The sequence below is a fragment of the Ruditapes philippinarum genome, unplaced genomic scaffold (genome assembly GCF_026571515.1).
Source record: "Ruditapes philippinarum isolate M1 unplaced genomic scaffold, ASM2657151v2 ctg4870_1_1_1_1, whole genome shotgun sequence".
NCBI lineage: Eukaryota > Metazoa > Mollusca > Bivalvia > Venerida > Veneridae > Ruditapes > Ruditapes philippinarum.
In genome coordinates, this window is record NW_026857436.1 from 1 (window position 1) to 65,331 (window position 65,331).

The window sequence follows — 65,331 nt, forward strand, 5'->3', positions numbered from 1 at the left end:
TGAACTTTGAATTGCTTTGTCTATTGTTTCGTTGCTTCAACGCACTGTCTCGTCACTTCGACGCATCGTTTTTGGTCTAGTCCGCTTGGTGAATTGTTTATTCACTTTTTATCATCATCTCTGCTTCGGCGATTGTCTTATCGGGTCTTTGTATTGCATATATTGTCTTGTCACTTTGGTTTCTTGTTTGCTCGTGATATTGTCTCATCGCTTCGGCGAATAGTTTTTAAGCAATGAGACTGCGCTAAAGTGACTTACCGAAAACGCAATGAAATCACGCGACAATACTTTGAAGTAACAGCGCGTTGTTAAGCCATTAGACGATGCACAAAAAAAAAACGACACAAAAAAGGAAATAAAAGAAAGGACAACAGAAACGTGACAATGCGCCAAAGCGACAAGACGATACGCTGAAGCTACGAGACGATACGCCTAACGCATCATTCGTCATCCAGTCGTCTCGCAGCTTTGTATCAGAGGTCTCTAAAGCGAAGAATTGATGACCCTAACAGTACACCGTAATTCATAGATTATCAAATACCTATTAAAATCATGATTATTGTATTGTCAATATTTAAACAAGAGGTTTATAAATCACCTCAATGACTGATTGATTTGATTTTATATCGTGCTGAATACAGTGACAAAAATATCAAGATTTTCATTTTCCAAGTTTTAAATAAAAAAATCATTCACTAATTTTTATAATTATTACCATTTTTTCTAGTGGCATAGTTTTAAACACTTGATGCTCGAACTTACTAAAATCAACACAAATCAATTTGATAAGGTTTGTTTTAGATCGTATAAAAACTGTAGAAGTTTTGCCACGGTGTTCATATGACTTGTCCTGTAAAATGATGGTTACTGTATCCCAGATGACCGATATTTTAAATTGAACTAGAAAAGACCTACATTTTGAGCAGGTTGGAATTTGACAGGATAAAATTGTGGTTTCTAGAGTGTCATGGAATTTTTCTTTGATCCAAGCTTATCATCAAACTGTGAACAAAGCTTGATTACGATGCAATTGAAACTTTGGCCATCAAATGTGTTTGTAGGATTTCATGGAGAGATACAATTTACATCGACTTAACCTTTCATCCCCTTCCATACCATTATCTTTACCCACTGTATTTTAAAACGTTCCTGTATATAAACTATTATCGGATATCTTACTGCCTTCTATGATTACATAGATAAGATAAGTATTTAAAATTTACTTTAAATTCACAAAATTTGACTTTAGTTTTTAATGACGCGATAGAGATTAAGGATTAGAATGACTAAAATCGTATTATTATAAACTACCGTACAGATATACATAAAAGTGGTGGACTTTATCATGTTACAAATGCGGAAGTAAATAAGAATTAAATAAAATTTCTTTTTTGCATTTCCAGAAATCATAGCATAATATATTACGTTGTTCTCAACAAGGAAGAAATAATACAAGACGTGTTTAAAATCATGGAACCATGGGGAAATTTTTTGGTATTCGAAGCTTATGTCTGGTGTTTGAGAAAGGAATGTCATCGGATTTGAGGAATCTTTGTTATGAGGCAGAAAAGGATGTCAGCATGATAGAAGGAAAAATTCATTTAGGACACAGGAAAAAGATAGAAACCAATTAAAAAATTGATTGATGATGTAGCTCATATGAGAGTATGTAAGCGAGAAGAGGTGAAGGAAGTGCTATCGATATTTAACGAATACGTAAAACCATTCTTGGAGGTATATATATTATACTATTTATGTGTTGAGTTAAACAAAGAGTTGCTAAATTGTTTCCAATTAGCCGGGGTTTTTTTATATATAACACAGGGTAGAAGAACTACAACTCCCGGCGTGGGTTTGTTTTGTATACAAAATGTATTTAAATAAAAGCCTAAAAACATAAATACTTAAAAACTTTTTGTCACAGTTCTCATGTCACCGACTCTCAAATTCATATATCAAGTTAAACTGTATTAATTAATAAACACGCTGTTAATACATTAACAATGAATTGTATATTGTCTGTTTTAAGGAGGAAGAAAGAAAAAAATCTGATATTGATAAAGGCTCAAAGAAAGATCCTGTTAACAAAGATGATGATAACTTCAGTGGAACAAACGAGAATGAGAAACAAAAATTAGATAATAATACCCTACAAACAAAACATCTTCAGGATATGAACACGTAAGTTCAGATATTACAGTGATTATACGAATTATGCTCGTAATAAGCTTTGTGTGCCATATACTTAACGATACTGTAGGACCATTGTATTTTTTGAAAATTTTCAACAATATTGCGAGACTATTCAAAAGATATACATGTAATATGTCTTACCCAAAATATATTCACGGAATTAAATTTGAAAATGTGTTTTTTCCAATATGACTTAAGAAAAGAAAATGGCACTTAACATTCATTGTCATAGATTTTATTGTGTCAGAGAGATGCATCAGATATATATTTACATTATACATAGTTTGTATCTAAAACATAGTCATAATTTTTTTTTCAAAAGGCTATCCCCCAACACCCTTTAAACAATTCTTGGATACGGTACAATATAACACATTTTTGCTGTTTAACTTCAGACCAATAAAAAGAGGAATAGAAGGACTTGTTGATGCATTTCGAGAGCTTTTCTTGAATGGTCATTGGAAAACACTTTTTGATGATATCTCGAAACACACAAATTCCCAGCATCTGAGCACTGAATGCATTATGGAAATAGTAAAGGTAAAACATTTAAAAATATATATGAAAGATGTAAAAGAATCTTTATCTTGATTTTTTTACCGATGACGAGTGGATTGGATTTTTCCAGGCTACGACCTTAAGAGGCGCGGCGGCACCATGTGTTACTTTTTTTTAAGTTTATATATCCAAATTATCTAATTAGAAATGAACAAAATTTGCAATAGTTTATCTTATTCATCACTAATAATATTCGAACGTGTTAGGCTTTCATTGTATAAAAGGTCTGGATGTACAAGATAAAGAAATACAGATGACTCTTGCATATATTGTCCTTCTACTTATCGTATTTTAAACTGTTTAAAGTGACTGTTAAATTTCTATTCATTAAAAAGCAATTTACTTATATTCAACAGAAAGCGTTTAAAATAAGTAAGATTGAGGCTGCCAATCAGATAAGTTTTGCCGGACAGTGTGCAAAACAGATAGTAGAGACTGGGGAGACTGGGGATGTACGTATACATACTCAGATTTATTTTTATACCTTCTTTTACTTTGCATTGTATTAAATCTGTGTAGTTAAAATCTAATGTTATTTGCCAGACAAATATTGGTGTGTTTATGAAGTATCATAGAAATCAGGAAAAAAAATGATATGAGCCGCGTCACGACAAAACCAACATAATGGGTTTGCGACCAGCATGGATCCAGACCAGCCTGCGCATCCGCGCAGTCTGATCAGGATCCATGCTGTTCGCTATCAGTTTCTCTACTTGTTATAGGACTTGTAAGCGAACAGCATGGATCCTGATCAGACTGCGCGGATGCGCAGGCTGGTCTGGATCCATGCTGGTCGCAAACCCACTATGTTGGTTTTGTCGTGACGCGGCTCAAATTGCTAAAGAGATGATAAATGTGTAACACCTCTCACGCCTTTTAGTGGAGTTTATCTGTTAATATTTAAAACGTTTTGGATATTATATTCTAAAGGAAAAGTTATTCTAACTAATCATATTCATGAAAAGTTTCGTGTAACATGCGGTTTTTTTATATCTGAAAATATTTGTGCAAAGTCCATTAATGAGTGTGTTCGAAATAATTAATTAATTGTCCTTTACTTTCTGAAGGTGTCTCCTGACAATATCCATTCTTCAAAGCATATGGAATCCTCGGACGAACTACTTCGTAGATATAGATATATACATGCAGATATGTCAACAGAAAGGCTTCAAGGAGTAATGTTCATTTCCATATATTTTTTCATTTTTAATGAGTGTAATTTTAAACAGTGCGAAAAAAGTTTTGATCCAAAAGGAATTAATTTGTATTATTGTCTGCCAATGAACATATTGAAGGTAGAAAATTAATTTAAACAATATCCCTCATTAATTGTATGTGTGCCTTTAAATTGTATTAAAAAGTCTAATTTTAAGAGCATACTCCAGTTCTAAAACTAACAAATACAGGCGTCGTATGAAAAAACGTGGTGGTAACCCTATAGGTGTCGAATCCACAATCCCTGTACTGATAGGCTTACAAATTCACCACTACGCCACCGCTTTCCTTTAAATGGTTATTTTGATTTCCTTAATTTCGGCTTTTTAAATATGTATTGTACGAAACGGTATTTCTTCAAACTTAAATGGTTTTAAAGAAAATCCATTTGATTGATTTAATTATCAAGACATTACCAGCTATCCTATTTTTAACGCGTTATGACAATGCTTATATTCTCTTTATTTCAGCTTCTTTTACAAGAAGTGAAAACATTCCTTCTTGACACTTACAATATTAAGATGGATGGGAATAAAAACCTTGTATTGTTCACACGTGACTGTGCTGCCATAACATGGTTAATGTGTGTTGAGGACCCACCAATTGATATGGTATATGACAAATTTTCAGACAGAATGGACGAGAACAAATATGACATTATAAAAGGAAAACCATTTAAAAACATTGTGTGGCCTGCATTACAATTTGAAGGCGCTGGAAGCATGTTATCAAAAGGAGTAATATGGTGTTAATAGTTATGATTGATATAGAGTCGAAATCGGAGACGACCAGAACAGAGTAAAAAGTTATTTGCTGTACATACCGGTAGTTAGTTCATTGATAATATTGCAGGGCTTTTTTCCACAGGTTGGGGAAGCAGCCATGTCCTTAATTTTTGGGGGAAATTACACGGTGTATTTGCAAAAGGGAAAAAAAGCTTAATGTAAATTTAATTTTTTGGGAAAACTGCATGATTTTAAAGAATTTCTCTTTGGAGAAGCAGCCTTATACCGGCCCCTGCAATAGATGGTTAAAACCCCTGTATGGATATATTTTAAATTCATTATTTGCCAATGTCCCTAGAAAAAATGTAAAAAAATAAAGATTTTCTTTGATATTTTAACATACGTTCCCATTTCTTTTCAAACTCCAAAGGTGTACATTTTATGAAAGTGATTAAATATCAGCAGACTATTGATATCGCTCTAATTCGTTATGGTAGAATAAGTGTACTGTATGGAAGATTTTTCTTTTCACAATCAGTTAAACGAGAATGTTATTTGTTTATTTTTGCGATGATATCTACAAAACACAAAGATTCATGTCTTGTCACAATTAGAGTTTTAAACTGTAAATATATTGAAGGACACTACAAAACCTAGGGTAAATGTCTCTCTTTATCGTTAATTTGAACATGTATCTTATAAAAATAAAACCATTGTATGTTATATAGCGTTAAGTTAGTTTATCATTAACCGCATAATACAAAACCAGGAAGTAAAATGACAGTATATGTTCCATGAATTCGTGTACTTTTCTTTTAAAATCTGCTTATGTTAAACTTTATTCAAAAGGTTATTGCCTTATACATGTAACTTAAACTTTGTTGTGTTGACATACAAAGAGTTGATTTTATTGATAAAACTGTACACGTAGTACAACTGAATGAAACGAGAAGCAGTCAAAAACTTACGGTGTCCTTATCGTGCCATTTAGAATGTCGTCCGTCGCGTCTAAGGGTAGACACACGACAATGCGAAGTGACATCGCGACAATGCGAAGCGACGCTCGACAACGCGAAGCGATATGCGACAATGCGAAGCGACGCTCGACAGTGTCAAACGATATGTCGCACTGTCGCCTAGAAATGTCGCGGTAAAAAAAGGGCGACATTTAAGAAATGTCGCTTCGCGTTGTCGAGTGTCGCTTCGCATTGTCGAGCGTCGCTTCGCGTTGTCGCGATGTCACTTCGCGTTGTCGCGATGTCACTTCGCGTTGTCGCATTGTCACTTCGCATTGTCGAGTGTCGAGGTTGGTAGAAGTGCATACCACGACACTCGACAATGCGAAACGACAACGCGACAATGCGATACGACGCTCGACAATGCGAAGTGACACTCGACATCGCGAAGCGACATTTTTTAAAATGTCGAGTAAATGTCGCGTTATTTTTATGATTTTTACACCGCGACGCTCAACATTGCGAAGCGACACTCGACAATGCGAAGCGATACTCGACAACGCGAAGCGACACTCGACAATGCGAAGCGACATTTGGAATAATATCGTATCGCATTGTCGTGCGTCTACCGGTGCTTGGTCAGAATTTACTAACTCACCGACAAACGGTGCGATCATGGAAGGGGTCGCACTAAACTGCTGACGAATTAGCTGACGATATAGAATATATAGGAAACTGCTGACCAGTTAAACAAAGAAGGATTATCGAAAACTGCTGACCAGTTACACAAAGAAGGGAAACATTGAAGGTGTCAAATTGCCGTTGGTGATATTACAGGCGAGGTCGAGAAATACTTGATAAAATGTTTTTTCAAGATGTCAATATTACAAATGATACATATTAATTATAAAAAATTCAATTGATTTATACTGTAATATTTCTCAATTTATTTTGATATAATATTTTATTTAAGTACCTTAATGAATTTTCTTCAACGTGTTATATATTGGTTAAAATTTTAAAAATGTAGTCAAAATATGATGTACGAAAAATCATAATTTGTTTCAAGTATGTATAAAACTTTAATACACTTGTTACTATATATAGTAACAAAATTGCCTATGATTTCAACTGATTATGAGTGTCACGTGACCTATTATGAGTTTGCGGCCCGGGCCGAGAACTAGTTATCAGCCCGCAGAACATGTACACGTGCACAAACTGAAACAATGACGTCATATTTTACGTCATCAAACAGTTAACTGTAAAATTGAAAGTAGGTTGTCAGCACGAATCGCTTTATTTTTATTATGAGAGCTTAAGCGTATTTTAGTACAAACACATTTTTTTGTTACTATTGAAATTTGAAGAAATAATACGACAAATTTATTCCGAAAAAAATGAAAATAAAACTTGCTTCTAGATTCTACTGCTTGAACACACAAACAGTAAACATCTCTGTACAGAACAGTAGAAGAGTAGACAAGAATGTCAACAAAAGAACTTTGTTTGTTTTTTTTTTCTTTTCTTTTTTTAAATGCTACTATTAGATCATCCAAGTGTATTAAAGACATTAATACACGTCAGAGTAGGGCCGGAAGGTGATAATCGGCCCTAAATGAATAATGGCCTCGGGCTAAAGCCCTCGGGTCCATTATTCATTTTGCGGGCCGATTATCACCTTCCGGCCCTCACCTGCCGTGTATTAACCTCTTAATGCATCATAGGTTAAAATATATACATGTACATATACGTAATGTATATTTTAACAAAAATATAATTATTATGTCGTATTTAGCGCAAATATGAAATAAAGTGATTTATCACACACCCGTGCCGATTTTGCGACTCCGTAAATATGGTATTGCACGGCCGTGCATATATTTTGACGTGACGTCATTAGCGTTATACAAACATAGTGTAATGACGCGCTAAATGTTAGCGTTATACTATAGGCGCGTCAATGAAAAATGACTCTTATTTCTCTTTAAACGGTCTTTATTTTGGGTATGTGATAAATAGAATATTAAATTCGTGTAAGTTCATTACTGAATTTATTGCACTCGTTGAATAAAATAATATTATGCTCGCCAGAGGCTCGCATAATATAATTTTATTCAACTCGTGCAATAAATTCACTATTGAACTTACACTCATTCAATATCCTCTATTTCTGTTTCCTTATTTGTTGTTGTATAATTGTATAAGTAATATTGAACAAAAATTAATAATGTGCTAATTGTTATAGTTAATAAGCTTTTATTACATTATAAACAACATGTTTCCACAGATATCCATTAAACTGATAATTTATCGAGATCGATATGCCCCAAGGTCATATTAAAATCGATTTCACACGCGACGTGTCATTCTTGATTTATCTATGACAAAATACAATAAACAGTCAAAAATATGTTTATTAAAATGCTGACCATATTGTAGAATCTGCTGAAAAGTTAGATATTAAAACAAATTATCATCCTAGGACAGTAACAGAGATAGTGATGACGTAAACAATCAAAACAAACGAAAGAAACAACGTACTGTCCTAGGATGATAATTTGGTCTTAACGGTACATGGGAAAGTCCAAAAACGGGGTTATCTGGATTATTATCCGATATCGTAAAAGTAAACACTTACAAATACTATATAGCATTATTCTTACAGTATCGTTTGCGTATTACCGTTATGGTTCTGTCGGTAGATCGAAATTATTTGTAACTTTTAGAGTTTTGTTCTCATAGGTTCGAACCCCAAGTAGTGCCATTTTATAACCACAGGTTTTTCTTCTTGCTCTGTTTTTTTATCATTATAATTATTCATTTATTTTCGTTTTCCTTTTTGTTTTCTTCTTATGATATATATTTTATAGTATATATTTATTTTTTATTTCTATTCTTTTTTCTTTTTGTATTTTTTGATCACAGTGAAATAAAATATTCGATCTCATATTCATGTATGCATAAAAACCGGTCAAACAATTGACTGTTCTGAGGTAAAAAAAATGTACCAGTAGTCGAACTTCTGTCTGTACGGATAAACTCATTACTGACACGGTTGCTCTACCTGCTGCGCTAACAAGACATATGATAACATGTAGTTTTATTTTCATTTTTATAGATTGTGGCATTGATCTGCCTAACCTATTTTTCGCATTGTTATTGGTCTTTGTTATGTAAACAAAGGCTCAAGTTATCATCCTAGGACAGTAGTGACATATTTGTATACGATACACCAACAGTAAGTAAAATAAATAGTGAAATGAGTACTAATGGAACTTTTCAACAATCATTTACTGGACAATTATTGCAGTCACCTCCGTATCAGTATAATCAACAATATCTTGGTCCACTACCGCCAGGTACACCAATGATGAATCAAGGTACAAACCAAACTCCACCATGGGCTATAGCTATGATGGAAACTATGAACTCCCGTCTTGATAAAGATCGACTCCCGACTTGATAAAATTGACAATATTGAAAAAAGTAGTAAACTCAATGTGCTTGAAACTCAATGATCTAGATATTAAGGTAAAAAGTATAGAGTCGCGAGTTTGCGATGTAGAAAACAACAGTACATTTATCAGTGAAAAGTATGATAAGCAAACAACAGAATTAGCGTCAACTAAAGATAGTGTAAAGACCATGCAAAATCATGTGACACGTTAAATTCTACAATCAAAACATTAAGTAAAACCCAGGTAGAACTTAGAACACGCATCTTGGACAACGAATTTAGAAATATGAAGGACAATCTAATATTTTATGGCTTACCGGAAGTACATACACTCACCGAAGCATCCTGTTATTAACAAGTTCCTCTACAAGTAACACTGACCAAAAAATATTAATTTTCGCCAACACATATTATACAGCAAACAGACCCTAATTCATGTCCTCTATTTGTAAAGAATTTATTAAAAATCCATTAAAAATCAGTACTGAGATAGAGTTTATAGAGCCCATCGCCTTGGTACACTAACAACCCCCGAAAATCCAAAGACCGATTGTTGTGAAAATTTCACAAGTATAAAGTCACAGAGAAATAGTAAGGAATACAGCTTTCCATATGAAGGATGTCCTTAAAAACATAGATAATGGTGTTGGCAGTACAAATACCCAAAGAGTGGCGAGATGCCATTGAATGCTTGAGCCAGAAAGAGCATTAAATAGAGCAAGAAAGTATTTTGAGAAATAATAGAACGAACGAGAATAAAAGCATTTTCATAAATAAAAGAAAGGTATATAAGATATAAAACTTAGATGTAAACGTTTATTCAAAAAGACAGAGGGGAAACGAGTGTCAAAATTAGCAAAATGTAACCCAAAGTCTTTTTTGGAGAAATGTGAGAACACAATACAGGCAACCTACTATAGAAAATAGAAACATAAGTATTGATGATATGTATATACATTTTAATAGTTTGTACGGTTCTACACCACTGTATGATCATGAAAATAATGATGTACATAATGATTACATATATGATAATGATTTAGATGTTGAATTTACATCGATGGAGATAAAAAATGCAATATTTTCGCAAAACAATTCCAAATGCCCAGGTACTGACCATCTGATTGCAGAAGTATTTAAAAATTCAATTGATATAATTTGTCCATTTCTCACACGCTTTTATAATAAAATATTTAATGATGGCGTATTTCCTGAATGCTGGGGAGAAGGTATTATAGTACCAATTTTTAAAGGTGGAGCTCATGAAGCAAAAAACTTTCGCGGAATTACCTTAAATAATATTTTGTCCAAAATATACTCAAAATTATTTAATTTTATCCATGAAATATGGTGCTATATCAGTCAAATATATTTCATATTTTTAAAAAATAAATATGAAATAAAAATATGAAAGTGGGCGGAGTTAAAACTCATATTTATTTTAAGGGACTTCTTTCGCCATTTTGTTTGAAAAATCTGATAAATAAAAAACAACTTTTTGTTGAATTTTGCTTTGAAAACTATCTAGAATGATAGAAAATGGTCTAACTAAGAAAATTAATCTGAACACCAATATCTTAAATTCAGTTATTAACGCTATACAGACGTTTAAACAGTTGTTTACGTGACGTCACAATGTAGCGCCAAATATATCGCGTGCAAAACAAGACGCAATAATATATTACTGCGCGCTGTACAATTGCAGTTGCGTAGCAAGCAATAGATTTTTCTTTGATAATGAAATTAAATAAAAAGGTTATTTTTTCGTTTTTCGTGAAATATGGTATATATTTTCACTCAACATGATAAAATGCCACATATTTTCACTCGCCGTCCCGGCTCGTGAAAATATGTGGCATTTTATCATGTACAATATCCTCTTAGTATTGATAGGGTTTTATTATGGAGAAAGTTACTGAATGAAAATATAAGTACAAAATAAGTGCAATCAAGTGCAATCAAGTCAATGTATGGTATTGTTAAATCTTTTGTTAAATATAAAAACATGCATTCTGATCTAATTAATTCTAAGATTGGAGTAAAACAAGGAGATCCAGCAAGTAGCATATTGTGTTTATTTTTTCTCAATGATATATTAAATAATATAAATAGGAACATTCCTGGTATTGTTAACATTGATGATATACAGGTATTTTTGTTGTTATTTGCAGACGACGCTGTAGTTTTCACACATGATCCAAATTCATTACAATCTATCTTGAATGATATAGAACATTATTGCAATATGTGGAATCTGAAATTAAATGTATCTAAAACAAAAGTAATGATTTTTGAAAATGGTAGACATACATCTTATGATTTCTTTTTGTATAACACTAGAATTGAAATTGTAGAATCTTTTAAATATTTAGGTGTGTATCTTTTTAAAAATGGGAACTGGAACAGAACTCAAAAATATATTGCGCAACATGCGTCATATTCACTACACAATCTATTTATTGTATGTAACCAGTTGGAACTTCCAGTTTCCCAAATGATAAGTTTATTTGATAGTATTGTTTTACCAACATTAAATTATGCTGCAGAAGTGTGGGGGCATCATGCTGGTCCGAACATAGAAATTATACATACAAAGTTTTGTAGAAGATTGTTATGTGTGAAACAATCAACCAATGTAGATGTATTATATGGTGAACTTGGTCGTACACCAATGTCCATTCATAGAAAACTAATATTGATCAAATACTGGTTAAAACTTCTTAAACTTAATGAAAGAACTATATTGTATAAAATTTAACTGTATAAAACTACGATGGTGAAAACGCGACAGTACGATGGTGAAAACACGATAGTTTGTCGCGTTTTCATCATCGTAGTATCGTACTGTCGCGTTTTCATCATCGTACTATCGCGTTTTCATCATCGTACTTTCGCGTTTTCACCATCGTAGTTTCGTGATTTCGCGTTTTCACCATCGTACTATCGACTATCGCGTTTCAGATCAACACATTCATAGGCGATGGCCCTAACGGCATTCCGTAATAATCGCCGTAAACAAGCTGTTTATTTACGTATGACATCATAATTTACACTGAATATCATGTTATACTATCCTATGATGTCACAAAATTAAAACGAGAGATTGCATTAAAATTACATCTTTTTAGCAACTTTTTATTCGAGTAGCTATCATCATGAAAATCAAAGTGCTCCGTGGTTCGTTGATCATGTTGCCATGGTGATCGGCGCTTTGCGAATATTACTTTTATCATGTTTTTTAATTTAGAAATATGTAGCAGATAAATACTTAAGTAAAGTATTAAATCATCATATTGATATGTCTGCTTAAAATAATTTTATAGCCTTGTCTACGAACTTTCCGGACAGCCCTCGTATATAGGGAAACTGCTGACCAGTTAGATATATAGAGAAAAATATATTTTGCCGTGAAATTGGAATTCATTTTTATTATGTATGCAAATTCAATTTATTTTATAAAATTATGTCGACATTTAATTAAGTAAAAACACTGCTGACCAATTTAATGTTATTTCAAATTGATTTAAGCCGTAAAACTCTTCTTATTCTATATGGTTAGCAAATTTAACGCTCTTTACATTCAGGCGAGAAAATGCTGACCAGTTAAATATATACACATGTAGTAGAATCTGCTGACCAGTTAGATATATAGGGAAACTGCTGACCAGTTAGAAATATAGAAAAAAATATATTTTGTCGTGAAATTTTAATTCATTTTATAATGTACGAAATTCAATATATTGTATAAAATTTTGTCGACATTTAATTAAGTTAAAACACTGCTGACTTATTTAATATTAATTCAAATTGCAATTATTGCTTTTGAAAATACATTTTTTTTCCGTTACAAGATTTTTCTATTGAAATATCACTAACAAGAGATTTTGATAAAACTCATAACATCATAATTCTTTATAAAACATTAATTCAATTTTTTGCACATCTTTAGAGGTATAAAAAGCTGTTTAATATATCCTTTTAAAATCACGGATTTATATTACATGTAGTAATGTAAATCCGTGTTAAAATGTATGATATTATGGTACTTTAAATGTATATATTAATTTACATTTGTAGTTTATAAACATAGTCATATAAATGCAAAAATTAAAAATATAATTAAAAGAATAAAAGTAATTTCCCATCTTTTTATTACCCGCTACGGCGTGTTTATATAACTTCACACCTTCAATGTTTCCCTTCTTTGTGTAACTGGTCAGCATTTTCCGATAATCCTTCTTTATTTAACTGGTCAGCAGTTTCCTATATATCTATATCGTCAGCTAATTCGTCAGCAGTTTAGTGCGACCCCTTCCATGATCGCACCGTTTGTCGGTGAGTTAGTAAATTCTGACCAAGCACCGGTAGACGCACGACAATGCGATACGATATTATTCCAAATGTCGCTTCGCATTGTCGAGTGTCGCTTCGCGTTGTCGAGTATCGCTTCGCGTTGTCGAGTGTCGCTTCGCATTGTCGAGTGTCGCTTCGCAATGTTGAGCGTCGCGGTGTAAAAATCATAAAAATAACGCGACATTTACTCGACATTTTAAAAATGTCGCTTCGCGATGTCGAGTGTCACTTCGCATTGTCGAGCGTCGTATCGCATTGTCGCGTTGTCGTTTCGCATTGTCGAGTGTCGTGGTATGCACTTCTACCAACCTCGACACTCGACAATGCGAAGTGACAATGCGACAACGCGAAGTGACATCGCGACAACGCGAAGTGACATCGCGACAACGCGAAGCGACGCTCGACAATGCGAAGCGACACACGACAACGCGAAGCGACATTTCTTAAATGTCGCCCTTTTTTACCGCGACATTTCTAGGCGACAGTGCGACATATCGTTTGACACTGTCGAGCGTCGCTTCGCATTGTCGCATATCGCTTCGCGTTGTCGAGCGTCGCTTCGCATTGTCGCGATGTCACTTCGCATTGTCGTGTGTCTACCCTTAGACGCGACGGACGACATTCTAAATGGCACGATAAGGACACCGTAAAAACTACTAAATCAGCCGCTGAAAAGAAGAAATGTTTGAAAAAGACCACATTTAAAGGCATATCAAAGGGCATTAACAGAAAAAAAGAGAAAGCTGATTCATAAAAGCCATTCAACCATGAAGTTTCAAACTGTTATAGCTTACAGAAAAACAAAAAAAAAACAAAAATAAGCATAACAAACAAGGGGAATTTGGTATAAAATTTCTTCCGGTAGTGGCATGAAAGGTACAAGTTCAAAAAATATAAACTCTAAAGAAAGGTACAGTGATCGGAAGAAGCAAGTGCTTGTAATTGCAATCAGGGTACACAGTGAATCGAATACACCCGCAAGACCCGGTACAATGATTTCGTTTATCTACTGTGTTATTAACACCTACAATTTTTAATCACATGATGACAATTATAAACTTATCTAATCAAGACTTAATTCAGGTAACACATAGCTAAGTCGTGCGAACGATATAATTACATGGTGCGCATGAGATACTTTGTCGTGCGTAGGAGTACTTATTCGTGCGCAAGAGGTAATTAAGTTGTAAGCATGAGATATTATGTAGTGCACTCGAGTTACTAAGTCGCGCGAACGAGTTACTAAGTCGTGCGCACTAGATAATAAAGTCGTGTGCATGAGTTACTATGTGTTGCGAACGAGATGAATACTAGTAAGTCGTGCGCACCGTGGCATATACACACCTATGCTTAATAAGCTTCACCTTTGACCTTATGACTTGAAAATGAGAAGTTGTCATCTACTTGCCTGCCAAGTAACATAAACAATTGCTTATTTATTAAGGATTATACATTATGTGTCTCTGTGGACTTGACATTATATCTAATGACATCGAAATCAATAGGATTTTCTACTGGCCATTTAGGAACTAAAGGCAATCGATAAATAAAAACATACTCATGTCACCTTTGAGCCACCATACTTAATTGGTATACATGTATTGGTCAAATTCTAACAATTTCAAATCCATTGTATTTCATAGCAAAACTGATTTACAATGATGGTAGCATACAACTATTTGCAGCGACTTTAAACTCACTGAAATTTTAGTTTATAGGTACATGCACTGTATAAGGTTCATGACATGCGAGAGAAAAACTTCGTTTACCTTAACTTTTTATTCTGTTTTATAAAAGATGATGTTTTTCTAATTCGAATATCAAAGTTTAAATAGATTATTTTAAAGAAATTAGCGGATAGGGTACTATACTACAGATAATAATGTACAACACGTTGTGTCTGGTTTTTACGTCTATTCAAGACATCTAAAGTTTATATAACAAAACATAGGAAGTGACGTACTTTAACGTCACGCATGCGTTGGCGTCATTTAACGGCACATGAATATGAGCGCAATTCCCAACAGAAATAATATCGTAAAAGAGTCAGGCAAGTTTGTATATAAACAACGTATGTATCTTCTTTCACATCTGTTGCTGTAACTGTACTAAATTGTTACGATATATATTTGTAAATTTTTTAAAAGAGCGAATGGCGCATGCACGAAATCATTGAACGGTTAAAAACCTATTTAAAATACCTCCATAATATTTCTTGATAAATTTTATTCTGTTTACATATATAGATCTTTATTCATGTGTGTTAAATAACAGAGACAATCTATGTGACAATTCTTTTGAGAAACGACCATGAGATTATGAAAAAAAAAACACATAAATTTTTTTTACTGTTAATAAAACATTATACATATATATATTACACCCTTTAAAGGCACACTAAACCTAAGGAATCTATATATTTTTAATTCTTTAGAAATGTCAAACATGTGTTAAATAATGTTTTAATAATGGATTAAGAGCTTGTTATATATTTAACAAATGAAATAAGCAGCAGAAATGTGTCTTCTTAAAAGTAGCAAAAGTAGTATTGTAGTATTTTGACTTCCAAACAAAATACTACATCACTTTAATTATATTAATTGCCAACAGAGCTAACGGAACAAAAGGTAGTTCATGCTGTTGTGTAATATGATATGTTTTCTCGTTCAGTCTAGTCACGTAGGTTTAACTCGGTGTCTAGCATGCTTTGACATGTTCAGGGTATCGCATTGTAACATGGCCGGCAATTGGCTGAAAAAGTTCAGGGAAAACCGTATGATTCAATTAATACATGAGGTGATTGCATGAAAATGGGGTATTTTTAAGTACTATAACTAATTTAAAAAGTAACACTACATTGTTTTCTGAAGAAAATGAAATATTTCATGAGTCTCTATGATCATTTTGACTTGGATATTTGCATTTATAAAAAGTGTATGTCAGTCCTGTGATCAGCAGAAATTTTCAATGAAACTTCCCTTTGAAGTCATTTTGCAAAAATTTTGGTTAGCTACCCCTGTATATTTTTATGTGTCAAGTTTTTCATTCTGCTAGAAAAAATCACCTCTTTAGCATGAAAACTCAATTTTAAGGTAGGATTAGGGACCATCTCTTATATTGTAAGTCTATGGGAATATCAATGTGAGTGTCTGACCACATGTGTAGTTAGAATAAAGCTTTTGTTTATTCAATGGTGAACCATCGACTATTCAGGTGATAGCACACATGTACATGGTAAATTAGTATTATTTTGGGACTGAAACAAGGTACAAAAGACATAAAAATGATAACATTTCTGAGAAAATTATTGATGTATTTTCCGTACAGTTATATATAATACACTGCCCAGCTGATCTGTGGCAATAAAAATTGTTCACATTCGACGTAACGAGTGATTCATTGCAATGTGTGACTCTGTTTTGGGTTTTGTTTTCTTTGTAAATCATAGGATAGAAATATGTCACCTAGGTGCTTATATTATTCTTGTTTCTAGTGTACATATTAGATGCATCTCAAATGCGGCAGATTTAGAAAATGTGTAGGAAAATATAAACACGGAAAGATCAAACTACTCCTAACTGCAGTTCGCCTATCAACAGCACTATATATATATATAACAAGAAAAATAACTATTCATTGATAGAAACAGCAGACTTTTTAATAGCAAATGATTATCCAATTTTCTTCATAAAGTCTGGGATACAGTCGCTTTTATGTAAACTGTAAGAGGAATTTGAACAATATATTATTGAAAAGTATAAACATTATTCGTAAAAAATACTCAAGGTTGATTCATTAACCACGTTCTTTGGGTATTTACACGTTTTCAAATATTAAATTTACCAAACATTGTGAAATGATCGATCGATTGATGTGTTATCTTGGTTAGTACTGCGTGTTAACATACAATACCAATCCAGGAAGTATAAATGAAGTAGTTTTCCATGAATAAGACAGTATTTCTTTTAAATTTAATTTGTTAAAACTGTATTTTCATGTGAACGGAACAAAAAGGAATAATGGCGACAAGTATTACTCTGCAGTTACTGGACTATACTGTAGACCAAGAGTTTAGTAAGGCAAAAGCATTATGTGAGGAAGCAACTGTGGAAATTAACACACTCGTAGAAAAAAAGGGTAAACAATTCACGGCCAGTCAAACTGAAGCTATCGAAAAAGTTCGAAAAGTAATAAACAATTTGGTTACCAACCAGACAAAGTCCGCTAAAGCAAATGCATCGTCAACAACTTCGAAGTTTACTCAGCATATCGTCGCAACCTATTTTAAGGTGTGTGTTTATTGTTTTATTTTAATCTTGTTTCTGTTTTATTTCGTTTTAAACTTCATCGTATAAGTATAGCAATATGGTGTAGAAAGAATAAGCCTTGAACTTGGGCTTTTATTATGGTACTGGATACGTGTACTTTGTGTAAAATATGATTCATGTCATATTAACAATAAAAAGAATTCAGGTCAGAAAACAATAAAAGTACTTTGGACAGGCAATAAAAATCAAATACTAGATAGGCAGTAAATTGAAAAAAAAGCATTCAAATAACTAATAAATACCATATACATGTACTAGTGCTAATTTATAGAAAAAAGAACAAAAGTAAAAGCTGTTACTTCATTAGCATAAAGTTAGCAGGTCTTTTTTTCTCAATACAAACAACAAAGTGAAATGATAATAGTGTGTGACCTGTATAAAAGTATTTAATTTGTTCTGTATAAAAGCAAAAGTAATTGAAAAAAAATCATTCAGGAGAATAAACAATTTGCTATATCATCTTAAATACATGTATACAGGGGCAAACTTGTCAACATGAGTGAAGGAAACTGTGAAATATATGGTATAAACTAAAAAATAACACCTATAAGATTGGTTAAAAGCCTTAATCAAGTGCATCTCATTGATGCAAGAACACTCAATAAAATGTAGCCATTTTTTGTAATGTAAAAATGGTAGATAACTTTGTGGAGAGGTAAGAGTTAGAGGAACGTTACATGATAACTGGTTTTTTAAGCCTTCAGACATGTGGTGTGTCTAAAATGGATTTATGTAGAACTATAAGTTATACCAACATGTTTGCAATCGCAGCTTTTTAAGTATTAATATATTTTAGGTATACAATTGTAAAAATTGTGTTTTTTCTTCCAATAAGCAGAAAGGCGAAGCATCAAGTCAAAACTATGAACAAAAGCCCATCACTGATCAGGGCATGCATGGAAGTATCCACAAAAAGAAACATGATACGAATAGACAGTCGGACGGACCACGAGGGGCACAACAGATTGATGCAAGTGAAGAATATAAGAAAAATCAAGCAAGGTAAATAAGTATAAAGAATTTTTAAATATATTGATATTTCACTCACGACATTTTTACACAATGTGTTATCCAATGTTCTGAAATTAGTACAGGTGTGTATTTACATAAAGTTCTTTCATATTTAGTTTATAAAAAAATATTTTAGTTCGATTGTGTAGGAAGCTATACATTTATTGAAACACGCTCGAACCAACCAGTACTAAGTAAGTAATGCGTGTAAAGTTTCTTGCTCACGGAAACAACGGGGTAATTGAACCCACGCGGCCAGCAGTCATTAGATTACCTGTCCAACACGTTAACCACTCGCCAACGTCTCCACTTTGATAACAAAACCTAACATAGGTTTATAGATAAATCGTATGCAAACAGCACATTGATTAAACAATAAGATTTTACATGCATGCATAAAAGTATGTAATGAGAGCATATACAAAAAATGAGAAATGTATCAATGTAACGAAGATAAATACATAGCCTACATATATGTGGTAGATTTTGATATTTCTAAATATTCATATGCAATTATGATTATAAAAATATTAAACATGGTAATTCCTATTTGATAAAATACAGTATTTGAATTTAGTATTTTACATTTTCATATATCAAACATTGGAAATAGAAATTATAAAAGAAATATTTAATAGATCATGCTTGATATATAACAATTGCTTTTTTCACAATTTGTACAAGTATATTTGGCTAAATAAGAGGGGTTGTAATTTTTGTTTTTAACTCTCAGTAAACAAGCAAGCCATGCACTGAGGCTAAACAACCCTGACATTGCTGACCTTAGTGATGCGAACAGACCAACCAAAATAGCTGAAAAATTTTCCGAGCTCTATGATAATGAGTGGACAGAGGCGTTTGAATCACTTTCTAAAACAGAGAGTTCGGAAAAAAGAAACATTGAAACCCTCCTAAACATTGTCACGGTAACAACATATTAAGACTAATCTTAATTTCTTTTGATCGACTTTTTACTTTTGTCATATTCTTGAATAGTGTTGATATCATCTTTATGCAGAAAAGACACAAGACTGGCGTTCAAAAGTTTCGTTTCTATATTTCTAGATTTTTGTCTTAGTGAGAACTGATACAGATAGCCCGAACATAGGTGGGTATAAAAGCACAAGACAATACTACTATTCCATAACATTGACGTTCATGTAACATTATTGTGGTGTTATAATATTAAGAAAGTATTGCTAAATACCATTATGAGTAATCTTTATTTATTGATAAACTGAAAACGTGTAATATAAATTCATGTTCTAAGAGACGTAAAATCCTGATTACTTTTACTTTAGGGTGCGTATGAGTTTTGTCGGGTAGAAGCAGATAGGCAAATTGACAATCTACAATCAAACTGTATAGAAGTTTTTAAAGGAGAAAAAGTATCGCCATCCCGAGTAAGACCTGATTTTCTGTTAGCTTTCAAACGAATTAATAATCGAGTGTGTTTATTTGAATAAATTTGTTTTATTAACAAAAGCCTTTGGAATAACCTCATAGGCGAGCATCATAAGTTATTATAGTTCTCATTTTATATAAAACGTCATATAATTAATTCATTAATATTTTTATTTAATTCTAGAAGTATACAGATCCGCCAAATGATAAAGGTAGAGAATACCTAGTTCAATACCGGAAAGGCATCGCCCAACTTTCTTTGCAGAATTTGCCGGTAATATGTTACATTTGGAATATTGTGTTTAAAGATCATTTTCAAACTGAAGTTTTCGCGGTTCTAAACAAATATTATATGAAAGTCACTCGTAATAATAAAACTATTAAAAGTCGCTATTGTTTAAGATATTAACACTATTCAAAGAAGTGAATAGTTTTATGACAGCAAAAACAATCTCTGTACAATATGTATCAATTATTTTACTGATCAATTTTCTTTCCTATTTCACATAATAAACGCCTAAGATTAATTATGTATCTTTAAATTGAAGGGCAAGTTTAAGAATGTGATGAAAATCAAATACAATGACGAGAGAATAATAGCTTATGTAGATAAAGCCGTCGAGCTGACATGGTGGATGGCGGTTCAAGACCCTCCAGTTTACATGTGCCCGACTACAACACATTTCGATAGCAATCTTTACAAGCCTTATACTCAGTCCGGCAAGACACCAGACTTCTTCGTGTGGCCTGCTCTCAAATTATATAAGGATGGTGGACTGCTTATGAAAGGTGTGGTACAATACAAAAACTAAGAAAGGATACACAGATTCCATGGCATTTTTTATGTCGGGAGTGAGGAATTTTCCGTCCATGACGTTTGTAAATAGCAATTTAGCACAATGACAAAAATGGATTTGTTTGATAAGTTAAGATTTTCTTATGCGTTACAATTGTTTACACGATTCTAACGAGGAAAAATAATGACAATTATGGTAGACAGCATTGTAAACGTTGTATTAATTGTGTATTAATAGTAGATTAATTGTGTATTAATAATGTAAAGTTTGCAGACTTCTTGTTGATTATTCACCAAAATGTGGCCGCTTTAAAAAAAGTAAATGCCAGCGACTAATAAGATATTTAATGACTTCTTGTCCCAAACATTACGATTATTTACGCTTCAAATGACTGGATGTAACTGTGTTCAAATTCAATATATTCAGTCACTTATTCATTATTAGAGACTGGATGAAAAGAATAGGAATGATACTTAAAATGAAAGACTTACAACAAAATCCAGAACACGCGATTTTTACATCTGCACCTCATGTTCACACAAATACTTTACTTTATATTAACTTTACTGTAGGAAGCGTATGCCGGAGTAACATAAAATTTTGACCCTGTTGACACATTGACCCCAAGAGTCAATTCTAAACGTTGAAAATTGACTTTGGTTATTTTTCAACATTGAGAATTGACCGTGTCAACATTTTAACTTTAAATTTTGATCAAAATTCGTTTAGATTTAATCAGTTTTTAAATTTTGATCGAAAATTGGGTCATTTTTAACGAGTTAAATTGAAGTTAAAAGTTATTTATCGTCAAATTGTGATAGGCAAACACTTGAACCAAAAACTTGAAACAAAAAGTCCAACAAGCTTCTAAGAAATAACTTCACAATGCCAAGTCCAGGCTCAAACTGACAACTCCTCGGAAATCGGCAATATCATTTTTTGATGGACAGGGAACTGTTAACTTAATCTAAAGATCCATAATTACTAAAAATCATTGTTTATTGTTTGGAATAAAATATACAATTTTACAAAATAACGTATTTATAATTATATTAAACAAAGTTATCTGTTTCTATTTTCACAGATTTAACGTTTTTATTATTATTATTACTTTTATTCCTTCTTTCTTTTCTGTGGCCACAAATTGATATTATCATGTCCCGAAAAACGAAAGTATTGAGTAATCCGAAGCGTGACGTATTTGGTCCTCCCTTTTTATATGAAATAGTTGTAGTGAAGTGAGGATGTATTTTTGATACTCAGGTGAAACACTTTTTATTTTATACTTATCATCATTCTCTTTTAAATCAACACTATACTATACAGATCTAAAGAAACAACTTAAAGAAATACGGTATGCATTTTGGGTTTGTTTGTTTTTTCTTCTTATATACCTTACACCACTTTACAACAGTTTTTCTTTTATACAGCGGTGAAAAAAAGTAAACCAAACTTGTCTGTATCAGTATAATCTGTTTTCCGCAAATAACCTCAAACGTCTCAGATGAATGACGTGTTGGCCCGCGATATTAACTTGTTTTAGTGTGGATAAAAAAATGACACAAACTAGCTGACTGAAATGTCTGAACGGAGCGAGTTTTTGAGTATTGTGAGTTTTCATATACACATTATCATTAAAAGTACTTAAACATGTTTGCCATAAAATATAAATTCATAAGAATCAGGTCTAATCGAGTGTTCCCACCGACAAGCTTCGCCTATGACATATCAGTTCCAGGTATGAAAATCTGAAGAAAAGGTTGATCCCTCGGCTTTAACAACAATAAAATTACACGAAAGTTGCAGACCTGGTTTGATTCCGGAGTCTGTTCATAATTGAAATGGGAAAGCGCAGCATTACTCACGCCCCAAGCACGGACTTAACAGGTATTCAATCTTCAATACTTTACGCGCTGGAATCAATGATCCCTGGGCAACTTATAGCTGACACGCGACACCCGCACCTTCTGTTGTAAAGTTAAAAATCTGTGGAAAAACCTACTTCATCAGCTATATAACAGGAAGATCAACCCCGCAGTAGCTGCTTCTGGAGCGACTTTCCGCATTTATTAAAAACGCTGGTATATCTTTTAATTATTATTGGCAATAGATGGTAAAAAACTGCTTTCATTAGGATATATCGGGGATGGCGGAGAAACATAAGTATATATACAATGTATACTGCATGTAGTTCACCATGTAAACAGTAAATAGCATTCAATAATATATACCATGTATCCCATTGTTTTTTCTAGAGAATTGTTAAAAATATACAACTATCAATCAATGAAAGCTAATTATTTTACGTTATTGGTCCAGTCACTTAGACCTATTAAACATTACCTGTATTTGTTCTATGTTCTATTTGTATTATTTGAAATTAAATACATTTGACATTTCACTTAGAGGTTTACACTTTATCAAAACAATGAAATAATTAAAAACAACACATTGCTACTTGCAAAAGCACGATTTTCAGGTGATTGTTATGCTCCATTCACACACTTAAATTCCACATTTGGTTCCAAGTCAACATGCAAGATTGGAGTTGAATGTTTTCCTTTTTACATGTATTAAAGGAAAACCTTTGACCCCGAGAATAAGGGCCAATTTTGACCTCAGAACCACACTTTGGACAATCTTGGTATGATGACTAATGCCAAATATCTAACTCTTAGATTTAAATAATATACAAGTATTGGTCAATACCTATTAATTTCCAAGTAATTATATTTTACAGGAAATAAAAGATAAGAGAAAACAACCATCTGCTGGGCTTAAAACTCACTTAATTTATAGTTAAGGGATACTATACAAGGTTCATGTCACGCGAGAGAAAAACTTAAAGAGTATATTTACTTTATTCTATTTTATCAAAGATTATATTTTTCTAATTCGAATATCAACGTTTGATATATTTAAAAATGATATCGTAAGAGTGTCATATAGGCTTGTAAGTTATAAAAACTGTACTAAATTGTTCGATAAATAAATTTATATTTTTCCGGAAGGGATCCATTCTTTATAATTTCGTACCGGTTGTTGTTAAAGGAACCATAGTTGTTAGAACATTTATTTTCTAAAAGTGGTACAACACTGTTGAAAGTGGGTAAAATGTAAAGATATATATCTGCATTTTGTAGTTTACAAATGTATTATTCAAACTTTGAACAGAATGTCCTCCATATTTCCTGTATAATAGAAATATATTTGCATATTTTTAAAAGGATTGGCGTATGCACGAAATCATTGTTAAACGGTTAAAAACTCTACTGAAAATAGCCCAATAATATTTTTCCGATATATATTCTGTTAGCATAAATATACATGAGTGTTCTGTTATGTTCTGTTCTGTTAAATAACCGAAAATTTATGTGACAACTCTTTTGAGAATCGACCATTGTGTGTTAATCAAAAAATATTTCACAGATATAGATTTACATCCTTTAAATTGTTGATGTATTTTCCGTACAGCTAAACTGTTATCTGATCTGTTGTAATAACGTTTTTTCGCCTTTAATGTAACGAATGTTATCTTTGTATTCTTTCACTACAATATGCAACTTTGATTTTTTTCTTTATAATTTTCCATACAACACATTTAATCAAATATATCACCTGCGTGTTTTAATAAATTGAGTTTCTAAGATAGATGGTAACTTAATAAAACCCGTTGCATTTCAAGTGCCTCATGTTTGGAAATGATCAGGAAACAAATACGGAATAATCTAATTACTATTAGCAGCTAATCGCCTGTGAACAACACTATATATTTAACAAGAACAATATTTATTTATTCATTCTTAGAAACAGCAGACATACAAGTATGTATCTTAAAGTGGTTCTTCACAATTAAAGGTTTTTTTTCAATACCAAAATTTTAATGATCATCTTATTTACTATTTTCTTCAAACAGGCTGTGATATTGATCCTTTTACAGTCGCTTTTATGTTAATAACATACATGTATTATTGAATGTTATATAAACATTAACTTAATAGTAAAAACGGGTTAGCTTGTTAACGTTCAATACAATCGAAATCAGGAAGTTTAAATAAAGTAGTTTTTCATAAAGAAGAGATTATTTCTTTTAAACTTGTTGAAACTAAATTGTAGTGTGAAAACAGAATAAAAAGGAATGATGGCAACAAGTATAACTCTGCAGTTACTGGACTATACGATAGACGGGTATTTTAGTAAGGCAAAAGCATTATGTGATGAAGCAACTGTGGAAATTAACACACTCAAAAGAAAATACGGTAAACATTTCACAGACTGTCAAACACACGCTATCGAAAATGTTAGAAGAGTAATAAACCATTTGGTTACCAACCAGACAATGTCAGCTAAAGTAAATGCATTGTCAACAATTCCGAGGTTTTCTCAGCATATCGTCGAAAACTATTTAAAGGTTAACATCTTTAGTTTTCATTTTGTTTTTGCTTCTGTTTTATTTTGTTCTTAACTTCATTGTCAGTATAGAAATATGGTGTGAAAAGAATAAGCTTTGAACTTTTGTTTTTTTGTTGTTGTGCTTTATACGCGAACGTCATGTAAAATATGATGCATGGAGGTGTCATTTTAGCAATAAAGATACTTTTGGCAGGCAACTTGGTAAGCCATGTCGCAGTGAATTGAACCAACATTTAAATAGCTAATCATATTTCAAAATACTCGTGCACAATTTATATAAAAAAGAACAAAGGTGAAAGCTGTTACTAAATAATCATGAAGTGAGCAGGTCTTTTTCAATGCAAATTACAAACCTGTAAGTTCTAATAGTATGTGATCTGTAAGAATTTATTTTATTTGTTAAACGCAAAAGTAACTGGAAGAAACATTTAGGAAAATAAACAATTTGCTTAGGTTTCTAAATACATGTATAAAAGGGCAAACTTATCAACATGAATGAAGGAACTGCGTAATATATTTTATAAACTAGCAATTACAGCTTAAAGATTTGTAAAAAAAAATCTCATTCAATTGAACTTTATTGAGGAGGCTGGAACATTCAAGGAAATGTGGCTTTATCGGTAAACTTGTACAAAATCATGCAGTTTTCAACATTACATATATTTTGGCACTTCCTTCTTCGAAAAGAAATTCATATAGTTTCATGTTTTGCTATCTACCGCTATGAAACATTGTTTGCATTGCTTTAAGTACTTTGTAATATTTCATTCCTATAAATGTATGTTATAAATACTTTCAAAACAAAATAATTTGTGCTAAATACTTCAAATGCTATGCTTAAAAGATATTATGGCACACATATTTTAGTTGTAGGTAGTTAATTTAATTGTGCAATCTGTCTTTAATATAAAGTACTAATTACCTTGGTACACTTAGACATATTCAAAGGCTCAAGTATATCATATGAAATGAACAGGTATAAATTATTTCAGAGAAAGCCAATGAAGGAGGTTCATCCATCCGATCGAACTAGCGGCATTCAAAACCACTACATCGATGAGCAGAAAGGCGAAGATAGTCGACACTGTGAACAAAATATGGTTAGTGGTCGGCGCATGCATACGAAAAGACAGTCGGACGGACAACGAGCGGCAATTGGAGATAATAATCAGACAGAAACACATCAGATCGGCACACATGAAGAATATCAAAAAAATCAAGCTTGGTAAACAAGTAAATAAATAACGAAATGTATTAATATTCACTTACAACATTTTAACACAATGTCTCTCATTCAATGTTCTTAAATAAGAATAGGTATGTATTTTCATAAAATTCTTTCATATTGAGTTTATACAAGTTTACTTTAGTTCGATTGTGTAGGAACCATTAAGCTTATTGAAACACACTCAAATCAAACAGTACTAAGCAATGAGTGTAAAGGTTATTACTGACAGAAACAACGGTTTGTCCCTTGAATCTTTTGAACCCACGCGGCCAGCAATCATTAAATTACTAGTCCAACACTTTAGACATTCGCAAATGCACCCACGTTCATTATTATCACACATTGGAAATAGAAAATTATGAAAGAAATAATTTTTATCTCGATTTTAATATAACAATTGGTTTAAACAATGTATACATGTATATTTGGCTAAATAAGAGGGGTTGTAATAATTGTTTTAACTCTCAGTAAAAAGAGCAATCCATGCACTGAGGCTAAACAACCCTGACATTCCTGACCTGAGTGATACGAACAGACCAACCAAAATAGCTGAAAAATTTTCCGAGCTTTATGATAATGAGTGGACAGAGGCGTTTGAATCACTTTGTAAAACGGAAACGAGTTCGGAAAAAAGAAACATTGAAACCCTCCTTAACATTGTCCAGGTAACAACATATTCAGACTAATCTTAATTTCTTTTGATCGACTTTTCACTGTTGTCAAATGCTTAAATAGTGTTGATTTCATTTTAATGCAAAAAGACACAACAATGAAGTTCAAATTTTTTTTTTTTATATTTTGTTGTTGTTGTTCTTTATATAATATAATAAAAACTGATGCAGATAGCCCGAACCAAAGTAGGTATATAGGCACAAGACAATATGCAGATAGCCCGAACCAAAGTAAGTATATAGGCACAAGACAATATTTCATAACAGACAATTTAAGCCGTTCAACACGTAACATTATTGTACTGATATAAAATCATGAAAGTATTGCTAAATACACGTCACCTTTATGTCCGTGTAATAGTAATCTTTATTTATTGATAAATTGAAAAAGGTGTAATATAAATTCATGTTTTAAGAGACGTAATATCGTATATGCTTCTACTTTAGGATGGGTATGAATTTTGCCGGGTAGAAGCAGATAGGCAAATTGACAATCTACAATCAATTTGCATAAGATTTATTAAAGGAGAACAATTACCGTCATCCCGAGTAAGACCTTATTTTCTGTTGTTTGCTTTCAAATGAATTAATAATCAAGTGCGTTTCTTTGATTTTATTTGTTTTAATAATAAATGCCTTCGGAATAAAACACTTTGGCGAGCATCATATGTTATTATAGTAACAATTCGTCCGTTCTCATTTTACAAGATTATAAGTCAAATAATTAATTCATTGATATTCTTATTTTATTCTAGAAGTATACAGATCCGCCATATGATAAAGGTAGAGAACACCTAGTTCAGTACCGGAAAGACATCGCCCAACTCTCTTTGTCGTATCTGACGGTAATGTATTGCAGTTGGAAGATTGTATTCAAAGATCATTTTCAAACTAAAGTTTTAGAGGTTATATGTTATGTGGGAGTCACTCGTATCAATAAAATCACCACAAGTCGCTATTTTTTATAGATATTTACACTATCAATGATATAGGTATATTACAACAATAACAATACTTCATGTATCAAATATTTTATTAATCACTTTTAATTGCTAATTTACATAATAAACGATACTTACTGTCATGGTTGATGTCAGTCCTTAGATCAATTATTTATCTTTTATTCAAAGGACAAGTTTAAGAGTCAGATGAAAATACAATACAGTGACAAGGGCATTATAGCTTATGTAGATAAAGCCGTCGAGCTGACATGGTTGATGGCGGTTCAAGACCCTCCAGTTTACATGTGCCCGACTACTACACATTTCGATAGCAATCTCTACAAGCCTTTTACTCGGCCCGGCAAGACACCATACTTTTTTGTTTGGCCTGCTCTCAAATTATGTGAGGATGGTGGACTACTTATGAAAGGTGTGGTACAATACAAACACTAAGGAATCACTATTACATAGATGACATGGCATGTTTAATGTCAGCAGAGAATAACTTTCTGTCCATGACGTACCAAGACTATTTTGATTTTGTAAATAGGTAATTCACATAATGAAAAAATGCATTTGTATGATAAGTTTAGATTTTTTATGTGTTATGACTTTTTACAAACTTTTAACGAGGCAAAATAATGCCAATTATGTTATACAGCAGTGTAGGGAGTATAGTATAAATTGCATATTAATTGTGTATTAATATTATAAAATTTGCAGACTTGTTGATGATTATTCACCAAAATATGGCCGCAGTAAAAAATGTAAATGCCAGCGACAAAGTATATTCATAAAAGTCTTGCCACAAACATTACGATAATTGACGTTACAAATGAATGAATGTAACAGAAAAGTTTACACACAAACACAGTATTGATAATTTACGATTTTTACTTTACGAAACATATGAAGTAAATGTATATGCCGGATAAAGTAAAGAAAAAGGATATATATATATATATATATATATATATATATATATATATATATATATATATATATATATATATATATATATATATATATATTAAGCGATATAAACTGAAATTATGTTATTATTTGCCAGCATTGTCTCATATAGCTGGTTGCTTTTTGTTGATGTTTTTTTTTTTTTTTTTGGGGGGGGGGGGACAATCTGAGTTATAATGCATTTGACCTTAACCCCTCCAAAGTGTAATTTGTCTAAATGAATAAGCATATTTACGAGTCTTTATCCACTTGATATTGATTTTGTTTTATCGAGCCCGTAAAACTTGGTATGCTTCCACGAAAGATCGGAACAAGGAAGTTAAACGTTTGCCTGGGTATTTGATTCAACTATTTAGTTGATAACGTTAAATGTTTAACTATTCAACGTCTACACTCGGTTAACATTATCAATAAGAACTTCAAGTTTAGATTATAATAACAGACAAAATGGAGGATATAAAGTTGAGTTCAACTATTTGGAAAGTTATTTTCTGTGTGGAGAAAAGAGATATGACAAACGCGACCAAGCTGTGTAGTGATGCAAGGAAAGAATGTGATCGGTATTACAGCACGGTCAACCTGCAAGGTACAAAAGCGATTGATCGTTTAAAAGAATTTATTACAACAGTCGAAAAAGAAGAAAAGAAAAATTCTAATATTATTGGAAAACAATTGCAGACAGCTAAAACAGATTTCGAAAAAGTCATTCTGCCCTTCCTTAAAGAGGTCAGTTACTCGTATTTTTTTATATTTTCAAAATTTCTTCTTTTTTTTCAAATAAATGATTTATCTATTTAACATGAAAATGTACATATGTTTTGATAGTGAATAGTGTATACAAAAACGCTTTTATATGCGGAGAGGTAACAGGTCGATACATACTCAATAATACGTACAAAATATATATGTTTGATTATTAACTGCATTTATTTACCTTACTTTACTTTTGTTACATCGAATGGCTGTTTCAGAAGCAATACACGTTTTCTCTTTCACTTTGAAACACATATCTAGATGCCGAGTTAATGTTTTGTTCGTATTGTTTGTAAAGTACACAAGAAAACTTGGAGTGTGGTCAAAAAGTTGGTGAAAATGGTATATAATACATATAGATTTGATGTAGAACAATTAGATGGTGTTTTCACACGTCAACAAGATTTACACTACAAATTCCGTTAACTTGATACATTTATTTTCCCATATACCAATTGGAGTTATCTTTACTATTATTATAATTGTAACACGTGACTCAGAAATTTTCAACAGCGCTTTAAACAGGAAAAGATCTTATCATGAGGTACATTTCCTATAAGAGAAAAATAGTGGCCTTTCTTTTTCCAGTTTCAACCTCTAGGGTCAGCACTAGAGTAACTATGAGCACCAAAGAATTAGTTGCTTTTTACCTAGAGTGCTTATCGCGCTTGACTCCTCAATTTGAATGAGTAGTAAAGAAAACAATATCTTGTAAGCGGCGAAAGTTTTTGCTAACTGGGAAATTCATCAACATCGAAGAAAGAGAGACAATATTTAAGCGTTTAACAAACTTAAAGTATGATTAAAAAAATAATACAGACCTATATATAACACTGCAGGCCTTACACACTATCCACAAGTAGGATATTGTCATAAATGGAGGACAAAACGAAAATTAATGCAGAATATTATGATAAGCTCGGATAAAGCGTAACAATGAATTTGTGTTTTGATTTCTTATTGAATCATATAGTTCATTGATTGTTTTATGAATGTTAAATCAAAGAATAAATAAAAATAACTTCATATGTTCACGTTTAATGTACGTTCAATTGTTTGGGGGAATAAGATAAATATTGATAAATACTTATCACCTATTATGTGTGATTGTGATTCTGCAGATTTGGATGTTCGACAGAACGGTACACTATCCCTTTATTATGGTTAGTGTCACAATTTTACTCATTAACTAGGGTTAATGTTTACAATTACGTCTTACGAGGGCCAATGTTTTAAATATACTTATGTATACTAAATATGATTTCTGATTTACTCACAGAAGTTTATTTGAATAATTTGCCAGAAGAATATCATTCATTGTGATCTTCATTATTTGGCAGTTTGGATCACTGAGTACGAACACTTAAGCTAAAATAAGTTTCTAGTTTCTACTAAGTGTTCTTGTCAATTACTCGAGCACAAGAAGAAAATTACGAAAGACTTTCCTTCGGTGAACTTTTCATTCATGACTCTCATGTTAAAAGTCATGACACATCATTTGAACCTATGGAGGAATTGCTGAATTTTTAAATTATCAAATCCCTGGCTATGCGTGGTTACTGGTTAATCCCTACTTAATCACCATCCTTTTTCACCACTATTTTGATGTACATGCAAAACCGCCACACTGGTTAATCAGTGCATGCAACAAAACATGTTATACCGCCATTCCACTTCTACAAATGCATAAGTTCTATCTGGTTCGAACGGTGTATAAAAATCAACTGTCAATGCGGAATCAAACATGTCACACAGATAGTTAAGTCTGATATTTTGGTAAAAAGACGTTTGCCTACAACTGTTTGTGGAAATGTCTACCTCAAGAATGTAGAAATATCACCGTCACCTCCAACTTCTACAATGCTATCAAAGTCTGTTTAATGTTAACTCAGCATTAATTTTATCATCATATCTTATTCCATATACATGTATAAAGATATCTTTATTCATTGTTGTTTATTAATATGAAGCAAGATATTTTAAGAGATGAGTTACGCATCCTCTGATAGGTGGGTTACATTTACGGAAATGGTATTTGGCATCAGCTTATGTCGTAAATAAGCATATTTGTCTCCAAAATTAATTGGAACAATCCGAATGTTAAGCTTCATTTAAAAGAAATGCGTATTCGAATTTATATATCGTATATATGACCGTCATAGAAAATGTTTATTGTAGTTCGTATAAACAAAACATTCTTGAAAGTATCCAATTTTGCTGCACGAATTGTGACTGGTCTAAACTATCACAAACTTTTTTCATGAAATCGTCTGGATCTCACTCGCAGACAGAAGAAATCTGCAAATATTAATTCTAGCTTTTAAGCATAACAAAAGTGAGCTTCCCTGTTATATGAATGATACCTGTACATAAACAGTTCGTAATACCAGAACTTATAATCTAAGAAACAAAAGCAATTTTGGAACTGTTATCCAATGTCTGGAAATTAATTTATGATCACTTACATTTTATTGAACGATTTAGATCTGGATACTCAAAATGTTCGAAAGATTTTATCTTTCAAAACCAAAATAATTTTTTCGCAACCTTTAGTTTTTAATTATCATCCTTTTATGTCTTAAACTAATCTTTGTAAATGACAAACAGCCTCTATTTTTTAACAAAGTTTGAATTAGTTTACATAAGTGAATTATTAAGCGGGAAACATTAATGTGGCGCGTCTTCCTTCCTTCCTTCCTTCATTCCTTCATTCATTCATTCATTCATTCATTCATTCATTCCTACTTTCTATCTCTCTTTTTCTTACCTTTTCTTTATTGTATCTTTCTAAAATTATGATAAGTCAGCATTTGCTTTAACCATTTCCTGTTTTTTAAGTATCATGATATTGATAACTAATCTGTAATATTTACTTAACATGTTAAATTCAACAAAATTTATGCACATCTTTTTACTATTTTTGGGATAAACTTAACTTGGAAGGACTGACCCTCTAATGCTGTTGAAACTTGAAGCTCGACCATTTTGCTTGTTATAAGCAAACACAATATTCGTATTAATATGGAACTTATTCTTTAATTGTTTGCTTTATGAATGTATGTGAACTAGCATTCGTTTTGTATAAAACCGAGTAGCTGGATTACCACCTTATCTGATTCTAACCCTTGGTTAACTTGAATACATATGTGCCGAGTCATGACAAAACCAACATAATGGGTTTGCGACCAGCATGGATCCAGACCAGCCTGCGCATCCGCGCAGTCTGATCAGGATCCATGCTGTTCGCTATCAGTTTCTTTACTTGTTATAGGGTCTGTAATCCTGATCAGACTGCGCGGATGCGCAGTCTGGTCTGGATCCATGCTGGTCGCAAACACATTATGTTGGTTTTGTCATGACGCGGCTCAATAATGTGAAATTATACTACCCATAACACTATAGTAGCTAAGCATTGTAGCATTGCATTAAACAGACGTTTTTATTGTCTTATTTGAGACAGAATATTAGAAGTAAACAAAAGGCATCAAATCAAGGAACACCGAGGAAAAGAAGGTAATAATTTGTTATAGCATCTGAAAACAATACTATAATAGTAATAAGAAACCAAGCAAATGTTTATAGAATAATATTTTAATATTCTAAATAGTGATGATGTAATCTTTTGAGTAATAAAGAAATCTGGTTTTAACCATACATTTATATTGTATATATTTACTTTCGATTAATTCTGAATTTTTGAGAAAAAAATTGCCTTCTATATCACATAATTATGCAAATACTACGTTCTGTATAATGTTTATAGTGATGCAACAAAGAAAGAATACCTGACAGGTCATGTGAAACACTTTAAAGAAATATTTGATAACCCGTGGGCTGAAGCTCATGACGCTTTAAAAAGCCATGGTTTCAGTGATGAAAAGATTATTGCAGGGATACTTCGTGAAGTAGTAGAGGTAAATTGTAAATATATCATGACAATTGGAATACTTAGGCTATATTCGTATTAGACATGTAAGCCAAATAAATCGGTTGATTTGAAATATTTTCCTTGACTTTAAGATTGTTGAAATGGAAATCGATATTTGCTTGTTATAATCACTGGAGTATAGATGATAATGCAGTTCATACATATGAACATATAAAAGAGTAATTAATGTATACTAACTTAAAAAAGCAAGTAAGGAAATAGATCTATGTGATTATTATTTAAGATCAATCATTTTGTTTTGATTTTGATATGAAACAAATGTTATTTGGCATTTGATTTTAAAGCGGTATGCTTGTATATTCAGTCTATATTTTGTGGCATTTGTACGTAAAGGGTAAAGATTTTATTTTTTTAAAAATTGGCAGCTAACATAAGGCAATGCAATAAGACATATTGCTTACCTAAAATGGGGTAAAATATGCAGAAAAGATCATTTGGGTAAAGATTTGGTGATAACAATAGGAAATTAAGATCGTTTTTTTTTTGCGATTGGGGTCATATAAAAATGTGAACCATTATATCCAGTGTAATATGTATACATTTCTCAAATTCTATTTACAACTTATTGATAATTTGAAACTTTGTTCTTTGATCTTGTGGTAAGTATACTTCAATTTAATAATACTATTGTTGGCGGGGGTATTTAAAATATGTTTTATTTTTGGATGTGATATAGGGGGCCCCTTTTAAACCAAATGAATAAAAGGATGATCCCAAAGGGAGTAAATTAAAAGAAGCCAACGATGCGCTGACCTAATTGCAAAAAAAGGAAAGGAGATATGTTTAAATTTAAAATTTTTGATTTTTTGAAAAAAAAAATCTTTTTTTAAACAGTATGTGTTTCATAATTTTATCTATCAGATATGTCCATGTATATATTTTTTAACCTCCGACTATTTTCATAGTACATTTATACATACAACATACACATATCTTAATCAAAAAAAGGTACCATGCACTCAGAAAAAATCTGTTTAATTTGCGCTCTCAAAAATAAATGCCAGAGTAAAGTTTATTCCCTGAGCTCTGTCCTGATACTCACAAAAAGATTGATACTCACAAGAAGACTTAATTAAACGAAATTTGCATATTATCCTATAGCAATGAGCTGCTTTCTTATCGGCCATTTCGGGAATTTCAATTGTCGTTCAACTGTCGTTGGCATTTTTGTCTATTAAAATTTCCCTCACCCACCTCCTGTTTAAAGTTTCATATAATCAGATAGTTACAGATAAAATTCGTGTATCATAATTGACTGCTATGAAAGACCACCGTATATTCATTATGTTTTTTTAATATTTCTAAAGTTAAGTTTTATAACAATGTATTACGTATTCTGTTAAACTTTTAGTGCTAGGGGTGTGAGACATGTTGCACTTTTCTAATATCCCTTATGAACAGACTCAGCCAAACCAAGTCTGCAGTGTTTATGTACTTCTATTGTTTTATTCACTTCCTAAGGATCTCGCTTTTTTCCAATAATTTTTATTTCTTCACAACATCAGATAAAAAAATGCCGTGTTTGGCCCGCCCCTTTTCATTTTTAAAATGTTGTTTTTATTTTTCTTGGTCCCCTTTTGGGGGGTCTTCCAGCACATTTAGTTTTTTGAAGATTGAAAAACCCCGGGTTTAAAAAAGGGTTTTTTGTGCCCCAAAAAACGTGGGGGGATGGGTCATAATCCAATTATCCCTTAAAATTTCATATTGAAAAATTTGTTCAAACCGTCGTCAAAAAATTTTTTTGTAAATTTTGGGGGTTTTTACTGTTTTAGGGATATCTCCGAGATTTATTTTACATACTAGTAAATAGTGACATACGAATGTTTTTAAAGCTAAAAATACATATTTTTATATTTTCATTAAAGGTTAAAGATGATGTGAATAAAATTGAGGGCAACATAGCTGAAGAAATAAGAGCGTATAGAAAATCTTCAAAACTGATCCCTGCAATACCTCCCTGCCCTTTTAAGGTATTAAATTAATAAAGAAATTATCAAACTCCCCATTCCATACAACTTTCCAAAAAAGCCCCAATAAAAGCCGGGGAACACTTTTTTTTGTCCATTGACCAGCCCTTTTTATAAGGAAAACTTTGAAAGTGTTTTTAACCCAAGGGAAAATTTTGAAGTGAACAGGGGAAAGAAATTTAAAAATTGCCCAAAAAGGCGCTTACAATTTTCACGTTAAATACCCAAAAAAAAGGTCAAAATAAAGCCCAAAAAATAACCGGGACTTGTTATATTTCTTTTCTTTGGTACATCTTTCTTCAAATTTAATTTAATCATCCTTTTTTTTAAAGACAAAGTTTAAAAAACAACCGTAACAAGGTAAAAAAGTAAAAAATTTTCCCCGGGAAATGCAGCAATGTGATTGTCACGCCGCGAAAAAAGAAAAAAAAAATAAAAAAAAAAAACAGTTAAAGTATAATGTTAAGGTATCTCCAAATAGCATTGAGTTTAATTGACAGGTTTTTTAACTCACCTTTTTTAAGAAGGTTTTAAGTATTGTAATGTAACTTGTTACAAGAGCCCATGCATATGTAGTTAGAGCAGAATAATTTAGTCATTCTTTGTGTATACATACTTCTTGCAGTGAGATCTATCCACATATGAAGTTTCATGTTGATATCTCAAAGGCTTTTGTAGGTTATGCTCTGGACGAAATTAAGTATGAAAAGGAACAAAGGCGATATACTGAAAAAATAATGCCACCGGTAGGTGGTGCTGCCGCACTCCTCCTCAATGAGATTTACTCCACCTAATTGAAAGTTTCACGTTAATACCCTCTAACACTGTTTAGAGATAAGCTCGGCGACAAAAAGTTGAAAAAATAACAAAAGGGCAATAACTCAAAAATTATAAAAGGGGTTATCATTCTTGCGCCACAACATTCCTCCTCAAATAAAGATCAATCCCACCAATGAAGTTTTCATGTTTAACACCAAAGACCTTTTGAGTTATGCTCCACTCAGGTGAAAAATTAAGTATGAAAAAGTACAAAGAGGGCAATTACTCCCAAAAACTATGAAGGATAGAGTCATCACTTTTTTGCCCACGGCCCACACCTCCTTGAGTGAGATGGCTTTTTGAGTTTATGCTCTGGACAAAAATTTTTAAGTTTGAAAAATAACAAAGGGCCAATAACTGCAAAAATTATTGTAGGTAGAAATCATCATATGTTGTGCCCACTGCACTTCTCCTAAATATGCATTTATCCACCTATGAAGCCTTCAAGTTGATACCTTCCCCAAAGTTTTTTTTAAAATAAAAGGGTCCGGGGCTAAAAATGGAGGAAGGACAGAATTGGGGGGGGAAGGGGCAGGCGGCGGGGGGGCACGGGGGACTAATTTTTATATCCCCAACCACCTTTTCGGCGGGGAAATTTAAAAAATTAAAGAAGGGTAGAGTTATCACCTTCCGAGTAAAATCTATCCCCCCTAAAAATTTTTTGTTTATTTTAAAAAACCTTTGTAGTTATCTCTGGGGACAAAAATTAAGTATGAAAAAATTTACAAAGGACAATTTAAATGAAAAAAACCAAAGGGACGGTTTGGGTTACATTCTTGGGTTGGGTGCCCAATTCCCCCCTCAATGAGAAAAATTTTTTATCCACCTATGAAGTTTAAGTTATTCCCCCCCCAACACTTTTTAATAAGCTCTGGACAAAAAGTATGAAAAAAAACAAATTTTCCCCAAAAACTCAAAAATTATAAAGGGTAGAGTTAACATTTTTTGTGCCCTAACATTTCCCCCGTTAAAAAGATATATCCACCTATGAAGTTTCATATTTACATTTTAAAAAACTTTTTTTAGAGGGTATCCCCCAAACCCGGTGAAAAATTTAGTATGGGAAAAAAAAAAAAGGGCAAAAACCAAAAATTTTAAGGATCAAAAATTTACCCTTTTGCATTGGGAAAACCCCCTGAAATGAATCTATCTAATATATGAAAGGGTTTTATGTTGGGTATATCAAAAGGCTTTTGGTAGTTTAACCCGGACCCAAAAAAAATTTGTATGAACAAAAACAAAGGGGAATAACTGAAAAAAAATGCAACCGCCTTTGCGTTTTTCACTCTTGGTTTTGCGGGATCCTCCTCAATGACGCGTCTATCACCTATGAAGTTTCAAGGTGTTACCTCTAACACTTTTTGAGATGTGCACCACTCCAGGTGAAAAATTTAGTATGAAAATAACAAAGCTGGCAATAACTCAAAAAAATATGAAGGGTAGAGTTATCACCTCCCTGAGTAAATCTTACCTCTAACACTTTTTGAGATATGCTCCGACAAAAAGTATGGAAAAATAACAAATGTCAATAACTAACAAGCAGGGCCATGATGGCCTATAGATCGCCTCCACCTGACTTATTCAAAACTCATCCAAACAAATTACCTTAGACAAGCATTCCTGACCCAAGTCTCATGACAGGTCGAGCTCAAAAATGTGGACCAACTACAGTGTTAACAAGGATTATCCATATTTGAGCAGTGCCCGACCTAGTTTTTTACCCAGGTGACACATATTCAAACATTGACCTTAGAAATCATCCAAAAACAAACTTTCAAACCAATTTCCAGGATACTTGGATCAAAAACAGTAGCAACTACAGCTGTTAACAAGATTTTTCTATTTTTAGCTCCCCCGGTGACCTAGTTTCACATGTTGATTTCGAACTCCTCCAAGCAATTATCCTAGACAAGCTATCCTGACCAAGTTTGATGATAATTGACGTTGAAAATGTGCACCACTAGAAGTTAGAATGAACAGAATATTTGATCACAACAGTTACGAGGCGTTTAACAAGATTTTCTATTTTTTAGCTCCTGTTGACCTAGTTTTTCATATCGAGATGACCCATGTTCGATATATTCCCAGCAAAATGACCTAAAAGACAAGTTTCCTGACCAAGTTGATGACAATTGAGTCAAAATTGTGACCCACTAGAGTGTTAACAAGGTTTTTCTATTTTTTAGCTCCTGTGACCTAGTTTTTCATCCGAGATGACCCATGTTCAAACTCATCCGAGCTATCACCTAGACAAGCATTTTGACCAAGTTTGATGATGATTGATGCAAAAATGTGACCGCTAGGGGTGTTAACAAGGTTTTTTCTATTTTTAGCTCCGGTGACCTAGTTTCTCATCCGAGATGACCCATGTTCGAACTCATCCGCAGCTATCAACTAGATAAGCATCCTGACCAAGTTTGATGATGATTGGAGGCAAAATTGTGACCTCTAGAGTGTTAACAAGGTTTTTCTATTTTTAGCTCTGGTAACCTAGTTTTTCATCCGAGATGACCATGTTCCGAACTCATCCGAGCTTTCAGTTAGACAAGCATCTTGACCAAGTTTGATGATGACTGATGCAAAAATGTGACTGCTAGAGTGTTAACAAGGTTTTTCTATTTTAGCTCCGGTGACCTACTTTTTCATCCGAGATGACCCATGTTCGAAACTCATCTCAGCTATCAACTAGATAAGCATCCTGACCAAGTTTGATGATGATTGATGCAAAAATGTGCCGCTAGAGTGTTAACAAGGTTTTTCTATTTTTAGCTCCGGTGACCTACTTTTCATCCGAGATGGACCCATGTTCGAACTCATCCCGAGCTATCACCTAGACAAACATCCTGACCAAGTTTGATGATGATTGATGCAAAAATGTGACCGCTAGAGTTGTTAACAAGGTTTTTTCTATTTTTAGCTCCGGTGACCTACTTTTTCATCCGAGATGACCCATGTTCAACTCATCCGAGCTATCAACTAGATAAGCATCCTTGACCAAGTTTGATGATGATTTGAGGCAAAAAAAATGTGACCGCTAGAGTGTTAACAGCTAAATGTGAACGGACGACGAACGGACGACGGGACGAGACGGACGACGGACAATCATCGATCCTAAAAGCTCACCCCTGAGCCATGCTCAGTGAGCTAAAAAATTATAATCGGCTACAGTTATCATTCTTTCGCCACAACATTCCTCCTCAATAAGATCAATCCACCAATGAAGTTATGGTTGACATCTCAAAGATTTTTTTTAGTTATGCTCCACTCAGGTGAAAAATTAAAGTATGCAAAATTACAAAAGCCCGGCAATTACTCAAAAACTATGAAGGGGGTAGAGTTATCACTTTTTTGCACTGCACACTCCTGAGTGAGATGGGCTTTTTGAGTTATGCTCTGGACAAAAATTAAGTTTGAAAAAATAACAAAGGGCAATAACTGAAAAATTATGTAGGGTAGAATCATCATTGTTGTGCACTGCACTTCTCCTAAATATGATTTATCCACCTTATGAAGCTTCAAGTTGATACCTCAAATACTTTTTAAGATATGGTCCGCGACTAAAATGAGGACGGGAAGGACAGACTGACGGTCAAGGACAGGCGGACGGACGGAGACTAATTTTATATCCCCAACCACCTTTTCGGCGGGATAATTAAACATTTTCCAGCTTATAGCTAAAGGAAACTCAGAATTTTGCTCACAATAATGAGACATGAATTCTGAATGAAGTTCAGAAACTTTGTGTAAAAGACTGATTTACGGACCAAATTAAGTTATTGTACAACCTGGTATGGTAAATGCTTACTGTGAAACGCATATGGAAAACCAAGTCTCATTTTAGGGAAAAACTGTTTTATTGCCCGCAAGAAATGAAATTATTCAAAAAAAGACAACAAGAAAAGCATTGATGCAAAGCATCAAAGGGCGACGCCCAAAAGAATTTGACCTAAATACTTAACAAAAGATGTGTACTTTATTGCTGTACCATTTTCATGTGACCTGGAGGCTAGGCCCAGTTTAAGTTGAAACTTTAAACCAAAAAGAATAGACACTGTCTTGCCAAGATGCAAAGACAATTTATAGTCAATTAACCAATCTTAAGATTTATTTACCAGATACAAGGATACCTGAGTCATCATCATATAATCACATGCACGAGCATCAAACCTGGGAAGAAAATCTAATCATATTTTTTCTTCCCAGGTCTGATACTTGTACTTGTGCATATAATAAAGCTTATTGCTTAGGGTTGCAGACATGTCATTGACATATATTAGACATAAAAGAGGACCTAAAATGAACATCAGGGGGACACCATAGGTATCAGAGCAGGAGTAGATTTTAGGAGTATGTAACCAGCCACATCAACCAGCTGCTATCAGAGATAAATCTTGAACCATGTAAGAATGTCATTACATATGGCAGATGCTTGAAGTTCCATGAAGAAGAAGGAAAAAGAACTTCTTCATGTGCAGTAATTAGTGTGATCAACTGTATCAAATGCCTTTTGTAGATCTAACAGTATCATGCAATACTGCCTTTGTCCATTTCAAATTAAATGCACTTTATTAAATGAATAAAACATGTGCCAGTCGCAAAACCACTTCTAAACCCTGACTGAAAACTGCCTGACCATGACTCGAACACATGACTTTCAGAAGACCAACTGAGCTATCGGCCGCTACACATTTTCTCTTAATAATGAAACAGTTCTAAACCACAACATATTTCTCCACTATATTGATTAATGTCCTTGAATTTCTGATGTTTTACAGAGCATAGTGAATTAAACTCATGGTTATATGCAGTCACAGGATGAGAAAATTTTAACTTTCAGCTTCACCATAACTCAAACCTGTGACCCACAGAATATTATGTACCGCGGCTGAAGCGATTGAGCTATCTTTGCCACTTACACATTTTCTCCCCTAAATAGTGAACAGTTCTAAACCATGACAGATATTTAGATTTTTAAATTAACAGATAAATAATTCTTAATTAATAAATTAGAAAAAAAAAACTTACATACTCATATAGTCTTAATTAAGATAACAATTTATATACCATTGTATAATTATTTTTTACTAAAAAGGGCTTAGACAGTTATTGGTTGTGCCATTATTTATAACAGGTCAATTTGAAAGTGAACATAACTGTGCTAATTCATGTACAATATTTATTTTTTGTACAGATAAAAAACTAACCTTTTTTCTATGATAAGAAATTTTATGAAGTCTGATTTGTATTTTGCATCAAGGCACCGGGCGAAAACATGAAAATTATGCAACCAACGACAACCACTTCGTGGTCGATTGTATTTCATGTTTTCATCTGGCGCCTGGTTACTTTTGTACTTTGTTGGTTTTCATGTGGCACATTAAATCACCCACTATAAAATTTAGTGTACCAAATTTTATTCAAGGGCAAGTAACAGTCTACTCTATGAAAAGTATGTTGTCGGGTTGACTCAGGAGACCTGGAGATTGAGACCGGTGTCCCTCCATTACAAATAGATAAGGCAGAAGCTGTCCATTTCAAAACTATGCCACATGTTAAAAAAAAATAGAATGTAACTATTCAGAATATGATTTGTTTTGAGACTTTATCAATTATATTGCTGGATCCAAGATTCAGGACATTTTCAATCAATAATGTATTATCATTTATAACTTTAAATGAAAGTCTCATCCCTTTAATAATAATGACATAACTCAGAGTAACTCTTTAAATTCAGAAATAATTTATAAATCTCATCATATCAATATACTAAGATATACATGTATGCACATAACATTAATAATTCCCAGTTTCTATTAAATAAATATGAAATCCTACCATTAACATTGGTACTAATGGATGGAATTCAAAATCTAGTAGAAAAGAAAACTAATAATATATAAACTCTGTTATAGATACTATTATTAGCCAGCTAACACTTGGTATAAACAAATTTAACCTGTAGACTGATCATGTATTATCATTTATAAATTTTAAATGCAAGTCTCATCCATCATAACTGTAAGTCTTTAAATACAGAAATACACATTATATCCATATACTATGATACACTTGTATGAACATTACATAAATAATTCTCAGGTTCCATTAAAAATAAATATAACATCCTATTAACATTGGTGTTTGGGGGGAATTCATAAATCTTGTAGAAAGAAAACTATAATGTACATGATATTGTATAGTATAAAAGTAAAAAAAATCTCAATAAAATCATATAATAAAGATTAAGTTGTGTGAGTTTCTAAACATTAAATGCATATCTCTTACAGTAACAAATACTGTCCCTCATTAGACTTTACTACAAAACTAACTGTAACTATATATATCAAGTGTTTAAAATGAGCACCATATGTTACATAATAATAGCTTAAATATTATTATCTACCTTTTCATTTTTACCAAAGGTTATTTTATGAGCAATTTACATACAAACACATAGAAAATAATAATTTCACATATTGATTAGAATATTCCTCTAGCAGAAATACCTATAGTATATGTGCTAACTGAACAAACTAGAAAAATCTGGTCTAATTAAGGTATATAAAGCCAGTAAAAAATATATATATCAATATTTACTCATCATGGCCTTTATGCTTTTGATTACCTTACAACTGGTAAATTTTATTAAACAAAAAATAGTAAGTAATACCTAACTTGTAGGGATTAAACGATGATCAAGTATAATCGATAATTGATCGTTTATAGGACCGATTAGCGATGATCGAATACAAAGTTCAATAATCGATCATCGGTTATTTATCTTCTTGCTCTTACTTAAGTGACTCGCTGTATTATAACAACACTTTAAATTAAAGCCAGCTTTGGTGTACCCAATAACTTTCATTAAAATGAATGAGAAAGCATACTGGTGACCATGAGATTAATAGTTGACAGTGAGGCATTCTGTAGTTTAAAAGACATACTATGCTCAAATTTAAAATTTAGAAAATGTCTACACAGTCTATTTGTAAATATATGAAATAAACATGTTTGACTTCAAACAAAGAAGATATGTATAAAATTATTCTACACACTGAAGATGGTAACAATATCAATATATGGTGTCATTAAAAAAACCTGGAATTTTTGTTAATGACCAACTTCTCTTGTTCTCATACATAGCTTATTCATTCCTTTATTGGAATTGAGACATAATAATTTCATAGATATAATGAATTTATTTGATTAAAATATTTTACTCAAGGATGAACATAAGCATGAGTAACTAGTTTATTTTAATCTTAAGTGGTAGTTACACATATATATAGATTATTAATGGAATTCTTATAAAATATTAAAGCATGATATGTGCATTGTACATATTTACTTTGTTATCGTAAATGTTTCGATTATATAATCGATGATTGGTCGATTATTTTCAATGATCGATTATGATTTTTTTCCAATTAAGAAACCCTATACCTAAAATAGACAGAAAAGAACAAATAATTTAGTAAACATGAGTTACTTCCCCTTAAAATAGAGAAAACCTAAAAAAAAAAACCAGAAGAACACCCCAAACATCAAAATTAAGAAATGTTGCAGGCTCAGTTTTATTAAGCCATGCAAATTCATGGTAAAGTATTCATAAAAAAATAGATGGCCATGTGACAGCAGTTTTTGCAGAAAATCTGATAGCTTTCAACATCCGGATACTGGTACACCTTGTAAAAACAACCATTCTGTGCAACAGATAAACGTAATATATAAAATTAATAGGATAATCGTTTATAACAGTCCATTACCTATCCTTATACTAATTGGCAGGTGAAATTTCTTCTTGTAGGAAAATTTTGAAAAAATATATATAAACGAATGGATATGGACACGACATCAATGTAGACCACAACGATATTCGAAATCCGGGTTTTAGTATTTCAAACAAATACAGTGTGTCGAAAGGATGTGCGGAATTGTGTAAATATATCACGCTGATATTTCGCGTGTTGATAAAAATACTGTTTAGATTCTACAAATGTATATGATTTGAAAGGAAAATGTTTCTATGTTACTTTTCACGGAAATGGGCTGTACAATGATTGCGTATTTAAAGCCAATAAAATGTCGGCTGTAGAAATCGAAAGGAATTTTGTCACGTGACTTTTGCCCATGCTACCGAAAACTACCCATCACAATATCACGGCGTTGAGACGCCGTGAAATAATTAGAGTATTTATCATAAACAACCACAGACAAGTTTTTTGTTGTTTAAACAAGAGTGATATAATTTTGAAATGTTCATACACAAACGTTTAGTTAATTTGATATAAACCTTATCTTTGTTTTAATAAGATCAACTGTTTGTTATTATTGTACTTCAATAATGGTAATACTTCTACTATAAATGCAGTCAAAAAATGACTTTTGTGTTTGTAAAATACTCTCAACCTTGTCAATGTTTTAGACTATTTGATATTTTTCAATAAATAGTAAATTTGTAGCTGAAATATTAACTTCGTATATGCTTTTCAAAACGTTTTGTTTCTAAATTTCATCTTGTATACATGTATTTAATTACAGAACTTTCTCGAAAGCAATTTGGGTGGTTTGTTAAAGAAATACGGTATAGATCCGAGGAAAATCAACACACAACTTGAAGAGTATGCAATGAAATGTGTCGAAGTGACGTGGTATCTTTGTGCCGAGGATCCTCCTGTATGTATGGTATTGGTATTAGATGAAGGAACACAACAGTTTGACGAAACTCTTTACGAACCCAGTACAAAGAGGGGTGCCATGATAGATTATGTTCTTTGGCCAGCTCTTAAACATTCTGAAAATGGGTCCGTGTTAGCCAAAGGAAACGTCGAGTGCAAAAATTAAACAGTATGAAGCATTATAGTACTAGATTTAAAGAAAGAATATTGTGAAATACATAGAAAGAAATACTGAAAATTAAATACCGATATAAACTATATAATCAACATTTATCAAATCATAAAGACATAAAACAATACTTTTGGCGGTGTTCAATTGTCAGTAAACTTCTTTTCTTTCTATAAACCAACCGGATAATTAAAATAAACTTGCCGTTGAGTTCACGTGAGCTTTCATTTTATGTTTTAAAGATCCTGTAACATATTTTCTTATGGCTTTATATGATAAATATAATGCTAAAATGAAAATGTATCAATATTGTAAGTTCTTAAAAGCATTATTTGTAAAGATATTACCGAGTTTAAATTTCATGTTAACAAAGGGAGGTAATTAGAAATTTATTTTCTATAAAATTTAAGTCAAATTTTTCAAAAAGAAATGAATGCATATGTTTTAATAACTACATATAATGTTTTTACAAATATTTGCAGTACATATTTTACATATTCTTGGATGTTTGAAAATTGTTTTAGAAGCATTTTTATATACATATATAAAATTTCACTTAAGTGTGGTAACAACCTTAATTACAACATACAGGATCTTTAAGGATATTGTCATAGATTCATGAAACTAAATTTTGTTTGTTCATGATTATTCCCATACTTACTAAAATATCTACATCTGTATTCAATGACCAACATACGCCGTTCAGAATAATATCCTAGTAAGATTTTGGTTTATGGACAAGACCGTAAAACAAATTATATAAAAGACACATTTTCTTATTATGGTATGAACATTTGGAACAATATACCTTTAAATATTCGTAATGTTGATAACCTTAAATGTTTTAAAAGAAAAATGCAAAAAAGCAAAACATATCTTGATGTTCGTATGAATGAATGAATGAATGAATGAATGAATGAATGAATGAATGAATGAATGAATGAATGAATGAATGAATGAATGAATGAATGAATGAATGAATGAATGAATGAATGAATGAATTACATATTGTACATTCATTTTTTTACCTATGCATATTGTTGTTGTTGTTTTTTCTATTCAGAAGGCCACATTGAAAATAAGATATATATACATTGTAATTGCTATTGTATATTCTTAATGTGTAACCTACTTTAAATAAAGATATTATTATTATTATTATTATTATTATTATTATTATTATAATTATTATTATTATTATTATTATTATTATTATTATTATTATTATTGTATTAAAGAACTATTGTATCGAGAAAAAATAGCAAATACACAACGACTTTTTCATAATTGTGTATGCTTAGTGCTTTATTAACCACTAAATTGGCAGATAATTTAATCTGCTGTCAAATTACATTGTAGTTAATTAAAAAGTGGTCTTATTTCAAAACAGTTTTGTGTTATTGTCTTTAAAAATTCGCTTTCTATTGTTTAATGCACTGCATTGTTATATTACATTGTTATTACAGTAGCAAATTATAGATTTCTAAATCAATACATTTATGAAATGATATACTATGTGTGTAAATAAATACATTGCGAAATCGCAATTCAGAAAATGTGTTTTACTTAATAATTAAATACGTAGAAAGATAATGTTAAGTGTGTATGCGGTAATAAATTTGTCATGGAAAGTAAGACAAGAACGGAGCTATTACTAACGATGCTGATGGAAAATCGGACGACAGAGGCTAGGCGACTAATGGGCCATACAGAATATGAGCTAAGCATGTTGCCGTCAAATTTAAATCGCGCTCAAAAAAGTGTTGTGAAAGAAATAAATGAAATAATTGCGCGTTTAAACGAAGGATATGACGGCTCGGCTATCACAAAGGCGAAACCAGCCCTAGCGAAATTCATAGAGTACCGATTGAACGGGTTCATTAAGGTAAAATACTTCTACGTATAAGTCATACTTAGGATCTTGTTTTACGACGAAAATTATTTTTGAAGGTTTCATTTGATATTTCTATTTTTGAATATTGCTACTTTCCACAAATACCTTATACTGAACCTGAATAATAGGTAACTGTTAAGATATATACATGTACATGCGAGAATATGATATTCATTATAAATGTTTCATAGTACAAATGGTTGAATTATTCAATGACTAAACTTTTTTTCAAGTCAGCGTTTAGTCATGCTAAAAAGGATAATGACTCCATGCTAGATTTCGTTTCTAAACTCTTGTTTAAATTATGTAATGAAAGTTATGACACCAATTTTTGTTATAATTTCAGAGTTTTCTATACAAGGATTTCTCGAGATACTATGATCCATTATCAGGGCAAGGTGATTCTTATGTGGATATCCCAACACAAACAACGACGCGTCGAAGAGTTCAAGGGTGGCAAAACATCATGTCCGACTTTTCTCAAAAGAAAGCAAGCAGAAGAGAAACGAAGGATTTATGGACAATAGACGGTATTCTCGAAGCAGGAGAGGACGCTGACCTGGAATGGGAAAGGTTAACGAAGAATATAATTGTATTGAAAAAAAATTGATTAAAAAAATAAATTATAATAGTACGTATTTCTGTTACGAATTTCGATGAAAAATACATGTATTTTAAATTTCTAAAGTTTGGTATATGCTATTTAAGCTATGACCACCCTAATAGGAAAATAAAAGGAATGTAAATGAGGGCCCATTCACTTAGTTTACTAAGGAACTATTAAACCATTCAATTTATAGATAAGAGGTATAAAGCTGGCGTAAAAGACAATTTATAATTGACAAATAGTACAAACATATGAGCCGCGTCAGGACAAAACCAACATAATGGGTTTGCGACCAGCATGGATCCAGATCAGCCTGCGCATCCGCGCAGTCTGATCAGGATTCATGCCGTTCGCTATCAGTTTCTCTACTTGTAATAGAGTTGGTAAGCGAACATCATGGATCCTGATCAGACTGCGCGGATGCGCAGGCTGATCTGGATGCATGCTGGTCGCAAACGCACTATGTTGGTTTTGTCATGACGCGGCTCATATATATTTTTCAGGTTTAAGTTACACGAAGATAAAGATAAAAAGGAAAGTAGGGATTTTAATACCCCTACGTATATCGCACAAACATTTACAGACCTGTATCATAATGAGTGGACTGAAGCCTTTAGAAAACTAAGCAAAAGAAAAATATACGATAGGACAATTATTGAATTGCTTTTGGCAATAGTGCAGGTATTTTTGCTTTCTATCTATAGTTAAAGAGTAAATTGAATTCATATACCCTAAAGTCCCGTAACATCTGAGCGCAAAGTGAATATAAGATAATTACTGGGAACAAGTTATTTATACTGATTAAGTTTCAACCGTGTAATTCTTATAATTTTGTTGATTAACAAAATAATCGTAACGTTTGCTTTTGTATTTCTTATCCAATTAAAAATAAGAGCTATTATTAATCGTATACGTGTTCATCTGTGAAGATGATACTGAATTCAAAACAAACTATAAAAGTTTTAGGAACGAAAAAGGTGGTTATGTTAGGTTCTAATTTAAACGTTTAAGTTTATGTTTCAATATATAATCTTACAAGATGATTTTTTATTCTAAATACTTTTTATATAAATGCATGGTATTCACGTGTTTCAGGGAGCATATGCATTTTGTAAAAAAGAAGCAACACGGCAACTACAAGATATACATTCAGCGTTCCTAGATATCCTTGAGTTTGGTTCACGTACTGATCATGTAAGTCCTATTTCATGTAAACATATACTAGTTGTTGCTTAATATTTGAATGCCTCTGAATACTTACCCTTAAATAGTTCTTAGTAACGTTAGATAAACTAAAAGGATGTTCGTTTTTCCTTATCAATATTTTTGTTATCCCTAACTATTTATTTAATGTAAGAAGTAAAGCACACAGATTATATTTGTTTCAGTATAGGGAAACGTCTGCAGACTCAAGTTTGCTAACAAAATACCGAAAGGATATGGCAGCCACAGCTTTGCCTAAGCTAATCAAGGTAATCATTCGCAATAACTAGATTAACCCCTATTTTTATAGTAAACAGATACACAATAAAAACTACAGCAATCATGAAATTCGTACTCCTTTAATATTTTGCATAGACGGTCCTTCCTATGAAAAGTAAGATGTATGGTACATATTCTTAATAACAGAGATATCAAACTATCTTTCAATCTATAATTAAGTTACTAGTATATTTGTTGATTTTTCTATTCGTATTTTGATATGCAAACATGCACCTTAAATTCGTACAAATGTTTAATATTATAGACATGAAAAAAATAAACGTGTTATAAGGAAACTAAAGGAACAACATAATCATTATGTAATATATGATACTTTTAGGAATTTTACGAGAAGTCTTTTAAAGAAATATGTGTAGCTTCGCTAGGTGTTGAACCTGAGAAAGATGGTATAGGTTCGTCATTCGCAAGAAAAGCTGTTGAAGTGACATGGTGGATGTGTGTTCAAGACCCTCCGGTCTATATGGTTCCTACTAGTAAAGAGGGATTCGATCCAAAACTCTACAATGCGTACAGTAAAACATCATCAAATCAGCTGTTATACTTTGTGTGGCCTGCATTACGTTTTTCTCTTAACGGTGAAATTTTACAGAAGGGTTTCGTACAATATAGATGATGATGATGAAAATCCATATATTCTTACCCTAATGTATATCATTTTGATTTGGTTTAAACATATTTATTTAAGCTCGATTGCGAATCAAGTTCTTGCAACTTATATTAATCACTTTCGAGTCCGCTTCCTGGAACCAACCAGTACTGGTATCATATGAAGAAAGATGGACGTAACCCGAGTAGGGCTCGAACCCATGATTTCTGAGTTGAGAGACAGACACCTTAACCACTAGGCCACCGCTCCCCTTTATCATTTTGATTAAACGGATGCAGAGGAAAAACAACTACAACAAAACGAAAAATTTATATTTTGATATTTCGATGACGCACGGTTCCATTGCATTGATTAAAAATTCAACGACGTTTTTATTTAATATAAGATCCACAGTCCAATAATAAATTATGAACATTTCATTCATATTTCACATTTTTTGCAAAATGTTATTTTTTATTTATTTAATATATATACCAATGTTTCATCTCAGTGTTCTTATATTTTTTACATTTGGTCCTTCGTGGCCAATGCGGCCTCAGTGGCGGAGAGGTTATGGTTGGAATCCCGTAATAGATTCTTTCATCTGAGGTAGCTATCTAGCTAGCTTACAGAAGGTCGGTGATTCTATCTAGTTGCCCGCAGTGTCGGTGTGACTTGAGATCCAACAAAACTATCCGTTTATTCCAATCCTTTTAGTGTTGAGCATTGAATACCGCTTAAGTCGGCATGCCAGAGATTGCATTCATGAACAGACTCAGTCATACCATGTAATTTGATCTTTAACTATTTGCTTCTGTTTTCATTGCTCTCTGGACACTCCCCTTTTCAGAACTTTTACACACAACAACAACTGGTGTAAAGTGCTGTGTAGCAGTTTTAATAGGTTGTCCCGTACTTAATCATGTAAAATTTTATCATTGACTCGTGTTGAGAGATGCTGCACTTTCAATTATTTCTAATGAAAATACTCAATGACATCGAGAATACTATTTCAAGGTAACTGCTTCGGGTTTTCCCTCCCTCTTTCAATCATTTAAAATTCCCATTTATGAAGACTGGCAAATAAATTCTACCAAACCTGGACCGATGTTTTAGTTACTTCCCTTTATTTCATTATTGATTTACAAACACTTTAGCTTTAGCTTTCTTTTTAAACTTTGTCCTTTCAAATATTATGTTTCCATCTCAACACGATTATTTCGGATTTTTTCTCATTAAATTTTCTGAATAGTATGTGACTGCAATATTTACTTAATTGCTGTTTCATATCAATTTTCCACGTCATCTGCGCAATAAAAAAAATACAATGTACATGTATAAGACATAAAATCTACCACAATCATTACTACAGTAATGTATTTTTGTAAAATAAATATATTAACAATGGTGGAATATCCTGCTCTAAAACCTGCTTGGGACTCGTCTATTTTTGTTAGATTCTTCAGCCCATGTACATTCTTTATTCTGCGTAAATGTCTTCATGAAAATATGTGTGCTTGAAAATTGTATACACCGTAAGTCATTCAAAGATCTACCCTTATGCTCAAAAAATACCTTTGAAAGTTCTTGGAATTGCGGACATGGAAATGAAATTAAATGAAAATGAAACAAAAATAAAATTTCACATCATTGATAAAGAATGCACACCACTATTAGTCCAGCAAACAGCAGTTGATCTAGGATTACTTAAATTCTGCATAAATAATGTGAATACAAATCAAAACAAAACAACATGGATAATATTTTATCAGAGTTAGGTGACAGATTTCAAGGATTGGGAAAACTCAAAGATTTCCAGCTACAACTACATATCAACAAAAATGTTAAGCCCATTGCACAGCCGAATCGCAGAATACCTTTCAAAATGCGACAGCAAGTCAGAGAAAAAATAAAACAACTACTAGATTCTATCGTCATAGAAAAAGTTGAAGGTGCTACACCATGGGTGTCACCCCTGGTAATTATTCCGAAAAGCAATGGAATGTGTGTAGACATGAGACAAGCAAATACAGCAGTTGAACGTGAACGGTTTTCAATGCAGAACATTGACGAAACACTAGAAGAACTTAGTGGAGCCAAATTCTTCACTAAACTAGATCTAAACATGGGATATCACCAGATAGAGCTTGACCCGGAATAAAATAACAACATTTGTCACAAACGATGGGATATATCGCTATCGTCGACTTATGTTTGGAATTTCCTGTGCTTCAGAAGTCTACCAACGTATAATACAACATACAATTCAAGACATACCAAACTGCAAAAATATTTCGGATGATATTTTGGTATATGGCACTACAAAAGAACAACATGACGCCACATTGCGTAAAGTTCTACAACGCCTTAGAGACAAAAACTCTGAACAAAAGTAAATGTGAATTCTGCAAGACAACCATCACATTTATGGGTCACACCCTCACCGCTGATGGACTCATGTCACATGATGACAAAATAAAGGCAGTGCTAAATACAACACCACCCAAAAATGTGAAAGAAGTTAAATCTTTCTTAGGACTGCTAAATTACTGCTCAAAATTTCTTCCCAATTTCGCAACAATTTCGGAACCTCTCAGAAAACTAACAAGAAAAAATGTTCCATTCGACTGGGAAAAAGAACAACAATCTGCGTTTGAACAATTAGAATCACTGATAACAAGTGCAAGTGTCATGGCTTTCTACAACCCAGAAGCTGAGACAACTCTTATAGTCGATGGCTCACCATTTGGTCTGGGTGCAATTTGCTTCAAAAACAAAACGATGGACATTTAAGACCTGTAGAACACTAAATGTTGAAAGGCGTTACAGTCAAATTGAAAGGGAATGCTTAGCAGTAACTTGGGGCATAGAAAAGTTTGACACTTATCTGTATGGATTAACCTTTAAAAATAATTACAGACCATAAACTGCTAGTCAACATTTTCAAGCCAACACAAAAACCTGCAGCTAGACTAGAAAGAATGCTACTTAGACTACAAAGCTACAAATTCAACATAGAATTTCAATCAGGAGCATTAAACCCAGCTGACATCCTCTCAAGGTCAACGTATAGTCAAGAAAAATGTGAGATATCAAATATCACAGAAGGTTACATGGATGATGTCTGCGAAAATGCCGTGCCAATGGCTATGACCTTAGATCAAATTGATAAAAAGTAATCTCAGGACAAATTCATTCAAGAAGTAATCAAGTGCATTCAGCATGACAAATGGCCGAAAAATCAAGATTTCAAGATTATCTACAAGTTACGCAATGAACTGTCGGTACATAATAACATTGTGTTACGGGGAAACAGAATTGTAATTCCACAGGGACTAAGGCCAAAAGTATTACAATTAGCACATGAAACACATCAACTCATCAAGACATAGTGAAAACAAAGCAAATGCTAAGAGAAAAAAAGTTTATTGGTCTGGCATTGACAACGAAATTGAAATGCTGATCAAGACGTGCTTCCAGTGCCAGCTAGTTTCAAACCCGCCACGACAACTTCCTATCACACCAACCGAATTACCAGAAATACCCTGGCAAACCGTTTGGACGGATTTAACAGGACCGTTCCCAGGGGGAGAATATATTCTTGTATTAATAGATTACTACTCTCGTTATCCGGAATTTGAAATAATGAAATCAATCACTTCAAGATGTATCATTCAAAGATTTATGAAAATATTCACCACACATCGACTTCCGTCAGTGATTAAAACGGACAATGCACCAAACATGGTATCTCAAGAAATCACAAACTTCTTCACTGCAAACGGAATAAAACACCAACGTGTTACGCCTTATTATCCGTAAGCAGCAGGATTGGTAGAACATTTCAACAAAATAATAGCAAAATGCTAGCAATGGAAAGAAAAACTGACGAACAGAAATCTACAAATTTTTGATGACATATCGAACAACCCCTCATGTATCCACAGGATCCGCACCTGCATCTTTGTTATTCAACAGAACAATAAGGAATAAACTACCACACTTTGGAAGAAAGAAAGATGATACAAAAGTAAGAAAAATGGATTCGTACAAAAAACAAAAAAATGAAGAATTACGCAGACAGGCAGGCAAATACTCGGATTATAACATATTAACTTGGACAGAAAGTGCTTATTCTAAACAAACATCAAGGAAAATAAGACTCAAAATGGAAAAATGAAATATACATTGTTATTGGACAAACGGGAATTCAAGTGGAATTAAAATCAAGACACAATGACATTGTGAGAAGGCATATCACTCAGATCCGTCCATTTTATCAGAGATAAAATGTCAGACTCATTCTCAATGATAACAAACTGACCATACAAACTAACAATTAAACTAAGAAAAATTAATGACATGTTTCAGTAAATGATTACTTTAAATTAAATAGCAATAAATGATATCATTCAAACTACCAGAGAAAACATTAAGATTAATGTTTACAAAATGTCTAAACTTTATTGCTCTGAAAACTTCATGCGTCTTAGATATTTACAAATGACATGCTAAATTATGTTCATGATTATAATGCTTTTATTTCAGGGAATTTGAGTTCATGAACTTTTTAAACTACTTGCATGTTAATCTTCTGAGAAAAAAGGCGGATGTAATATATTGACTCGCTATTGGTCAGCTATTATTAGCCACTCACTAGCTGATAAGATCCGCCTAAATTCACCTGGCATCACCTCTATGTAGGATCATTAGTAAATAGATTTAGAAACCAGACGGCTGCGTTGTTTAATCTCTCTACCCAGGCTTGTCCAGTAACTATGATATAGCAGACATTACAGGATAAGTCTAAAATCTAAGCTACTGGTCTAGTGCAGTGACCTTCAGTCATAATCGTTAGGACATATATGGTGTCTAGTAAGAACTGGTCTTGCACACAAAACTCGAATCAAATGTTTTCTAAGTTCGCAAAGAACTGCAATTCAATCAAATATGAATCTTGGATGATCTCTAAGAATTGTAATTTTGAAATCACATTTGTTTGGAGTGACTGAATTCATAAACGAGAATTTGCACCAGGTTTTTTTTTCTAAAAAAATTATAATGGAAACCAAACCTTTAAGAACATCAATTGCGATAAATTGAAAATGATACATGTTCGGTTTGATTGAGTCTGCTCATAGACGGTAGTCATAAACACAAGCTACCGTCTACGCCCTCTAGCACCGGCTTCAGCAGAAGTCAACTTGTATAGGTTCAAGTGAATGCACTCTTGAAACAGTTAATGAGATGAAGATGCGCACAGAACTTTAGCCATATGTGACGTCAACGCACGGGTGAGTAGAATAGCCCCGCTGTTCGAAACGAAATTTATTTATTTATTTATTTATTAGGTAGGAATTTGCATTTTTTGCTTTTGTTTAAAATGGACCATTTATATACATTGAATTAACTTTTTTCAAGGGATGAAAAGAGCTTTTTTATTGTATTAACGTTAAATTTCAGTTAAAGAAAATATCTTTTAAAAATAATAATAACTGTAATAATTGTCGTTTTTGAACAATGTAAAATATTTTTTTGAAATATAACATAAATCACCAAAATGTAACATTATTCAATGCCTTAGCGGCTAAGGTTAATGAAAAGGTCGAAATATGATATGCAATTTGAAAACGTTTTCTTTCATTAAAGCCTATAACTTAAGTTTTGTTAAAATAGCAATGTCACGTTATTACAATGGTATTATCACACGATCTTCTCACTTAATTTGCTACAACTTTAAACAAATATATGTTCTTAATGATATATAAACTTATAGACCTAACAAAAGACTATGTAGCAAATGAATTTTGGTAAGAATAGGAAACGTGTCGAAACAGTAATATTAGAGTAATAACATGGACCTAACAAGAGGTAAACTGGAAACGCTGTTTGATTTCTTGCGTTATAGGCAGTATGACGATGTACATAAGATTCTCGATGATGCCTCGGACGAATACAGGCAGCTATTTAGAGAATTGAATAGGGAAGAGAAAAGGAAAGTAAATTATGTTATGTCGATGATAGATTATTGTCGAACTGGCAAATGGATTCTGGCAGGGAATCAACTAGGTCCTGCTGAAGAAGAATACTATAAATATTTCTACAGAAAGCGTTCATCCTATAGAGAAGTGAGTAAAATTGTTCGCCTTAGTTAATTAGTTTTTTAGTTTTATAATTTTTGTATTATCATTGTGTATAACGATATAAAACGTAAAAAAAAAGAAAAATTGAGCCGTGTCACGACAAAACCAACATAATGGGTTTGCGACCAGCATGGATCCAGACCAGCCTGCACATCCGCGCAGTCTGATCAGGATCCATGCTGTCCGCTTACCAACTCTATTACAAGTAGAGAAACTGATAGCGAACAGCATGGATCCTGTTCAGACTGCGCGGATGCGCAGGCTGGTCTGGATCCATGCTGGTCGCAAACCCATTATGGTGGTTTTGTCGTGACACGGCTCAATTAAATTCTTAATGAATCTTTGTCGACATAGTAAAATCATAGTTACATTTTTTTGTAGCAATCGTTCAAAACGCTTAAGTTCAATCTTCAGCCCAATGAAAGGAAGGGCAGTAGCCAGTTTAATAAAAGCAATAGCACGATAAGACCTGTGTCAGAAACATATCCACGCGGATGGAAGGGAGATAGCAAGTTTGATAAAAACAAGATCACGTCAAGACCGGCGTCAGAAACATATGCACAGAGAAAAGATATGGCGTTGGGGTCAAATTTATTGTGAGATTTTTTTTTAAACATTTCACTTTTCAAGAATGTGTATTTCATTTACTTTTAGATGGTTTCATGTATATCTATGTATTCATTCTATTACCTTGTATCTTATTTACTTCCCATAATAACTCAAAAGTAGTTTCATGTGCATATATGTGCACATGTGTTTTTTATTTACTTCAGATATCAACTGTAAGATTGTTTCGAGAATATCATGAAAATACATATAAAATACATATGAGCCGTGTCATGACAAAACCAACATAATGGGTTTGCGACCAGCATGTATCCAGACTGGTCTCGATCCATGCTGGTCGCAAACCCATTATGTTGGTTTTTTCGTGACGCGGCTCATATTTATTTACGTAAATTTATTTACTTCAGATATAACGATAGTTTCAAATACATGTATATTTATATACAAACATGTATTTCTTTAACGTGAGATATAAACAGTGAGATAGGTCAACGTTTTGATGCAAACATGTGCTTTATTAACTTGATATATAAATAATACGATATGCTCATGTCTATTAATGCTCACATATGTATTTTATTTACTGTAAGAAAGTTTCATGTGAATTGTATTTATTTCAACATAGAGATCGGCTTATATATACATTGTATTTGTGCACAAATGTGTATTTCATGTATCTCAGATATCACTAATTAGACAGTTTCATATCTATTCACATATAGTTTCATATCTATTCACATATATTTTCATATCTATTCACATATAGTTTCATATCTATTCACATATAGTTTCATATCTATTCACATATAGTTTCATATCTATTCACATATAGTTTCATATCCATTCACATATAGTTTCATATCCATTCACATATAGTTTCATATCTATTCACATATAGTTTCATATCTATTCACATATAGTTTCATATCCATTCACAAATAGTTTCATATCTATTCACATATAGTTTCATATCTATTCACATATAGTTTCATATCTATTCAAATATAGTTTCATACCTATTCACCTATTTTCAAATCTATTCACATATAGTTTCATATCTATTCACATATAGTTTCATATCTATTCACATATAGTTTCATATCTATTCACATATAGTTTCATATCCATTCACATATAGTTTCATATCTATTCACATATAGTTTCATATCTATTCACATATAGTTTCATATCTATTCACATATATTTCATATCCATTCACATATAGTTTCATATCCATGCACATATAGTTTCATATCCATTCACATATAGTTTCATATCCATTCACATATAGTTTCATATCTATTCACATATATTTCATATCCATTCACATATATTTCATATCTATTCACATATATTTCATATCCATTCACATATAGTTTCATATCCATTCACATATAGTTTCATATCTATTCACATATATTTTCATATCCATTCACATATAGTTTCATATCTATTCACATATAGTTTCATATCTATTCACATATAGTTTCATATCTATTCACATATAGTTTCATATCTATTCACATATATTTTCATATCCATTCACATATATTTCATATCCATTCACATATAGTTTCATATCCATTCACATATAGTTTCATATCCATTCACATATAGTTTCATATCTATTCACATATAGTTTCATATCTATTCACATATAGTTTTCATATCTATTCACATATAGTTTCATATCTATTCACATATAGTTTCATATCTATTCACATATATTTTCATATCCATTCACATATATTTCATATATATTCACATATAGTTTCATATCTATTCACATATATTTCATATCCATTCACATATAGTTTCATATCCATTCACATATATTTCATATCTTTTCACATATAGTTTCATATCTATTCACATATAGTTTCATATCTATTCACACATAGTTTCATATCCATTCAGATATAGTTTCATATCTATTCACATATAGTTTCATATCTATTCACATATAGTTTCAAATCTATTCACATATAGTTTCATATCCATTCACATATAGTTTCATATCCATTCACATATAGTTTCATATCCATTCACATATAGTTTCATATCCATTCACATATAGTTTCATATCTATTCACATATAGTTTCATATCTTTTCACATATAGTTTCATATCTATTTACATATAGTTTCATATCTATTCACATATAGTTTCATATCTATTCATATATATTTTCATATCTATTCACATATAGTTTCATAACTATTCACATATATTTCATATCCATTCACATATAGTTTCATATCAATTCACATATATTTTCATATCCATTCACATATATTTCATATCTATTCACATATAGTTTCATATCTATTCACATATAGTTTCATATCTATTCACACATAGTTTCATATCTATTCATATATATTTTCATATCTATTCACATATAGTTTCATAACTATTCACATATATTTCATATCCATTCACATATAGTTTCATATCCATTCACATATAGTTTCATATCCATTCACATATATTTCATATCTATTCACATATAGTTTCATATCCATTCACATATAGTTTCATATCCATTCACGTATAGTTTCATATCTATTCACATATAGTTTCATATCCATTCACATATAGTTTCATATCTATTCATATATAGTTTCATATCCATTCACATATAGTTGCATATCTATTCACATATAGTTTCATATCCATTCACATATAGTTTCATATCCATTCACATATAGTTTCATATCCGTTCACATATAGTTTCATATCTATTCATATATAGTTTCATATCTATTCACATAAAGTTTCATATCCATTCACATATAGGTTCATATCTATTCACATATAGTTTCATATCTATTCACATATAGTTTCATATCCATTCACATATAGTTTCATATCCATTCACATATAGTTTCATATCCATTCACATACAGTTTCATATCTATTCACATATAGTTTCATATCTATTCTCATACAGTTTCATATCTATTCACATATAGTTTCATATCTATTCACATATAGTTTCATATCTATTCACATATAGTTTCATATCTATTCACATATATTTCATATCTATTCACATATAGTTTCATATCTATTCACATATAGTTTCATATCTATTCACATATAGTTTCATATCTATTCACATATAGTTTCATATCTATTCACATATATTTCATATCTATTCACATATAATTTCATATCTATTCACATATAGTTTCATATCTATTCACATATAGTTTCATATCTATTCACATATAGTTTCATATCCATTCACATATAGTTTCATATCTATTCACATATAGTTTCATATCCATTCACATATAGTTTCATATCCATTCACATATAGTTTCATATCTATTCACATATAGTTTCATATCCATTCACATATAGTTTCATATCTATTCACATATAGTTTCATATCTATTCACATATAGTTTCATATCTATTCACATATAGTTTCATATCTATTCACATATAGTTTCATATCCATTCACGTATGAACATTTCCTTACTTGATATATAAATAGTAAGATAGGTTCATGTTTGTTTATATTATTTACTGCAGATATCAACAGTACGATAGTTTCATCATAACATGTATTTGTTTACTCCATATATAAATAGTATGATAGATGTATGTATATTGATGCACACGTGTGTATTTTATAAACTTCAGACATAAACAGTAAATGCTTCAACAGACGGAAGGATTTTGAAGTACAACACCAATTAAAACTAAGATTTTAAAGCAAATTTTAATGTGTGAAGGCAACTATTTCTTGAATTCGTAAACCTTAAGTCTAGATGTAGGAGTAGAACATGTTTTATTTTGAAAATCTTGTCCTACAGATTTTTACAGACCTCCCACAATGACAAGTAACAGATTACCAAATCTCCTGATAATGGGTGTAATGAATGAAATTACAGAACAATTAGGGCTAAAAGGTAAACATAGTAGAAAGATGGGGTAAAATAATGTTGGAAAACTCTTCAGGAGACCCAAAGTTGTGGTATGTTCGAATCTCAAATTATTCCGAAAATGAGTATGTCATGGTATTGAACTGTTCTCTAATCAGGGGAGGTAGTTTATAGGCGGCCGGATAGCTCAGTCAGTAGAACCGCAGTGCGGTATTCCGAGGGTCCCAGGTTTGAGTCTCGGTCAGGCTGCACATTAAAAATTAATAATTTAAAAAAAGTGGAGGTGTTTCAATCATTACTCATGGGGAAAAATATTTAGTGAGTAAAGTAAGTAAGGGATCAATTGGGAGGGAACTTTTTTTAGGGAAACCTTATTTGATTCCTACAATGCAGAGTTAGAAAATTGTACATCTTATCTGTAATTAGTGTTGTACAACAAAATCCTACCGTCTGTTGAGGCCTTAAGATGCTTTTAGGTTCAGGTATATTTAAGCACACGTGGGTATTTTATTAACTTCATATATAAACAGTAAGATTTATGTAGGTTCATGTACATTTGTATATTTATGCGCACGTGTGTAGGTAGTTTTATAACCTCAGATATAAACAGTAAGATGAATGTAGCTCATGTATATATTTATGCACACGAGGGTATTTTATTAACTTCATAAATAAACAATTTGATGCATGTAGGTTCATGTATATTTATGCACACGTGTGTAGGTAGTTTTATAACTTCAGATATAAACGGAAAATGCCAATGAGGAAGCGTCATGTGACAGATCTAAGGGATCTCAGTGACATACAAAAAATTGCTGGAAAGTTGGAGGAAATATATCACAACGAATGGGCAGATGCTCTTGATGAATTGGAACACTTTAAGATAGATGAGTTTAACTCTATTAAGTGTCTTCTTAAGATACTGTTGGTAAGTTGGTAAATGTAATTATTGTTGTTGTTGCTTCTGCTACATTTGCTCCTCCACCTTTTTCTTTTTTCTCTCCTTCATCTAGCCGTTGTGACTGTTTACTCAATAATTGTAATTTTTGATGGTATTTTTTGTGTCATTATCAATTTTTGCATTGTTGAAATATTGTTTTTTATTCTCAATGAATCGTTAGGTCTAATTGATACATAGCTACAATCATGCTTATCTTTTTTAATAAATGAAATAAACATATTTTTAAACATATCCTTATGATTAGATGCGATAACTAAGAGAAAACTCTACTTCTATGGAAGTCCATCGACACCCTTTGTCCGCCCTATTTGCTTTCGGTTTATTCGTATTGTATTGCATTACTTTACATAAACACATGTCATGATAACAATCCATTAATATTTTTTCAGGATGCATACTATATATCAGTCGTTGAGGCGGACACGCAAATAACAAAGTTGGAAGATGCTGCAAGCAAAATACTTTTGGAGGGAGCCTATGCAACGGTTATTACATACAAATTCACAGATTATGACATGTTGACTGAATTATAACATGTATTCAGGCGAACATTTTTATTTGTCTTTAAATCTGCAAACTTGAATTTGTAAAACTTTTCAAAGCCTACAGTAAGTAAAGAGTTGTTAAGAAATTGCATAATCTTTAACCCACCTATCCGTTTGGTAAATCTATTCATAACATATTCGATATACTCGTTTCACTCTTCGGTCTCATCTCAGTTCTGTTTAAATGTATATGCCTAGACCTACAGCCAGGCCTAGACCTATAGCCATGCCTAGACCTATAGCCATGCCTAGACCTATAGCCATCAATAGCAGCTAGCGTCATGTTCCTTTATTCAAATGATATACAATGCATTAAGTTGTGATCTACACATTTTGATATACATTTTAGTCGTATGGTGAAGAGCTAAAAGATCAAAGGTCGTTATTGGTGAGATACAGAATGAGGATCGCAAATATATGCGTAGATCGGTTGCAAGAAGTGAGGACTTTTATCATTATATTCTACTCGCATGTATTTTAGATAACTTATCAATCGGATATTCTTATTTGATTTTCATATTCTACTTGTATATACTTTAGATTGGTTAAATCAATCGAACATTTTCACTAGATTCGTTATTCTTACTCGATTCTTAAATCAAACATTAGGTTTTAGCAGTAAATATTTGTATAATTTGAGTCGCGCCATGACAAAACCAACATAATGGGTTTGCGACCAGCATGGATCCAGACCAGCCTGCGCATCTGCGCAGTCTGATCAGGATCCATGCCGTTCGCTATCAGTTCCTCTACTTGTTAAAGGGTTTGTAAGCGGACAGCATAAATCCTGATCAGACTGCGCAGATGCGCAGGCTGATCTGGATCCATGCTGGTCGCAAACCCATTACGTTGGTTTTGTCATGACGCGGCTCATTTGATTTTTCAGACGTTCAGACGTCGTTATCTACCAGAGATCATCCGCACAGTAGGAGTATACCAAAACCTTCCCATACAAGGACCTGTTCATACATACGCCAGTCAGTGTGTGGCTATCAGCTGGGCAATGGCTGTACAATATCCACAGGCATATCTTGCAGACGACAGGGATAGGCAAAGACTCTTCAATAGAGAGTTTTATGACACATACACGAGATCTGGCCAATCTGTTGATTTCTTTGTCTGGCCGCCATTGTTAACTCATAAAAACGGAAAACTGGTTTCTAAGGGAATTGCACAAGGACTGTAAAATACATGACATGTTTAATTACGATATTGTTTATCATTTTGTAAATTTTGCTCGTACTATACACACGAGAAATCTGAATTGGTATCAGATTTGTTTTATTCGATTGTTGATTTAGACATCGTAATTGTGTGTAATTTCATTTTTGTTTCTTTTATATACTTTTATGTTCCTTAATGAGTGGCAGTAGCCACGAGTGAAATATGATAATTTTCATACCACAAGGTGAAAAATCCTGTATTTATGGGAAAAACTTAAATTTTCTGTTAATTATATACATTATCTTTTCTGATGTAACAGTGCATCAATTTTGTAAATTGACCGAGTTTAGAAGAAAGTGGTTCGGCAAGACACCAGTGAAAATACGGAAAATATGTTTCACAGCAGTAAAATAAATCTTTATAGTGAAAATACGGAAAATGAAAATAAAAGTTTTATTTCATCAATATTTCTCAATATTTCATTAAAAAGTATATAAAAATCAAATATATCTATTTCTTCTTGTATTTGAACAAAAAAGAAAGACACATATTTTGCTTAAGATTTTTTATCGATCATCGACTTATCAACTAATTGCATAATTTCAATATGTTTCAAAAATTAGTTGTCCATTTCATGTGTTTAAGTGCTTTATAGATATTGAACTTTTAGACTATACTTTGTTAAATTGTTCAAGCAGTGACGTTTTTGTCAATGCACGAATTTACTTGAAAATAAACTAAGGATAGACGTCCATTACAACAACGAAGATAGGCAGGATTGAAATTGTCCCACAACATTTTCCATTCCGTTGTATAGAACATAGCACGCCATTACAACAAATCTGCTTAGTTCCTGGGATTGTACGGTTCTGTTTCGTATCATTCTTTATACAGTTCTTTATCATCTAGCTTGCGATTACAACAAATCTGGTTATACGGTATTGTCCCACAGCATGATTTATTCTCTCCTTTAATGCTCACTACGTTATCACAACACATCTGGAATGTAGGAATGTATATACTTGTCCCACAACATTTATTCGGTTCTTCATAACTAAGCCAGTACAACAAATCAGAGAAAGGGAAGAAGGGGTGCCCGGTATTGTGTAACACCATTCTGTATTCAGTTCTTTAGATCTCAGCACGCCATTACAACAAATCTGGGAAGTAACATTGTATGTTCCTTGACCGCATACAGCTATTTTAGAACAAAGAGTGTAAATATACAGTTGTTTATCATACACTGTCGGTTTATTGGTTTTCATTGGTTTATTTCGAACAATGGCATAACATGACAACATAAAAATATTCATCCTTATATATTGAAACGTTTGTCATTCCGTCCACTTCAATATCTTTTAATTGGTTGATTCAACATAAGTGGAACTTTGCAGGAATGTAGGTATTAATAGAAAAATGAAGCATCAATATAAGGGTCCTTTTTACAATTTCTTTTAACCGGAACAAACTATTTAACGTTTTGAACAATATCTGACAACAATTATTTTGACTGTTATTAATATAAACGTATCATACCGTAACCGCATCATAGTATAAAGTTATATAGCAAAGTTGTGACAAGATTTTTCATATATCTTTCTTTATACAGTAAACTCCGCTTATAACGAACTCATTGGGACATTCAAAATCTGTTCCTTATATTCGGAGTTCCTTGTAAGCATATAGCGAATGGGTCACCTGGGTAATAAAAAACTAGGTCACACTGCTCAAATATAAATAATCCTTGTTAACTCTCAAGTGGTCACATTTTTGACTCACCTGTCATGAAACTTGGTCAGAATGCTTGCCAAGGCAATTGTTCGGATGACTTCGATGGGTCAGGTGAGCGATCTAGGGTCATCATTGGCCCTCTTGTCTATTTTTAGCTCCGGTGACCTAGCTTA

The 65,331-nt window shown here is 32.3% G+C and overlaps 6 protein-coding genes across 6 annotated transcripts; all 6 read left to right on the forward strand.

Annotated features, from left to right (window-relative positions):
* The first annotated feature begins 1,506 nt into the window (after positions 1–1,506).
* LOC132749740 (uncharacterized) lies at positions 1,507–5,343 on the forward strand. Its single transcript, XM_060739636.1, has 6 exons — positions 1,507–1,734; positions 2,030–2,181; positions 2,589–2,733; positions 3,108–3,203; positions 3,819–3,926; positions 4,437–5,343. The coding sequence occupies exons 1-6, from the start codon at positions 1,660–1,662 to the stop codon at positions 4,716–4,718; spliced, it is 858 nt and encodes a 285-aa protein (XP_060595619.1). The 5' UTR covers positions 1,507–1,659; the 3' UTR covers positions 4,719–5,343.
* Positions 5,344–17,306: 11,963 nt separating this feature from the next.
* Positions 17,307–21,613, forward strand: LOC132749741 (uncharacterized). Its single transcript, XM_060739637.1, has 6 exons — positions 17,307–17,749; positions 18,627–18,790; positions 19,533–19,725; positions 20,101–20,202; positions 20,388–20,477; positions 20,752–21,613. Exons 1-6 carry the CDS (start codon positions 17,480–17,482, stop codon positions 21,013–21,015), a joined length of 1,083 nt encoding a protein of 360 aa, XP_060595620.1. The 5' UTR covers positions 17,307–17,479; the 3' UTR covers positions 21,016–21,613.
* Positions 21,614–25,141: 3,528 nt separating this feature from the next.
* LOC132749745 (uncharacterized) lies at positions 25,142–29,111 on the forward strand. Its single transcript, XM_060739641.1, has 6 exons — positions 25,142–25,351; positions 26,406–26,499; positions 27,110–27,306; positions 27,760–27,861; positions 28,068–28,157; positions 28,443–29,111. The coding sequence occupies exons 1-6, from the start codon at positions 25,142–25,144 to the stop codon at positions 28,704–28,706; spliced, it is 957 nt and encodes a 318-aa protein (XP_060595624.1). The 3' UTR covers positions 28,707–29,111.
* Positions 29,112–29,391: 280 nt separating this feature from the next.
* LOC132749742 (uncharacterized) lies at positions 29,392–34,571 on the forward strand. The gene is made up of 3 exons (XM_060739638.1): positions 29,392–29,951; positions 33,439–33,491; positions 33,742–34,571. Exons 1-3 carry the CDS (start codon positions 29,673–29,675, stop codon positions 33,944–33,946), a joined length of 537 nt encoding a protein of 178 aa, XP_060595621.1. The 5' UTR covers positions 29,392–29,672; the 3' UTR covers positions 33,947–34,571.
* A 10,568-nt stretch (positions 34,572–45,139) lies between these two features.
* LOC132749744 (uncharacterized) lies at positions 45,140–50,655 on the forward strand. The gene is made up of 6 exons (XM_060739640.1): positions 45,140–47,445; positions 47,801–48,027; positions 48,565–48,742; positions 49,157–49,255; positions 49,450–49,533; positions 49,884–50,655. Exons 1-6 carry the CDS (start codon positions 47,185–47,187, stop codon positions 50,175–50,177), a joined length of 1,143 nt encoding a protein of 380 aa, XP_060595623.1. The 5' UTR covers positions 45,140–47,184; the 3' UTR covers positions 50,178–50,655.
* Positions 50,656–55,920: 5,265 nt separating this feature from the next.
* On the forward strand, positions 55,921–63,936 carry LOC132749743 (uncharacterized). The gene is made up of 6 exons (XM_060739639.1): positions 55,921–56,278; positions 56,675–56,889; positions 61,499–61,685; positions 62,108–62,203; positions 62,613–62,702; positions 63,150–63,936. Exons 1-6 carry the CDS (start codon positions 56,006–56,008, stop codon positions 63,447–63,449), a joined length of 1,161 nt encoding a protein of 386 aa, XP_060595622.1. The 5' UTR covers positions 55,921–56,005; the 3' UTR covers positions 63,450–63,936.
* Positions 63,937–65,331: the final 1,395 nt, after the last annotated feature.

Coding starts and splice junctions, on each gene's coding strand:
- LOC132749740 (XM_060739636.1), top strand. CDS start 1,660: ATGAGAGTATGTAAGCGAGAAGAGGTGAAGGAAGTGCTATCGATATTT. Junction 2,182..2,588: donor CATCTTCAGGATATGAACAC/GTAAGTTCAGAT, acceptor GTTTAACTTCAG/ACCAATAAAAAGAGGAATAG. Junction 3,927..4,436: donor CAACAGAAAGGCTTCAAGGA/GTAATGTTCATT, acceptor TCTTTATTTCAG/CTTCTTTTACAAGAAGTGAA.
- LOC132749741 (XM_060739637.1), top strand. CDS start 17,480: ATGGCGACAAGTATTACTCTGCAGTTACTGGACTATACTGTAGACCAA. Junction 18,791..19,532: donor TATAAGAAAAATCAAGCAAG/GTAAATAAGTAT, acceptor TTTAACTCTCAG/TAAACAAGCAAGCCATGCAC. Junction 20,478..20,751: donor TTTCTTTGCAGAATTTGCCG/GTAATATGTTAC, acceptor TTTAAATTGAAG/GGCAAGTTTAAGAATGTGAT.
- LOC132749745 (XM_060739641.1), top strand. CDS start 25,142: ATGGCAACAAGTATAACTCTGCAGTTACTGGACTATACGATAGACGGG. Junction 25,352..26,405: donor ACCAGACAATGTCAGCTAAA/GTAAATGCATTG, acceptor AAATTATTTCAG/AGAAAGCCAATGAAGGAGGT. Junction 27,862..28,067: donor AACAATTACCGTCATCCCGA/GTAAGACCTTAT, acceptor ATTTTATTCTAG/AAGTATACAGATCCGCCATA.
- LOC132749742 (XM_060739638.1), top strand. CDS start 29,673: ATGGAGGATATAAAGTTGAGTTCAACTATTTGGAAAGTTATTTTCTGT. Junction 29,952..33,438: donor TTCTGCCCTTCCTTAAAGAG/GTCAGTTACTCG, acceptor TATTTGAGACAG/AATATTAGAAGTAAACAAAA. Junction 33,492..33,741: donor GGAACACCGAGGAAAAGAAG/GTAATAATTTGT, acceptor TAATGTTTATAG/TGATGCAACAAAGAAAGAAT.
- LOC132749744 (XM_060739640.1), top strand. CDS start 47,185: ATGGAAAGTAAGACAAGAACGGAGCTATTACTAACGATGCTGATGGAA. Junction 48,028..48,564: donor GCTGACCTGGAATGGGAAAG/GTTAACGAAGAA, acceptor TATATTTTTCAG/GTTTAAGTTACACGAAGATA. Junction 48,743..49,156: donor TGCTTTTGGCAATAGTGCAG/GTATTTTTGCTT, acceptor CACGTGTTTCAG/GGAGCATATGCATTTTGTAA.
- LOC132749743 (XM_060739639.1), top strand. CDS start 56,006: ATGGACCTAACAAGAGGTAAACTGGAAACGCTGTTTGATTTCTTGCGT. Junction 56,279..56,674: donor AGCGTTCATCCTATAGAGAA/GTGAGTAAAATT, acceptor ATTTTTTTGTAG/CAATCGTTCAAAACGCTTAA. Junction 62,703..63,149: donor GCGTAGATCGGTTGCAAGAA/GTGAGGACTTTT, acceptor TTGATTTTTCAG/ACGTTCAGACGTCGTTATCT.